General features: G+C 45.5%; 1 protein-coding gene across 1 annotated transcript; it reads right to left on the bottom strand.

Annotated features, from left to right (window-relative positions):
• Positions 1-1322: 1322 nt before the first annotated feature.
• On the bottom strand, positions 1323-22340 carry LOC130853762 (deleted in malignant brain tumors 1 protein-like). Its single transcript, XM_057736075.1, has 6 exons — positions 22280-22340; positions 10643-10675; positions 9042-9226; positions 4154-4542; positions 3304-3575; positions 1323-1853 (listed from the first exon to the last, which is right to left on the bottom strand). The coding sequence occupies exons 1-6, from the start codon at positions 22338-22340 to the stop codon at positions 1687-1689; spliced, it is 1107 nt and encodes a 368-aa protein (XP_057592058.1). The 3' UTR covers positions 1323-1686.
• Between the last annotated feature and the right edge of the window lie 38608 nt (positions 22341-60948).

Genomic DNA, 60948 nt, shown 5'->3' with positions numbered 1-60948 from the left:
ACATGAGCGGTGCTAACCCAGCTCCTCACATAGTACTGGAAGACGGTATCCAGTGCACCCTGGATGCGCTCGCAAATGCAAGCGCGTGAGGACACACACACACACACTCACACACACACACTCACACACACACTCACACACACCACGAAGGCCCATATGCTTTTGTAACTCAGGGTCTGCATCCAGTTCTGAGTAAAACCTTGGGTCTGCTCACCCGTCTGTTCTTGGCCCCTAGAGACCAAAATCAGAAAAATGACCAGACACTGACCTGAGCTGAGGGCAGTCTCCCAAATCCTGTGTCCCGGGATCAAGGCAGGTAGCAGCCATCTTGGGTGCTGCACTTTGCCCTGGTCTCCCGCCTGCATCCCCATCCTGACTGCTGTTTTTGGTGGTTGTCACGTGAACCTAGATACCAGCTCCCCTGCAGATTTGCTGCCTAAAGTCTAGAATGACTAACACTCCCATTACATCAGGGAACAGAGAGGGGTCTCAGGACAAAGAACATCAGTGCTAAACCAAGAAGGTGCTAGGAAAAGAGAGGTGAGTGGTTGCCTCCCAAGCAAGGGTGATATAATTGTGGATCCATTGGTCAAAGGACAGGGGACAGAGGTTTTAGTGGCCAGATGCCCAAACCCATGTAGCCGTGTCAACCAGGTGCCCTGTCACCCTACAGGAGATGCTTCCACAAAGATGCTAAAGGTGCCTCCCACTTCCTGTACTTCCTGACCCTCCACCAAGTCTACTCCACTCCTCACACTTCACAGGAGGCCATGTGGGAGGGAGGGGACATGTCAAGAGACACTGAAGGTCTCTGTCGAGAGCTTTCTGTCCTGTTTCCCCTCCTGAGCTTCTGACATTTCACCCTCTCCACCCACACCCCCAGCTGGACGCTACCCCGGGCCCCCCAGGCCAGCTTCAGCCCTCCTACAACTACCTGCTCCATTGACGACCCACACAAGAAGGGAATGTGCCTGACTTTGCCTCCCACGCCCTGTGTGCAGAGGCTGTAACGGGTCCAGGGAGTGGAGGCAGGTGGGTGTGGGGATGGCTGTGTGTCCATCGCAGCCACCTTGCCTGTGAAAGCCCCCAGGGGCTGTGCAGGGAGGATGCTGTGCAGCTGTCTCAGCCCCGTCTGTCCACTGCTCACCCCACCCTCTCTTCAGCCTCAGAGCACGACAGGGCACAGGCCCCTGGCCTTTCTCATTCCTTGTGGGAGCCCATGCTACCTGTCCACCTAATATGAAGGCATCAGTGCTCAGGTGTGGCACTGGAAACAGGAACCAAACTGACACTTGCTTTGAAAAAAAGTTCTTTATTCAGCTTGTTCATAATAAGAAAGGGCTAAGATATACACTACAGGCCAAAGAAGCTGGTTCATAAAAGGTCAGAAAAGAAACTCCAGCTGGAACAAGCACTGCTGCTCCCTGTGTGTGGCTCTCAGCTGCACGCGGGATTTTAGGTTCTGGCACCTGCAGTCTGACATTTTTTCCTAATTCCCAGCCTGTGTTTCTAGGGAAACTTGCTCCCATCTGTCTCACCTCCACCTCCACCCACCCCCCACCGTGCACCTGGGCCAAACAGAGTTGGGGGCTCTGGGTACCATGCTGTGGACACTAGTTTCTTCCTCCCTCACTTGGGCTCCAGAGCAGGGGTCCTGTGTCTGAGCACCGCGTGTGTTCTCCTGCTTCACATCCTAGAGCTTGGAGGCTGGCCGTGGGCAGCACGGGTGCACCTCCCCAGTGTGAAGGCTGCTATGACCAACACCACAACCAGGAAGACCCCAGCGGGGATGGTGGTACTGTGGTAGCTCCCGGGGGCGCTGGCCTCTTCCTGCACGTCAACCACCGGCCGGTCTGGCAAGGAGAGGAGAGGTGGGATCAGGATGGGTCCAGCAGGGAAGGAGAGGGGAGAGAAGCAAGGGTAGGGGTCGCAGGGTAGGGTGATGGCCATCAGAACTGCTTGGTGGGCTGGCAAAGACGGCTGAGAGGCGTGCCTTTCGGGAAACTGAGGTCAGACCCCAAAGGGCAGCTGGGTGTCAGCCCTGGCAGATTTCACAGTGTCTTGTCAGCCAACAGAAGCAAAGAAGGTTTGTGAAGAGGAAGTCAGAACTGGGCTTTGGGATAACATATCTGGCTGGAGGCTCCCAGGGGATGGGAGGGGAGCGAGTTGCGGCATTTGAGCCCATTTGGGAAATTGGTGCAAAGGTCCCAGCAAGAGGGACACAGACCTTAAGCTACTGCAGTGTCAGTGGGAGGAGAAGGAAGAGGAGAGATGTGAGCAGCGTCCCCATCGACCCCCTGTGCCCCTCCCCCTGCCCTGCCTGCCGTCCCTCTGTTGCTCCAGCCCCCAGGTGGGTACCATGCAGGTGACTTATGACTGCACTGCGTCCCCGCCCGCTGGAATGGAAGCCCTCAGGGCAAGGATTTTGATCTGCTTAGTGTGATGTCCCCTGTCACATAATAGGCCTTCCAAAGATGCCTGGAATGTTGAACACGTGCGGGAAACGCCTGGAAGTAGCCAGACATGGGGAGAGCCTGTGGGGTGGCGTCCCGTGCCTGTGGGTGACTTTGTGCCAACTACTGCTGGCCCACACCTGCCCCTGGCACCAATGTCACCACATTTGTTGACCTGGCCCGGCCTAGACCAGACATCCTGGGAATCCCTCTGCAAACATTTTCTCATCCATGCCCACAATAGAGCAGCATGGCGGGAGTTCTGCTCCCCGTTTAGACGAGGAAATGGAAGTGGCTTCTCCAGGGTCAACCCCTGGGAGCCGTGAGAATAAACCAGTCCTGCCTGCATCTACATGGCCCTGCCCAGAGCCTGATTTCACTGCCCCAGGGCCACAGTCTGTCATCTTCATCATAAGTAATAACGTGATCACTAATGTTAACATCGGTGACAAAACCACTGTGACTTGTAACAAGCAGGGACCAAAGCAGTGTAACTAGCAGCATTTTATGTCACCCTCTCAACAGTCCTAAGAGGTAAATAGTAATGTTTTTCTCTTACAGATGAGGGGTGTGAGGTTGGGTGTTCAGAACCCAGAGGATAAAGGTGTCAGGTATTCTGGGTCCCGGGTTAGAACTGTCTTGACCAAACCCTACATATCATATACATTCCCCATTGACCCAGAGCCCTTGGAAGAAGGTGGGAACCAGGTCTAGTTCAACTCCAGATCACCCAGGGTAGCACAAGTGCCCTATTCTAGGGGACACAGGACACCCACAGAAGTGTCCCCAGTGCCCGTGGTTCATGGGCCTGGGCCCTGGCAGACCATGGGATGGGAGGATGGCCACCTACCCAGGTTCCTGTTCTCACCGTGTGGGGCCTGCAGCTGGATGGGTCCCAGGACAACGTTCACCTTCTCCTCGTAGGAGCCCACGTCCCTCTTGGCCCTCATGACGCAGCCTCTGCGGCAACGGGAGGAGTCATCGTTTGCACTGCACACGATCATCTTGCACTTCAGGTACACGGAGGGGAAGCGGCTCAGGAAGTGGAAGGCAGTGAACTTGAAGCGGACGACGTGGGGCAAGGGCTCATCGTAGGATTGGTAGGTTTCGTCCTTCACACACCTGGAAGAGGAGAGGAGCTGCTCTCAGCTCTCCGAAAGGCACTGCACTCCCCACGCCACCCACCCCATGGGCTGGGCAGCCTCCTCAGAGGGTGGAGGGCAGGGAACCTCCTGCTGCCTTCACATTCCTTGTGGAACACCTGCCGGGCACGCTCTTTGTCCAGCGCCCCAACTACTCCTTGTTTAATCCTCCCAACAGGCTGGGACATGGGCTTCACTATGCACATTTGATGGCTGGAGAAACTGGCTCCTAGAAGAGCGAGTGCCTGTCCAGAGTGATGCAGCTAGTGTGGGGCAAAGCAGGCATCTCAACCTCTGTCTGCTTCAAAATCAATGTTTTCCCACTACAAGCACGACTTTTTAAGATTCAAGCTTGCCTGGAGTTGAGTCACTTGGTCTAATTTTGCTTTATATCTAACCAGCTCGATGGCCACTCAGTTCCCCAGACACCCAGAGATGACAGCCTGGCTGGTTAAGCTTGAGCTACTGAAGCCCAGTCTGGCTTCCCTGAGGTCTGGGCTGGTTGTGCGGGAGGTATCAGGGAAAGGCTGAAGCCCACCCCATGAAGACACTCCTTACCCTCCCCGGATGAGATCATAAGTCAAAGATGTAAAGTCACTGGAATTCGGTGAAGCCACGCATGTGTCCACAAATAAGGCCAGGGAGGTGTTAGGATGGAGGATTTCAGCCCGAAGGAACAAATCCTGGTTCAAGTCCACATAGTATGGGCTGCTGGTCACGCGATGTAAGAATGAAAAGGATTTATAAAAGGAAATGGTCACGTTAAATTTGCCCTGTTGTATGTTCTTGAACTTGAGGGTATCATTGGTAATGTACATCACATTAACCCAGGTTTCCTGGAGCATTTTGCAGCTGACACGAAGGTGGATGTCCTTCTTCCTCTTGATGATGCCACTTGAAATAACTGATTTGAGGAAGTTGGAGTAGGTGACGGTGTCATTATCCACCTGGGAGAGGCAGGCAGGAGAGCAGAGTCAGGCAAACATCACGCACTGAAGGGATCTCGTTGATGGTTTGGGTTAGAATGAGATGGAAGTGCTGCCACAAGATTTCAAAAGCCTCCGAGAATCACACAGAGATGGTACATGCCTGTCACCATGGCTACCGTTGCCTGGGGTGGATACGCTTCACCAGCAAGACTCCCTCCTTTCACACATCCCCTTTCCTCTGCCACGTGATGGGGACCACAGTGTGTTGGCACCTCCCGGGAGCTGCTGCTCAAGGAAAGGTGGGTGTGTCTAGATGACCCCTACTCCTGCTGTACGACTAAGCTGAGTTTGGTCTGCATGGCTCAGGGCCTTTGTGGATTGTTGTATTTCATTCTCACTCTTGCTGGGAGAAATTAGGTGAGGCAGTCATGTGGGAGGAGTTGGTGGCATTCGTTTTCACAGTGCTGTTGGGATGGGTCAGTAGCTATTGCAGCTTGATATCTGCAGCTGCCAGAACCCAAAGTGACAGAGATTCAGAGTTATAGGTGGGGCAGGTCCCTGATCTCTAGGGCAGGAAGTTCCCCAGGGACTCATATGGATAATGAGATGGGGGGGCGGTGTGCTGGAATGGGGGCCATGGCAATGCTGGAGCACTTCCTGTCTTGCTTTCCTTCTCCACTCCCCAAACTTAGGACCATTTCCTACTGTGCCTTTCACGAAGCAGCAAATTCATAAGAATGTTAGTCTCTCGTGCTGTTTGATGTGACTACCATCTTGTAAGAGTGACCTTTCCAGGGACAAGAGTCTCGCACCTGATGCTCTGTGAGCATCTCAAGGAAAGGGTGATGTCTAAGCATCTCTCTTTTCCCAGGGCTTGGTTAATGATGGCATCAGTAGCATCACTTAAGATCCATGAAATGCAGGAAAGGTCCAGGGAACAGAAGCCCAGCAAAAGCACTGTGATGCAAGAAGAATGGAGCCTGGAGCAGCCAGCCCAAATGGCCAAGAGGACACAGCTGAGCACGTGCCCCTGGAAAGAGCCCTATGGTCATGATCAGCTGGCCACAGGTGAGGTGAGCACAAGAGCGGAATTGCCAGGTGGATACTGGGGGTCGGGGGGGCTCTTTCCCTCCTCAGTGCTGTGATGGTCAGAAGCAAACCTGTCCTTGCCTGGTACAAGTTCCCACCAGCCATGGGCACCTGTGCAAGAACGGGCAAAAAGCAACACCAGAGTGCCCTAAATGTAAGAAGCCCTAAGATGTAAGACAACCTTACTGTTTACAAAAAAAAAAAAAAAAAAAACCAGAAAGTTTGTCACTGAGTCACATTCAGTCATATACACTGTCAGGAGCAAAAATTCATTCCTGGCCATTTGGGAGATTAGACAAGTTCCCTTCTGAAGCCAGCACCTCTACACCCTAAACATGATTATTCTTTAGAAAAGCATGTGTTGGAGAGGCTTTCCCTTCACGTCTGGAGTTTCAGAACTCAGCCTTGGTGTACGCCTTCCAGAAAGACAGGTGAAAAGGGAAAAGTTTTGCAAGTGACTTAAAGTGGCTCTGCCACCAGGGCGCCCTGCCTCCTCTCTGACCTCAGGTCCCATCTCTCCCCGCAGGGGGCGGCTGAGCCCGCACGCTGGGCTCGGGGCTGCGCGGGGCCTGGAAGGGGCTCTGGGCCTCCTGCGCCTTCCTGGGAAGCACGCTGTACTTTCTGCCTTTCCATTTTCTCTAAAACAAACAAACAGAAAAGCTGGGGGGTTTCTGTTGGAGCGCCAGGGGTCATCACGGCAAACCACGCACACTTTGCCACCGCGCTCGTCCTGCAGGGACACACCCCGCGGGGTCACGGGGCCCGTGCACGTGCTCTCGCACCCACGCGTGTCTGTGCTTCCCACGCCCGAGCGAGATCCTGAGGGCACGCCAGACGATGCACGTGGCGTGCACGCTCCTGTCTTGATCATCAGAAGCCGTTCTGACTTTAGATTGAAATTCGTGCTCAGACGTGTGCGCTGTGCACGGGGTCCCCGGGCCGGGGCGGGAGTCCGGCAGGCTCGCCGGCGGCTGTGCCCTGCAGGCCGGCCTCTCCCGCCGGGCTGCCCCCTCCTGCGGTGCGGAGACCTCGCCTGTACAGACACGCAAGCCCACGCTCCTCGGACTCCCGTTAACGGGGCAGCTAGGGGGGCACAGGAAGCCCCAGCTGTGGATCCCAGCACCCTGGCTTTGCATCCTGCCCCTGCGGTCCATGATCATGTGGCCTTGGGCACGTGGCTTCTCCTCTGTAAGCCTCTGTGTCCTTGGGATTAAATGGGAGTAGAAGCTGTCTGGAGAACTTTGAAAGTCTCCTGGAGCTCTTAGTTCAGTGCCTGGCACGCCTGCGAGCCCTTAGTAATCTGCTTATACAGGCTTGGCCTCCACACCAGGGGCGCTGGCAGTTGCAAAGCTGAATGACACACTGGCCTGCCCTGGAGGCGGGTTTGCTAGGGGATACAGACATTTAAATAAGCGGAGGAATGAAAATGTAGCCTGCGCTGCCCACAGCCAGCCAGGTTAGAAGCCCAGGGCTGGCCCGTGGCCTTGGCAGCTCTGATGGAGATGAAAGAACATGGGTGGGATGGTCAGATGTCAGAGGCTCCAGGCTGCACATTTGGAACCGCGAGGGGTGGCCACCTTCGGTGGACTGAGTCCCACTGACTAAACTCATGACAAACTAGAATCCAACACGACTGGTTGACAGGGCATAATGTAAAAGCCAGGTTGACTAGAACAGCAGTCTCCACCCTTTTTGGCACCAGGGACTGGTTTCCTGGAAGACAATTTTCCACAGACCCTGGGGAGGGGGCTGTGGATGGTTCAGGCGGTAATGTGATTGATGGGGAGGGATGGGGAGGGGCTGTAGATACAGATAAAGCTTTGTTCATGTGCCGCTCATCTCCTGCAGTGCAGCTCTGTTGCTAACAGGCAGCAGACTGGTAGCGTCCGTGGCCCGGGGGTTGGGGACCCCTGGACTAGAACGTTTGCAGGCGTGACTCATCTGTACCCTTCTCTGCATGTACGCCTCCCTGATCCAGTCAGCTTCTCTCAGAAGGAGATCTGGTGTCTGTAAGGACTGTCCAACAGGAGCTGGGGGCCACCGTGTCGACAGCAGACCCCCGGGCCCAGGCAAGGCCTATCTGGTTAGCTGAGCGAGCGTTCCTGCCCTCTCTCACTGTTCCCTGTGTCCTTGCCAGATGGAGAGCAGCATCCTGGTAGCACCTAGCCTGGCACGTGGCAAATGCATAGTATGTCTTTGGTGACTGACAAACCCTCTGATTCTCTGTGTCACACACATTGTACGTATTTGAGCATCTCATACTGTATATTTACTGTGCTTCTAACCCTAATAAAAGTATTTGCCCTGTGTCTGTTCTCTGACAGACAAAATCTTGAAGTGATTACTTAGGTGTCAGCTGAAAATTCAGAGCTTAGAGTGCAGAGTTTAAAATGAATTTACATAAAATTAAATGCACCCACTCTAAGTGTACCATTTGGTGGGGTTGACAATAAGAGACCCAACATTCTCGTTAATGCACACAGCTCCATCCCGCCCCGTTGCCGGCAGTCCCCTCCCACCTGGTCGGCTCTCCCTCTGCACAGATGTCATAGCAATGGGAATCTTGTGCACCTGGCTGCTTCCACTCAGAGCCACATTTTTGAGATTCTTAGAGTCTGGGGTCAGCCCTACCACTTCCTGGCTAAGGAGCCTAGGCCACCTGTTTGACCCCTGGAAGCCCAGCCTCCCTATTTCTCAGGTATGCAGACAATGAGGGGAGAAGTGTGTCATCTTGCTGGGGACGTGGGGAGTCTGACACAGACTAATCTCAGGGTCTGCCTCTTGCAGGGTGACAGGATAACGGAGATTCCCGGGACACGAGACTTCTCCGTGCTAAAGTCTGTCAAGTCCTATATCGACCAAGACAGTTGGTCACCGCAGGTGGTGATAGCTCAACAAATGGTAGCTGCAGAGGCCCATGTATTGCGAAGCTCACGAAGCTTAAGCTTCAGGCCACCCCCAGCCTCCAGCCTCACCCCATGCACAGGTTCCTCCGGGGCTCAGCAGTGCACCGGCACAGCCCTGTGTCGTTGTGAGATTCCTAAAAGTAAGATACGCTTGCATTCCTCCCATGCAGGAGGCTCCCACGTCTGTCACCCACCCCAACCCCAACCTGTATGAGCTCCAGGCCCTTCAAAACGTGGAGCTGTCCCGGAAGCTGCTGTTGCTCTTGCCCACGTGATAGCCGCCTGCCAGGCACCCCCTCTGCCGGCCACGGTGGGAAAAACTCCCTGCTGACTTCCCTTCCTTCTATTTGGACGTGGCTGCAGCTGTGTCATGGCATCGAGGAATGGGTTTATATCTTCACCCCGATTATGTTCTGGTTCTACCATAATCATGTTTTCTGGGTCCCCAGAATTCAACAAGCACAGCGCACATCACTAAGAAAGCTGGCTCAGCAGGAGGAAGAGGGAAAGCTCCAGGCTTACCTGCTCGATGGTACCACAGCCGGAGTAAGGAATTGTGAAGGTCACCTGGCTTGATGTGATCTGGGGCCGGCACTGGTAGCTCCCATTCGAGCTGGGAATGACAAGGTCCCTGGGAGAGTGGCCCAGGGATTGGAGGTAGCCCGTGCTCACGCTGGCTTGCATGTGATTCTGCCGGCAAAACAGCTCTGGGGGCCGAGGGCAAACAGTGTGGTCAGTCAGCGCCTCACAAGCCCATGTAAAGACACAGAGATGGCTGGCAGACGGTCTGCCTGCAGACACGGCTCGCCACCACCCCAGGTGCCAAGTGACTCAAGTTCAGTTTCACTCTCATGAGACCCCCATGAGGGCACAGGGACTAGGATTCCTCTGAAACCACTTATCCATATAGTAAAGTAACATGGGGGTTGAATTGTGGGGATGTCGGGAATCAACGTCCTTAGCTATGGACCTAAACCCAGGTCCTGTAGCTAAGGGGCAGGTCAGTGCTTAACTTCCTGACCGCAAAGAAAGCCCCATCATCATCTTTCCCAGCCCCTGGCCAATCTGTACATCAGTCCATTAACAGCTCAAACCGTGGCCATCAGCCTCTGCTGGACGTGGCTGAGTGACCAGCTCAGACCATCTTCAGGTAGCAGCCAAACATACTAGGTCTCAGGACAAGGTCACAGTGTCCCACACTCTGGGAAGGTCACAAGGCCTCAAGCCAGGTGGTCCCCTCTGCCCTTGGCACTGACATCTCACTATCTGCTGAGAGCATCATCTAGCCCTTCTGCTTCATCTCTGCTGATCACAGAAAGGCCAACATGCCACTCATCTGCCATCTCTGAGCATCCAGAGTCCCAAGACCTACTGCTCTTTGCCCCTTTCCACACCAAATCAAGCCTTGGTGACCCAATGAGGCGGCTCTCATTTCTCATTTATTGATGTGGATGGAGCAGGGGCAGGAGGGATGGCGGGAACTAACCAGACAACGGGAGGGAATTTTGCATATCCCTAGAGGCTGTCCAGTGCACTGAGGGTCTGTGACCACAGCGCCCTGGGGAATCAGTCCCTGAGCCTGGGACTCACCTTGGCATCTGGTGAAGAGGCCCCTAGCTGCACTGCAGAGAATGGATCAGAGGAGAGGGGCAGCCTGAAGCTGCTGCTGCCTCAGGAAGCCAGGTGGTGAGGAGGGGAGGGTGGGGATGGAGAGTGGGGGAGGGAGTGGAGGGTATCAGCAGCTGCTCAGGACAGGCAGCCAGGAGCTTCTGCTGGTTACACATGGGCTCAGCAATGAAGCAGGCTCCATCCAACCCACACTGACTAGGGTCTAGTGTTCCGGGGGGTCAGAGACCTACCCGGGGGGCCAGCCTCACTTAGTGCCTGTACAGAGATCCAAATCTGAGGCTGACCAGGCTACTAAAGGACCAAGAGGAGCCTAGAGAGAGGCCCTGCCCTCCTGAGATTGGGACCTCAGCTGCAGGAGATGCCTTGTGCCAGGAGAACAGGAGAGGCAGACTCTTTGGAGAGTGAGCCCTGTGACTGCAGCCTGGGGTCTAGCAGCCAAGCTTGGGGAGAAGAAACCCATGCCCTCTGGGTCAGATGGAAAATGTGATACTTACTCTGAGTGGTTGTATTTGATGGGATCCATGAGTCTAGAAAGAAAATGAAGTGATTTTAGAATATTTCAGGATAATGTTTTAATGCCATGGTCATGAGTTTGATGGAGAAAATCAATACTTTTCCTCACTGTAGGACTTCTCAGAGCCTTGACCATTCCAATTTACAGTGTGAATGCCCCAAAGCATTGGAGAATATAGCACTTCCCAACATTTTTAGCACCAGCTATTTTCACTACGTCATAAACAACATTTGGGGGGTTGCTCTCAATGTGAAGAATTTCTATAACAGACAAGCCTTCATAGGAGTGTTACCTGGCCATGTTTGTAACACAGTCACTGTTCTTCATAGAATGACTGGTAGTTATTTTCATCGTAAACAACCAGAGGACCAAACCTCTTCCCCTACAGCATTTCTTAGTGAGCACTGGCAGCAGGAGGTGGCAGGAGACTATAGCGGCCCTCCAGCCTGAGATGAGTAACAGCCTTGGTCCTGGGGACTCAGCAGGTCACTGGAACAGATTCCAGAGTCCTCACAGAGAAATCACTCCATAGAAAAAGACACCTCTTTGACGTGTCCTTCGAGAAAGCTGAAAAAGTGGAGTTCCAGAGAGCAGTCTTGCTGGGTTGGGCTATAGTGACTCACCTGGGGCACTAGAATTGATCTGTGCTGCTGCGAGAAAGATGAAATGTGATCAGCCTCAGCGCCCAGGCTGTGCTGCAATAAACCCATCAGGTTGCTAGGAGAGAGTTGCTCAGTGCCGGGCCCCTGCGCTGAGTGGCCCGAGGAGGGTGACCTGGGAGCTGACCAGGAGAGCTGAATTGGAAGTGTCAAACTGAGATATCAGTCCCACAATAAAAAAGGTCTTGGGGGAATCTGAGGTGACAGCTAGTAATCACCCTTGTCACACCGGGGGTCCACAGAGGAAGGGGCTGCAAAGGACCCGTGAAATTCAGGAGCCAACACTGTTGCTGAGGTCGTCAGAGAGAGAGCCCACCTATCGAGGAAACTCAGTGTGAGAGGAGTCCACTGCAAAGAACAGTCCTTTTCAGGAGAAAACCACACCCCAGAGAGGGAATCCTGCTTGTGTGAGATCAACTTTGAGCAGATGACACTGGCTTCCTCATTGTGTCCACACTTGTGGGAGTTTCAGCCTTCGTGGGGGTAGCTCCAGAGGTAGGTCTCATGCCCTGAGAAGCCCATGTTGTCCAGGACAATTGGCCCTGAGCCCTGACCGAACCCGGCACTTCCTGGGGCCGATGTGGCCCAGCCACAGCCTAGCTGCCTGTAGACCACGATGGCATTGTTGGTGTCCCAGCTGTCGTCATACCTGGTGCCCCAGGAGCCTTGATACAGGACCTCCACCTGGCCCTGACACCTGTCACCTCCATTCACCAGCCTCAGGGCCAAACCTGATTCGGTTCCTGGAAGGAGACAGGAAATGTCATTCTCTTGTGTCTCTTGAAAGAAGAGGTCCTGAGATCCGAGCTCAGAGTTGTCCCAGGGTTAGACGTCTGAGTTCTGAGTGATGTTTTCTATCAAGAGGATAGACTGAAGTCTGGTCGTCTTTAACCAACCAGTGGCTGTGTTTTAGAGCTCTTGGCTGTGGGCTGAGCTAGGCATGTCCCCTGATTGATGCCCACAACCCCAGCAGTTCAGTCGCTGAAGCCAGACTTGGGAGGCAGTGAGGAGAGGGGAAGCCCACAGCCTGCAGTGACCTCTGGGATGGGCTTGAGCCCCTGCATCAGGGAACCCCAGAGACAGCTTCCCAGCCCTCACCAAGGAGCCACCTTTGGCTGCTCACCGCTGCTCGGGACCCCAGCTCAACAGAATGAGATCGGAGATATTTTGGCTCCAGGCTAGACACTTAAAACTGGCCTCTAGTTTACATTTCATGAGGCAGAGAAGAAGATGAGCTCCAGGCTGGACATTACCAGCTCCCTGTTTACATTTCCTGAGGCAGGAGACAAAGCAGCTCCAGGACAACATATTCAACACGAGACTCCTGTCTGTATTTCAATATCTGCACTTCAATAGAAGACACAGCTACAGGAATAGGGTAAAAAACCAAACATTGGACACTTTTATGACAGGGACAGAGAGGGCTTAAACCTTGTTAAGAGATTACATGGTGCTGAAACGCAGGAAATTCAGCGTAAACTGCAGGTCTCCCCAGACTGCTGGCTGGAGACTTCTGACTTTTACTCTCTCCCTTGAGAACTTTCTTGCTCTCAGCTCTCTGCTTTGTTCTCTTTCCAAGACCCACAGGGCTTAATCTGGGCCCCCTCAGTGCAGGAGCCCCAGCACTCCCTCTGTCCCCTCTCTCCCCTCTCTCCCCTCTCCCCCTTTCTCTAGCTCTGCCTAAATGACAACCCCCAGCACGCCCCCCGCCAACATGTGCATCTTCACCAACCTTGGGAACAACACATGGGGAAGTCAGAGCTCAGTGCCTGCAGCCCTCGCCAGCAAATTGCACCCTTCTACGCGCCACACTGTATTTCCCGGGGTAAAAAACATCACCTCCCCGGGCCCCGCTGCCTCCCAGTGTCTTTCTCCAGAGCAGCCCTCCAGGTGCCTGTGCCACCCCACCAGCACACACTGCCCTGCACTTTGTTCCTGTGATTCTCTTACCTACTGTACTCGGGAAGCAAGGTTTCTTTCTTAGCTAAGCCTTATGTCCCCTTCAAGTTTACCTTAGATGCCAAACAAACGGGGCGATAGACTTGGGGTTCTTCTGCTGTTTGATCTCCCCCCTTACTCTGTGTCCAAAGATCCTCTATGGGAACACTGCCACCTCTCAGCCCTCAGATCCTGACCCCCCGGCACTTTCCATTGTGGCTAACTCCAGCTCCTCCAGGAGATCCTCCTTCACTCCAGGCCTTAGCAGCCCATACACTGGCACAGACCACCTATAGGGCTGGCCACTTCCAAACAGCCTACACCCTACGCTTCATAGATGCTCAGTCTCACTGCAGCATAAGAGGCTTCTAGACAGGGCATGCCTCCTATGGAAAGTCCTGGCAACCAGGTATGCACTGGTTCAAAGCCCCTCTCCAGCCATGGTGCACTGGGTGCCTTGCACAAGGTTTCAGTGGGGGCCAGAGACGTCTGGTCAGGATTTGATTGGAAAATAAAGGACATCTGAAACCACACCAGGTTCGAAGGGAATTAGGGGCACTCCCCAAAACCCTTCAGGCAAGAACCTCCTGGTAAGTATTTCCAGAATGCCGGATTCCATTCTAGGAGCACAGTTAGGGTCTTGGTTAAAGGTTACCTGATATGGGAGGATCCCCTTTGTAAGCAAGACAGGTTGAGAAAAAGGAAAAACCTAGATGCTACTGTAGCAGTGCCTGGCCTTTATTTAAGTTGAGGGATTAAAAAAAAAAAAAAGGCCTCAAAATGGGTCTCTTAAAATTAGACCTTTATTGTCACAGGATGGGAAAATGGACTGAGGTTCCCTTTCATCCAGGATTTTCTCCTATAATCAAAAGCCTGAGGAATCAGAAAAACACTCCTAACATTCTAAAGAATCCCCTTCTAACTTCTCCTGATTCTCAGAGGGGAACCAAGCTTCCCCACTCCTACAATTTCCCTCACTCCTTCAGATTCATCTGATCAAACAAAGGCCCCAGCTCCCCAGAGGGACAGTCCCTGCTGGGACAACATTCTATTAGCCAGTCTACCCCTGTTTTCAGAGCCAATTTGAATATTATCTTGTTTAAATGTTAGCTATGAAATCATGACTACAGAGAGAGAAAATGACTTATGACAGTGTAGCCGCAATATTCTTTAGACTCAGCATAAAATTGGTTGATATAAAAAATTTTTGATTGCAAAACTGGTTCTTTTTGCATATACAACGAGAAACAGTTAGCTTGTTCTTTTTCACAGTTCTGACCCTGAAATCACAAAAATATGCCAAGAAAAAGCTTGAAGTTCATTCTTATCATGCCCTTGAGATACAGTCACAGCCCACTCTGCCTAAGACTTCAGCTTTGGATTAATGAGTAGAACTTCAAGCCAAAGAAAAAAAATAGAGGAGAAGAACAAGAGACATTTTAAATCTCAAGCAGAAACTATGAGATCTCTGTCTGTCTGCATATATGTGTATGTCTCAGCATGTGTCTTTGACTTTGGATAATATTGCTGAGGTTAATTTGTAAATGAGCTCTATTTAACTGGCTTAGAAAAAAGAAAAAGCACTTAAAATCAAACAATCCTGAATAGAAGAGAAATTAATCTAAATAAATTTCATGTTCACTTGAACTGGGAAATATGCAATACTAAATTAAGACCTGGTATTAATTTTTGTTGATCTAATTAATATATACATCTTTAAAGCCATCAACATTAAGTATAAGACTTTTATTGTGCCTAGGTTTCATATAAGCTATCTGTTACAAATTTGTCAGCAAGGAAAGTAACTCAACGCGAAGAAGATTTTAGGGAAAAAATGCAAATAAGATAAGAACTTTGGGTGAACATTTTAGGAATAAAACAAGACATTAAAATGTTCATTACTGAACATCGGCTTCCTTTTACAGATAAACAAAAGGTTTAAAACTATGAGGAAATGTGTTTGGTGCCACCCTGAGATATTTTATCCTATCTGACTGAGTGTTCTAAACCCTTTGGATATTATATGGTAATAGTATACTAATATAAATATTCTGGAAATGATATGGAGTTCCTAAAATTCTGAAATGTCCTGGTAAAAGATTATCAGTCATAGTTATAGATATTGTCTAAAAACGTTGTATGTCACAGCAGTAAAAGTTAGTTTATCAATTGCATTGTAATCAGATTTTAACCATGCCTTTTTAAGTCTTTTGTGATTATAGACAGGTATAATTTCACTCTGATGCCTTTACAAAAATACTGCCTCTTCAAGATTTATAGAAAGGACTTTCTAAGACTAAATTAAAATTAATTAGGTAAATAAATTTTGTTATTAACAATAATCTGGCACCAAACTGCTATTTGGTTCCCTCTCTCTGTTAACAAACACAGTTTTCTTGCAATGCTGCTTTTGATAACAGACTATGTGAACTACCTTGCCTTTAAGTGATTCATATTGCTTTTAAGATCTTTGTTACTTTGTTTGAAGGGATAGGTAGTATTTCACAATGATCTATGAAGACTATGGCACGTGTACACAAAGTTCATTCTGCTTCTACAAAAGCGAACACCTCATTGTCAGGCTTTTGCCATCCTAATGTCCTTAAAGCATGGCAACAGTCTACTCATATATCAGGTAATTTAAAATAGGTAAACAATAGCTGTAAACAGTCAGGGCTATGGGAAATCCAAGACAGCTGCTTGGCTTTTCCTGGCTCCCTGACAGACCTCATTTTTTAAGTTTGATAAGTTATAGCCTTTTCTGGCTGCAGGGCTGATGGTCTCACAGTGAAAAATAAGTGGTTAAAATTGTGTTTTCCACATGGGATATGCCTCCCACAGTCTCCAGTGATCAAGGTGCCCACTTCACTGGACAAATCACACAAGCCTTAACAAAACCTCACAAACTTCTTAAAACTCTCACTGTCACTGTCATCCTCAATCATCAGACAAGGTCAACAGAGCTAATGAAAAACTTGGATTCAGACCAAAGTTAATTACATGGAATTAAGCGAACTGCTGAATATGAGATAATTTTTATGCCTTTTGTCTGACATACTGATGGCTTTTACTGTTTGGTTTTTTAGATATAACAAAGCTCTTCTCCTCAAGCTACTTATGGTTCACAACAATTTGGTACTTTACACCTCTGGGTAAAATTAAAACATTTACTTTTCTCTCTACTTGGTCCCTCCTGTGATTGAAAACTCTGAGATTCTCAGCAGCTTTATCAGTTCCTCTATGCTGGGAACAATTAAATCATACTAAGGATGATCAGTCTAGTTACACTACATAATTGGGACAAATGCCTTATAAGTGATGCCAATATAAATTTCCCTGAAAGATAAGAAGTGGTACAGAACAGATGAAATCAGATAACCTGGGTGTATTCTGGGCTACACCTAATGAAAGTTTGTGACTTAAATTCTTACTATCAGTATCTACCATCTCTGAGCTATTCCTAAATGTGGCCCCAACTAGGAGGAAAGGCAGTTTCCAAAGATACATCCCCAAAGGTTGAAAATAACCTGCTCCAAAGTGATAGCTTGGACAGACACGTGCTCTTGGAGAACGCATCTCATGTGACGGTTGGATTATCCTGGCCACCATCTGTACATAGTGACATGTATGTAAACACACACTCCACATAGTAAATGTCAGAGGTTGCTCTAAGATGGATCATTTGACAAAATCTGCCCTTTGGGGCACACACAGTGGGCGGTGTCCTTAGATGCTTCTTTGTGGATGAAAGGACCCGATGGTGCTAGAACAGCCAGGAGCAGTCTTTGCACAAAGGAGAAATATTGAGATTTGCTAGGTTGAGTCGGGGAGAATTTATCTTCTCCACTGAGGCTATAATACCCTTTGTCATTTAATGACCGATAAAGAGAATATATTGATTACTCCTCAGCTTGCTTTTGCTATAGATTGAAGTTTTAAAGACTAGAATGTGGGACATCCCTGGTGGCTTAGTGGTTAAGAATCTGCCTGCCAATGCAGGGAACATGGGTTAAATCCCTGGTCCAGAAAGATCCCACATGCTGTGGAGCAATGAAGCACATTCGCCACAACCACTGAGCCCAGGAGCTGCAACTACTGAACTCGAGTGCTGCAACTTCTAAAGGCTGCACACACACCTAGAGCCTGTCCTCCACAACAAGAGGTGTCACCACAACGAGAAGCTTCCGCAACGAAACAAAGAGTACCCCCAGCTCACTGCAACTAGGGAAAGCCTGAGGGCAACAAAAAAGACCCAATGCAGCCAATAAATAAATAAAATTAAAAAAAATTAAAAGGCAAACAACAAACTGTTAAAATATTTTCCATCTATATAATGAACAAAGTAATAACATGCAAATTAAAGAGTTTATATAAATCAACAAAGATGGTACTAACTTTCACAAAATCAAAATGGATGAAGGGTATAAACAGACAATTAATAAAAAGGAACATAAATGGCTTAAAACCATTCACCTTCACTCTAAGCAAAGACATGCAAATTAAATTAACTGGACACCATTTTTTACCCCACATTTCAGGCAATATTCTGAATAATAATATTCAGATCAGTGAGGGTGTAGAAAATTGCCACTCTTGTTTTTTAACTGATTAGAGAAAAAATTGGTACATTTCTGGAAAATAATTTATCAATATGTTTTAAAAGTCTTCAAATGATCAACGTTTTGACTCAGTAATTCTACTTCTAAGAATCAGCTAAAGGAAATCATAATTTACTTAATGTGGACAAAGATGCATGAACAAACATGACCTTCACAATATTATCTGTTGTAATTTCAGAAAGAACTTGAAAGGTGATGGAAGAAATAGGGAGAGTTTGGTAAAACGGCACAAACTTTCAGTTATACCATGGATAAGTTTCAGGATCTAATATTAAATAGTTGATAACACTATCTATTGTACAATTGGAATATGATAAAGAGTAGGACTTCAATGCTCTCACCAAAATAAAAGATAAACATGTGAGGTGATGGATATATTCATTAACTAGCTGGGGGAGAATCTTTTCACAAGGCATATGCATATCAAGTCACCCCGAGTTACTCTTTAAGTATCCTGAAAATTTCTTGATCAATCATACCTCAATAAAGTAAAAAATTAAAAAACAAAAATGAAGAAAACTGGAAAAAACTTCAATCTCCAAAAATCATGAGTGCATGTTAAAATATTCAGAATATAAACTAGAGAAAGTCTGTGTATCACTAATATACACACATAATTTGAAACAAATATATATTTTAATAAAGGCGATCTTGGGTGATAGGAAGATGGGCATTTTTACCTTTTTCTCTGTGCTTTTCTCTAGTTTCTACACTTTCCACACTAACTATACATTAAAAGCTGCAGCTTGAGGCTGACGGCATGGGATGAGGTGGCAGAGAATGTAGGAGGCAGATTCTTTTAGGTGAGAAGAAATTGGGGTTGTAGGCTAAAGGAAAAGAATAAGGATGAAAAAGAAAAAGAAGATAAGGAAAAAATAAATCTAAGGATAAAGCAGAGACTGAAGAAGAGAAGAGAAAGAGAAGGAGGGGAGGGGGGAGGTAGGCAGGAGAGGAATGGTCATATCTACAACAGTTACGACATTCCTGGCATCGAGCTAAGTGCTCTACCTGTAGTATCTCGTTTTATCTTCACAATATCCTTTATGGTAGAATTATTACACAATCTATTTTATACAAGAGAAATCCAAGCCTTAGGGAAGTAATATAACAGGTCAAAGGTCATAGTGAAGGCGATCTCAGAAGCCTAGAGCACTGACCCCAGAGCAAGGGTGCTCACAGCTCAGCTGCACTGCTTCCCAAAATTCAAGTGAAAACACTGAGATTCCATTTCTGCTTGTCAGAAAGCAAAACATTCTGAAATAATAATATTTAGTAATGGAGAGTTCATGGTCAATATTGCTCCTGATACGGTGTCTGACTCCCCATAAACTATACACAAGGGAAGAGAAATACTTCTCAGGACCTGGCACAGGCACAGAGGGCACGGCTCAGGGCACACACACCCTCTCTCCTGCCCTTCCATTATGGTCAGCCGGAGCTTCTGTGAGGCTCTGGGTGATGCACGGTGTTGTATTAAGTGAACAATACATGGTCCCTACCCTCCATGGACTCCCAGCATAGCAGGATCTCTAGAAAAACCCATAGATGATCCAATGCAAGAGTAAAGGTTCTATGGGAGAATTAGAGTGGCAAACACAGGATGACACATCGTGTGTGTGTCTGTGTGTGTGTGTTGAGAGTACATGTCAGGGTTCCTGGATTGGACAGGGTCTGTGGTATTTCAAAATAGCAGCTAGATTTAGCCAGGGGAGGGGAGGGAGGGGGGGAAGAACAAGACCGCGTTCCACGTGGAGGGAACAGCATGAGTGCAGTCAGCATGGCAAGAGGCGGCGTTACTGCAGGCGGGAGGCGGGCAGGACAGGCTGCTTTGTGCTATGAGACATCCCGCTGCCAGGTATCCCAGAAAACAGGCAGAACAAAGAAAATCTCTGGGTGGAAAACAGCAGGGAACAAGTGGGAACTGAAACTCAGGTGGGGGTTGTGGAGCAGGCTGTGGAGAGACAGAGGCTGAAGAGGACGGCCAAGCAGGACCTCAGGGTCCCGGGTGCCAGACAGTGATGTTCTTGGACTTGACCTGGGGCATGGCCTTGGACTTTATCTTCATTCTATAACATTTCGCACCCACACTGGACTGAGTGACATAATGCCCGGGGAGATTTTGTGCCGTAAAGATGCGCTGCAGCGAAGAGAGCTGGCAAGGAATTAATTAGATGTCCTTGGGGTAAATTTAAGTGATAACAGAAGTGCCTCCCACAGTCCAATGTCACTCACATAAGGACATCTCACAGTGCCTAAAAGTCCCTCCATTCGAATTCCTCTTTATTTTTAGGATATTAATCATTGCCAAACCCCCTGATAAATTGTGAAAAGGGGAAGTACAAGCATTAACACTTTGTTAGGAATTAGTCTGTAAGCAGTTATTGCTTCATTATTTTGCAAAGAATTGACCATGAAGAAATGGTATAAAGAAAGTTGTGTTTAAAAATATTATTTTGGAATAACTTTATAGCTATAGGAAAGTTGCAGAAAATACAGAAAGTTTCCATATACTTTCACCCAGTTTGCCCTCATGCTAACATCTCATGTGACCGAGGTACGTTTGTCATGATTACCAAACCAACATTGTACATTCCTAGTAACTAAACTCTGGGCTTTATTTGGATTTCACCCATTTTTCCCTTTTCTTGGATCCAATCTCAGATATCACCTTGCATTTTGGAAGTTATGTTAGGAAAAGGCCTAGAAGAGTAACAGTGGACAGGGCCCATGTACACCCCAGGTGCCAGACCTCGCATGGGTGACCTCATGTCTACACAACCCTATGAAGTTGGAACACAACCCCCTTTTACCAGTGAATAAACTGAGGCTTGCAGAGGCTCCAGAGCTGATGAACGGCAGAATCACACACATTGCTAGGAGCCACAGGATTTCCACGGCCCCTCCAGCCCAGCACAAACCTGAGCTCACTGACTTTTCCTCAGTATTTTGTGCAAAGCCTGGACCTGAGAAGAGTGTGTGCTGCCTGGGTTCCCCCAGCACAAAGCTCCCCCACGGGGCTCCAGGGCTCCTCAGCTCTCTGCAAGGAGCAGCAGGGGTTCATGGGCCAAAGGCACTCCCCAAATGCCAGCAGCGCTGCTCCAGGTTCACACCCTGGCCCAGTCCCACAACAATGGCTAACCTTGGAGAAGAGACAGAACCTTTCTGAGCCTCAGTTTCCTCATCTGCAATGTGGATACCTAAGTTGGGGGATGTTAGCAGATTTAGCCAAAGGGAGATAGGTACCCTGTCTCGCAGAATACCAGGTACAGAGCAAGCATTTTGTAGTGGGTTAATTCTCATGTCTAAAATGCAAATGCAGGCACGTAAGTGTGTGTGTGTTCTCACGAACACATAACATCATATAGATCCATAAGTTCCCTCAAGCCCTGCGTAGAGGATGTTTTAAGGCTCTTTGTAGATAAGGACTTGGCAATGGGCTCTGTGTCCTTTAGGGGCTGACATGGACCCCTGTCTCATTTCAGAGGCAGTGCAAGTCCGGGGATTAACTTTGTACTGATAAACGCTGGAGCTAAGAACACTGCCTTCCATTTTCAAATATTCTGATGTAGACACAATCTCCAGTCCCCAGACTGTCCAGAGCCAGTACCCCCTGAGGTCCCCCTGACTAGAAGGGAAAGTGGGTGTCACCTGTCAGAGCATTCTTGGTCAGAGAAAGAGAGAGACAGAGACAGAGACAGAGAGATATTAGAGAGACTAGCCAATCATCCTGTTCACTTAGCATCTTGGTGACATGACATTGAGATTCCAGGCCTCACTGATTTGCCCAGGGCTCTTCCCTGTCCATTTCATCCCTCGACACTCTAAGAGCACAAAGATGTGCTTGAGTAACTAAACTTCAAAGCATTTATCTAAAGCAGTGACAGACACAAACTTGAAATCTTAATTGTCTCATCTGCGCTCAGCTACTTGATCTGATTTTGCTCCGTACATATTAATTATCAAGCCAGACACACCTGCAGACAGAAGTCATGTTATGAGTGTCTCCAGAACAATCTCTTCTGCCCATTTTTTTCAGTACACCAACTGGGGGCTTGATCAATGATGACGAGGTTTTAGGGCCTCTTGATAATACACACTCTTCATTAATTTCAGGAATTTTTCTCATCCCAATCAGTCCTTTCCGAAGTTGAGCAACTCACTGAAGACATTGACATAATGACTGACTTTTTTATAACTATGACCATTGCATTTCTCAGCCAGAAATAAAACAAAAAATACTTGCAATTACAATGATCAGCAAACCATTGCCCCCCCCCCACCGCCGCCCCAATATAACAGTTCCCTTGAGATGGAAAATCTAGCACCAAGTAACAGTTGAAATTTGCCATGATTGGCATTTCCAGCAGTGAAATTAACAAATATGATAATTAGATATAATACCTGTAGATAGAACTGGACCGAATAGAAGACATATTTCAAGGATGACTGTTGAGATCCCCATTTTGCTGGGTTCTTCTCAATTTGAATAAACAAGCCTTGATATATATAGATTCCAAGCTAAAAGGGGGTGTGTCTTCCAGCGTACTATATTTCTACTGCTTCCTGCAAAGATATAGGAAGTAAGGGACTTGTGTAACAATCCATGGCTAGTATGTAGAACAATTTAGGTGTGTTAGGATGGTTGGTGTGTGAAGAGTCTGGTTATTCCCCAAATGCAAAAGCACTGACATTAGTGATGCAATTTCAAACATCCTTCTAGGTGAACCTCTACATCTCTCAAGGGCTCCCTGAATGTAGGCTTGATTTTCATCTTGGAGACTGTGAATGAATTTGTGGGAAGTCTGCTGCAAGGTTCAGGGCAGAGCAGGATGTGGGCTGCTGAGCAAATGCAGCACAGTGCCAAGGGGAAAAGCATCTCTGGGGATGATTTGTGCTGGCAGGGAAGCCTCCGGTTGGCCCCTGGCCTTAGAGAAATAGGATAGCCTTAGGGCAGACATGATGGGAGAGAAGAGATGAGAGATATCCGTGGATTCCATGGGCTTATATTAGCTTTAGCCATCATCTTCTGCCTCTCACACTAATTCCATAAGCCAGGAGCTGAGAAACATGTGACCCCAAACTGAATCACCTCCAACCATTCAAGACTTTGATTTCTTGCCCTTGGCATTCACATTGTCTGCCCCTTGGAGCTTGGCAAACCCAGCAAACCTGCCCCCAACCTCCTCCAACCTTGCCCACAATCCCTCTCTTATGTAGGTATTGCTTTGGGAACCCCAGTCTTTCTTTATCACCACACTCTGGTTTTACCCCCACAATCTACCAAGAAGGTTTCCTATCATTCCTATTTTTATCAAAACAATCTTGCTGGTCGGTAACTCCTGGTTAGACGCACATGGCTTCGCAGGACTTGGCTCTGCTCTCCTGGCCTGAGTGAGCCATGTTCTGCCTTTCAGCTGAGATGTGGAGGCTAGGAGATGACCCCTTGGCTTCTTGCCATGAGTTGTTAACCCTAGCCTCCAGGCGCTTAATTCTGGAAGGAAACCAGGAACCCATGCCTTAAATAAGTCACCACGCAGGACTTAGGGCTGGACGTCTGCATGTGGCTTCATCCAGATGAAAGTTACTTTTGACCTTGGCTTTCTTTGTTACCCTTATAGCCAATCCTGTTGTTCCCAAGTTCTTCCTCTCGCCTTGATGAGAATAAGCACCTTTCCTTGGGATGCCCTGTTTATCATGCTCCTGCTATCAATCCAACAATTGATGAGTGTCAGGTGACAAGAGAACCAGGACACACATCTGCTCGGGAACGTGGAAGACCAGGTAGCACCATGGATGCCTCTTACAGGGGTTATGCTTGTTTGGATCCTGAAATGCTGGGCTGAGAATGATCGTGAAGTGCTGGCTTTGAGATCATCAGAAAGAAAGTGCTGTTGTTGATTAGTAATGCCTGCCCTGAGCACAGCAGACAAAAAATAGAGGTTGGAGAGCAAACTCTCCACCAGGGAGGAGGAGGTACAAAGTGTCCCTTCCCCACAGAAGCACATTGTCTGCTCTTACAGACAGATCTGCATGGTGACTGTTACCACAAGGCATGAGTATGATTACTAATTGCAATGGGAAAATACGGGAGAAAAAACATGTATATCAGATGACAGAGGTAGCTTCTCAAAGGAAGTGAGACTTAAAATATAATCATCAGGCAACCAAGGGTGGGAGAACAGGTGAGAAACAGAAGTGACCTTCAAGGTTTGTGTGAGAGGGGAGGTTAGGGAAGGTGGAAGCTTCTGCCAGGAGACTCTCCAGGAAGCCCCATCAATAGCTCAGCTCAGAGCAGAAAGAACAGCACCATTTCCTCATTTCTGTCATTTTGATGACTCTGTCCTTTGCCCACTGTGGTTAGCAGTAAAGATCCCAACACAGCAAGGGCTTCTGAGCTTTTTGTTCAGAAGATAGCAGGAAGGAAGAAGAAGAGGGAACCTACTTGTCATTTCAAAACCAGCTGGAGAGGCATCCAGGTGGGAAGGTGGGTGATGTCAGTGGAGCAGGACGGAGGTGGGGGCCTGGATGTGCAGGAAGAACACAATGGGGCTGCAGGCCACCTGCCACCACCATGTGGATCTTTCATCATCAGGACCCCAGCCTGTCTCAAGGCCTTTTGTGCTCCTTGGCCCTTTTTCAAACCCTGTTCAGAGAGGCTTCCTCTTGTGTAGAGAGGAGGGTACTGGAGGGACCCACTCCTCTCAGAGGGCCCACGTTTCTTTTCCCTGCCCACTGGCTAGAAGCATCTACGTCAACAGCTTGTCTGGGTAGAAGACCAGAGCTTCAGAGCTCCATTTCCTAATGAAACCTGCCATTCAAAACAACAGGAAGAAGGAGAAGCTCATTAAAGCTCCAAGACTCTGCCTCCCAGACCCCATTTCTCAAGGACCTTCCTCAGGTGATTCCGATCCTGATGACCAGCTGCTCTTGCAAACTCCACACAGCAGAACCGAGCACTGGGCTTTAGGTCGGGAGGCATGGCCTTCCCTGGAAAGAAACCTCTCTAGGGGTCACTCGTGGCTTTTTTTAAGCAGCAGAACCCTTTCCTAAATTTAAATTCATGGGGAAGCTCCAAATATTAATACTAACGATTCAGTGGACCCCCTCTGAGTGTGGCAGAGGAGTCCCCGTGAGCTCAGACAGTGGCATCAGGCCCTCTCCTCCCGGAGGGCAGCCTGCCACAGAGTTGAGGATTCCCTGATGGAGGCCAGCCCCTCCCTTTACAAGACCGGGAACCAGAGGCCATGCGGCTCCTGGGGTTTCCAGGTGCACTGCCCTGATGCTGAGCTGGGGTACCAAGCGGACACCCCAGAGCAGGCACCTGTCTTCAACTTGGGTCATCTAAGCCCCTTTTGCCCGAAGTTGGCTGTAAGCCCTGCCTGTCACCCCTGTGAGGTCTCTGATCTCTGAGCCCAGGAGCCCAGTGATGTGGGACAGATGTGGTGGGAAGAATCAGGGATCTGGCCTCTTAGGCATCACTGTTTGCTTCCAGGCACTGGGTCCCAGGAGTCTGTGTGACCATGGCTCCCGTCGGGTGTCAGGTGGACCCCTAAAATCTAATTTTACTGTTGCTGAGCAGCCCTACATCATAGTTAACCATTGTAACAACCCTTTGGGCGCTATACATGTGATACTTCCGATGTCGCAATGTCACTGAGGTTTGCTCTCATAATGCTGTCTTCCCAACCATGTTATGAGGGATCCACATCCCACAACAGCCCCCAGACTTACCACCAAGCTGAGTCTCATCCTTCTCCACTGCTCCTCTGTAATGAGGAGCTTGGAGCTGAACAGGTGCTCAGGCAGCATTGGCCACTGAAGGTGGGTGTCAAGAGCAGCACCCCACCCACCACCTTCCAGGGTCACCAACAGCCTCAAGCAGGGGACACTGAGGTCCAGGGAAGGGAAGTGACACACAGAGACAAGCCAATGTCCAGGGTGGCAGATACTGCCTCCCATGAGAAGGATGGAGTGTAGGTAGGGTGATACAGCTCTCTGCTCTCTAGGGTGCAATCCAGCTACAGAATCTTCCAGCAAGAAACACAGCCCTCAAATGACTCTTGATAAAAGAATCTCATCACATGCTTCCCATCTTTCTCAGAGCAATGCTGACAGCCCTCACCACAGTTTACAGGGCCCCACTCAACTGGCCCCCATGGCCTCTATCTCCCCAGCCCACTCTAGCATTATCCAGCCCCAGGGCCTTTGCACTTGTTGTTTTCTCTGCCTGGAAGACTTTACTCCCAGAAATCTATGAGTTCACTCCTTGCCCTCCTTCAGGTCTTTTCTGACATATCATCTCCTCTGGGCAGCCTGTCCTGACCACCCTTACCCAAACAACACTCCCAATCCCCCATTCCTGGCTTTTCCTCTCTCCACAGCCCTTCTCACCATCTGGGCTCCTTATATTTTACTTCTTTATTCTTCTGCCTGTCTGCCCACTAAAACAGAAGTTTCATGAGGCAGGAGTTTGGATCTGTTGTGTTCACTGGTGTATCTCCAGAATCTAGAAGAATACTTAGCACAGAGTAGGTGCTCAAGAAATATTTGCAGAAATGAGTTGATTGAATGAGTGTGGGCAGATCTGGAGGAGTAGGACCAGGCCTATTAACCTGGATGGTTTTCATGAGTTCTACATTAACTGCATATCCATCACATGCTAAGGAATATGTTATCCATTCATCTGATCAGTCAACAAGTAAGTGCTGAGCACCTAAGATATTCTAGGCACTGCTCTAGGTAATAGGGCTGAAGTCCAAAGCCAGTTACACATGACCCCCTCCCTCATGGGCTTTATAAACTAGGGTAACACAGATAATAGGCAGGAGATAAATACATAGGGAGAAACATTTCAAATTGGGAGAAGAATTGTGAAGGTCCTGAACCATGTGATAAAATAGCAAGTATCTGTGGTACGGAGGGCTATTTGGATAGGGTGGTCAAAATCTCACACTAGCTCAATAACTCCTTCAGGGATTCCTCATCTGAGGCTCAGAGAAGTTAAGTAACTTACTGAAAGCCACACGGCTAGAAAGTAGTGGAGCCAGACCTTCAACTGTAATCTAACTCCTAAGTCTGGAATTTTCCCACTAGACCCCAAAGACTTCCCCTTCCCCCAACAAGACTGTGTTTCCATACCAACGACAGGCCTTGTGGCTAAGTGCCCTCCACTGAAGGATGCCTTGCTATTCAGAAACATTCCAAGGAGGGGGTAGAGAAGGAAAAGTGGCTCTGAGGTCATCAGAACAAGCACAGAATTTTTTGACATATGCCCCACGAAAGATGCGGAGTAGCTTCTCCATGAAAGAGTGAAGGGAGAATGTCTTTAAAAGGAGCACTATATCTAGACCAACACGGGTGGAAGTGGTATAGGCAACCTTGTAGTGCCCAGTCAGCTCCCAGCAAAGTGGGAAAATAAAAGATCAGAGATGTGACCATCTCCCCAGAGTTATGTACTCTGTAACACTTTCCTATAAGGTACATAAGGTTACTGGATCCAGTGCACTGCCTCTCCAAGGGGATTTTTGCAACTGAGCAGGGAACACTCAAGAGTAAAGGTCCATTGGCCAAGTGAAGAAGTGCAGGGCCATGGGGGACAATGGGGATGGCTGTTTCCGGGGGGCTGCAGAAGGGGAGAAAGCATCACAGAGTGTTAGGCATTAACTAGTCCAATGCTCCCCAGTGCCATCAGATTCTAGGAAATCCAGTTACATTAATTATACTCACCAGACACTAATTGAGGAGGCAGGAGACCAATTCATTCATTTGCAATGGGAGTACACTTGGACTAAAGAATTATTCTGCTCAAGAGTTTAAATTATATGCCAGTGGTTTGCTTAGGGAACAAAGAATGAGAACAAGGAAACTGGATGGTGTCCAAAAGAAACTCTTATCAAGATAATGGAGTCTGTCATTACCCCATCTTGGGAAGTTTCTTGATAAAGAACGGTTTTGGGTTCCTCTAATTGCTTGTTGTCGTGACTGCCCTCCCAAATCCCCAACACGGGGCCCTTGGTAAGTAAGACACAGGGAGACTCAGATAGATACCTCCAACCAGAGTACAGGTGAACTTGGGCCACAGCTGAGTTGGTTCAATTACTAATTTTTCATGTTCAATTCAGTTGCTTCAGAAGGTTGGCATTGACAGTCCTTTGTTCAATTAAGGAACTAGAGCTCAGTTACCTTAGGAGAAGTCTTGTGAACCAAAGGAGCTGATGATGGGTCCACTGAAGGGTGCTCTGAGCTGGAGGAGAGGCTTTCATCCCCAGCTCCTTCCACACCTTTCCCCATGACTGGGAAACAACACAGCTGGAGGGACGAAACAGAAACAGAAGATACCACCATATGCATGACAATCTAGAAAGACGGCACCACCGGTCAAGCCAACCGTGATTAAATGCACCCAAATCACACCTGTCCTTGAGTCTACAAATCAACTGCACAGTTCTGGATGGTGGGCAGTGGGTGGGTTTAGACTTGTGGAAAAAGAACTACAGGGCTAGAATTGACCAGAAAAGTAATAGGAGTGCGGTGTAAAAAGGTGTCACTGAAAGTGAATGGATCGATGGGTATCTTAATTGCTGCTCAGGGGGCCCTGAAGGAGGAAGAACCACTTCCCTCTGGATGGACCAGACGAGACCCCATCTGGCCATTTGATGCACTAAACCACTGGTGCTCACATTGTGGTCCCTGGACCACCAGCATGAGCATCACCTAGAAACTTGTTAGAACTGTGGAGTCTCAGACTGCAGAGTGGGCCCCAGCAATAGGAAGGGGATGCAGGACTCATTCTGCACTCAACAAACCTGCTGGGAGCACGGCCTACACAGTGGGCTTGCTTGCCCCCGAGGGACACCCAGGTGCGTAAAGCAGGGCCCTGAACTGCAGGGATGAAGCAGGGCCAGTAGTGGTGGGGAAGATTTTAGAGGTGATAGAGCTGAGGTCAGGAATGTATGGTGGGGGCCAACTTGATAGCAAGGGCTTAGGGACAAAGGGGATGATGAAGACCAGGATGACCAGTTCTGTTTCAAGTTCCTGGACCTCCAGGTGAAGGAGGCACCACATGGGACAGAGAGCCCAGGAGGAAGGGTGGGCACTGGGAAAAATGAGCGCTTTCAGGTTCTGCCTGCCTCTTCCCTTCCTCCATCCTGGCAGGCTTCATCTGCTCCTGTGGCTTCATGGCTCTGGGACAGGCAGTCACCCCAGCTCTCTCTTCCTGGTCCCTGTTTTCCCCTCAATCTTTTAATGTCCTCCTGGTCACCTCCACTTGCATGAAAGCTTCACCTGCTCATTCATTTGACATAGCCATGGAGGTGATGTGAGAGAGGGCCCCGAGAGAAGATACACAAAAGGACAGGGGGCAGGGATGGCCGAGAGTGAGCCATGAATGAAAGCAGCGCAGGCCCCTGGGCGGAAGTGTCCTCTCCATCCAGGGTGGGGGCAGGGAAGCTGGTTGGGTTTCCAAGGGTGGGGCTTTGGAAGGAGGATGAAAAGGAAGTGTCATGGTTGTGATGAAATGGAAGAGTGAGGCTGGGGGTGGAGGAGATGAACTTGGGGGCAGGGACAGAGGCATCCAAGACATGAGCTCCAGACCTGGGAGGGTGGGGGCTCATGGTCGGGAGTGGTGTCTGGCAGCAACATGTCAGGCTGAAGTTCTGGAAGTTGCTAATATCTGGGTGTGGCTATGAGGATAAAGGAAGGTCACTGGCAAGAGGGGGTCCAAGAACTGAGGCTCTCCTGGACTTTGCATTTTCACATGAACCCAACCTGCTATTCCCAGACTTTTGCTTTCCCAGCCCCAACAATTTTCAAGTAAATTTTATTTGGGGGACTTTTTTGTCCCCACAAGGCTGACATGTTTTATTTGGTAAATGAAGATGTTTTTAAAGCCCAGGTTTCATCACCACTATTCCATTAACTAATAGATGTTTAAACAAACAGAATCAGGGATGATGGAGGATCAGACTCAAGGACTGCCCTTTGAGAGAAGGGACCTCATTTTCCCATGTTGCCACAGACCAGCCCCTCTTCATCCTAGGGGTGTGGTCCATGTGCCAGTATCTGGGGGCCAGCACCAGAGGCTACAGAGCAACCCCAGCTGAGAGGGACCAGGACCGTGGCACAACCCCGGCACCAGCTCCCCATTCCAAGCCTAGCCAGGCCCACAGCCACCCTGCCCCTCTAGTCTTATAACCACACAGAGCTGGAATGAGCTTTAAAAAACATGAAATGGATCACTGATGAAAGCTGCCAGTGGTGATCCCAGGGTATTCCACAGAAGATGAGCCCTGCAGCCGAGGCTCTGATCAGGGACCATGTGTCCAGTCACTCCGGGTCAGCCCTGCTTCTTACTTACTATCCTAGAGCCTGGACTGATGGAGCACCCATGCACTTACACCAGCATCCTGGTTGGGAGGTTCTGATGTGGACCCCTCCCCCTCCCACATCTGGTCCCGGATCGCTGGCCTTCAGCCCAGTTTGCCTTCCTTCCTGTCCTCAGATTCACCATGTGCACTTTCCCCTCGGGGTCTGGAACTCTCTGCCTAGCTCTTTCTCTGTCCTTCTACAAGTAGTCTGGGCCTTCCGAGCCAATGACACAACATTGAAGCAGAAGAGGAAAGCCATGCGGATGTCACAGAAGGGGCTGTCGCTGGTGATAAATGACCCAGGTTCAAACACGGACTGATCTTCCCCAGTGCTGTGGGTCTTCCCACTTCTCTGTGCCCAAGGATGGGAGGGAAACACGAGGGGGGCCCACCTCTTAGCAGAAGCCCAGTAGGACCGCCATTGGCCTCCAGGAAGGGCCTCAGGCCCAAGCCACCACAGTCTTGGAGATGCCACCTGTGTCCAGCCTCTCATTCTGATTCTGAGGATAGAGGCAGTGGTTGCAAACAGCAATCAGAGTGGACCCAGTGCAGCACCCCAAAGGACCTCATCACCCCAAAGAAAAGCTTTTTATTATAAAGGAGGATCATCTGTTGCCCACACTGGTGGAAGACCCCACTGCTGTCCCAAAGTGAGCTCAGGTGGCAGGTGTGGCCTCAGGGACCAGGAAGCGGGCACCATGGCCCCTCGGCTCCAGAGAGCTGGTTCACATCGGGTTCGTGGCAGTGGCTCCCATCCACTGCTTTCTTCATCAGCAGCTCCCAATTCAGTCTTTGTTGTGGCCTTGACAGTGGTGTTGAAAACCACAACACATACTATGAAAGCTCCAAGGAAACTTGAATGAAAAAAAAGTCTTAAATGGGTGCAGGGCAATGACAAGCACGTAACACTCAGCCAAACCAAAGAAGACAAAAGCGCCTTAAAAACAGCACAGCCATAATGGAGTCCTTATGCACAGCCAGCGGAGAGGGAAATGTGACTGACGGACTCCACAAAGCTGCCACTGGCTCTCAGCTAGTTCCTTGAGTGAGGAAGGTTTTGTTCATATTTCCTTCTTCCTTGTTACATACAACACAAGCCTCAGAGAGCCAGTGCACGTGTGTGTGTGTGTGTGTGTGTGTGATGTATGCAGTGCACACACGTGTGGGCAGTGTCCCCTACAGATGGCTGAAAAACCATTTGTGTGGATTTAATGGCATGAATGCACTTTTCCCACAGCCCTTGATCAGTCTGAGAATTGAGCACCAGGGAGTCCAGGCTAGTAGGGAGCTGGCCTTAGGCCAAGGGAGCTAGCCTGGCTTTACCCAAGGTTCGGGGAGAATGGCCTGCCCTCAGTGCACGAGCTCTCGGGTCACTTAGAAGGCATTGGTAGCGTGGGCTCCGCAGAGGGGCTCCGGATTGGGGGCAAGGCCAGCGTCAAACCCTTTGCTCTTGCCAAATATACCAGGGCATGGGGAGGGCTTTACCCCTTTCTCCTTCAGCCAGAAAAGACATTCAGAATTTCCTCCCCTCCTCTGGGGTTCCTCACACATTCTCAGAAAACTGCATTCACCCCTCTTGTCTCCCTCCACAGAGTCTTGTCTTTCTATGCTTATGGGGCCAGTGGGGTCACACACAGAGTCCCACACACGGGGTCAGTGGCCCCTCACTTCCAGGCTTACTCTGTCTCACATGTACCACTGGGCTGTGTCCTAACTATTCTGTGCACCACCATCTGGTCCTCCTTGTGAAATCAGCAACCAGAGCTTCCACTCCCCTGGCACTGCCTACACAGCAAGATCTCAGCTCTCAGAACCCTCTGCTTGCCCACAGTGCCTCATATATGCTCTTCAGGTTAGATTCAGCCCATGTCACAAATGAGGAAAACTGAGGCTCATGGAGGTGAAGTACGTACTCCAATGATTATGGTTAATAAGTGAGCAGACTAGGGAGAACTCAGGACACAAACCCAAGACTGCCTGACTCAGATCCTACAAGCTCCCAGATGATACTGTTCTTGGCTGAGATTCCCTGATGAGATATGATATGTCTTTGTTTGTTTGTGCCTGCCTTGTTCCAAAACAATTTGATGCAATTTTGAAAACCACGTATGTGGTAAGAGCAAAGAAAGCAATGTTTAACAAAACTATGAAAACTAACGGTAGGCTAGGAAAATGAAGCCAGGGTAAATTTCAACACAAAATGAGAAATACCATAAGGTCCTCCACTAATAGACCTTCGTTGCTAGAGAGCAATTGTAATTGTAGCTCTAAGCTTCCTAGCAGGCAAAGCAAAGAAGGAAACATAATCAGTATAAAATTTAACCCAAAGAAAGATGGTGGCAAAGTAGAGGGGTGTGGAATGCATCCCTCTCCACAGATGCATTGGGAATGCACCAAAAGATGCAATAATTCCCACAGAGAACCAACTGAACACCAGTAGACAACCTCGGACACCAAAAAGGACAGTAAGGATACCGACATAACTGGGAGGGAGGCATTTATGAAGGCTTAAAGAGGGTGAAACGGCTGAGCTGTGGCAGATGGGAGGGACGGAGAAACACACGGAGGGTCCACACAGCGACTCAGCATACCCGGACTGAGACGTCAATTTACAGCTGAACGTGGGGTCTGGGAGTGGGAGTGTGGGAACCAGAGAACTGGTTCAGGGCAAGAAACATTGTTGGCAGTGGGGAGATGGACCGAGAGGACAGGAGGGAAGAGGCCCGCAGTGAGGAGTGCCTGCCCTGGAGAGCTGTGGGGCCATGGTGGCAGCTGGATGCTCCTGGCTCACGGGCTGGGGAAAGGAGCCATGGGCATAGCCTCTCTCTCTTGGCACCTGCAACGGGCAGGGGATGGACCCCTGTGGGCCAAGCTAAGGCACTCAGGGATAGCAAAGGCCCTCGGGGCGGGGGGTGGGGAGCTGGCTTAGAGTGCCGGCAGCTGATAGCAAAAAGCTCAGAGAGAGGCCCAACTCTGAGACATTCTGTTTACACATGAGCCACCAGTGTCCCTCTTCAACAGACACCTCCACGCCTGACTGAACCACCGTGGCCCAGACAGTTTGACACTGCTCACTCACTCCCAGGGGAAGCAGCCACTATTGTACCCTCTCCCTCCCCACACACCAGCACTTACAGACAAACAACAAAGGAAGCTCTGCTGGTCACAGAATAATACAAAAAACCCAAGGCAGGTAGAAGGAAATTTACAGCTGAGACCCCAAAGAAACAGAAATATTAGTATTAATTCTTTTGAACTGGTCCTTTCTGGGATCAGTTCTAGTTTTGTTTTTTTTTTTTTTTTCTTCTTCTCTATATTAATTACGATCTTAGTCCTAAGGGATCTACAAGTTTTATAACATATTTTTAATTCTATTTTTTATTATATTTTTATTTTTAGCCTTTTTATATATTTCTGCTTCTAGCTAAAGTTTTTGTAGTGCTGACTATATACCCCTCCTACCTTCTTTTCATCTCTTTTATACGTTTCTATTTCTTTCTTTTTATTTTCATATTTCCAGTCACACTATGCTCTTCTGTTGCCCTGTCTTCTATCCTTTTTTAGTTTATTTTATCTTAACATACTTAAAAGCAACATTATTGATCTGCTCCGTCTCCTTGCTTCATTCTTCAGATGACACACTGCCTTGGTATTTATTATTAGGTTTTTGTTTTTATCTTTCTTCTTAATATAATCATCTAATTTCATTCTGAGAATCTCTAGTCGGCCTGGTGGTACTCTAGCTCTTTTTTATATTTGAGCCTAGCTTTCAGTATCTCCCTGGATTTGTGCTTGTGTGTGTATGGTGTTACTTGTTTGTTTGCTTGTTTTTACTTTTATTTCTGTTTAGTTCTGTTTTGGTTTTGAATTTCTGTTGGTTTCTTCTTTGAATGTCTGATAGCATACTGGGGTTCTTCTGTCAGGTCTTTCTAGGGCTTTATGTTTTACTGGATTCAGTATTTGTGTGTCTTATACATGTATGTGTTTCCTTGACTTAGTATTTGTTTGACTCAACACTCTGCCATTACTCTGAGGTTTGGACAGTTTTCTTTAAACCCCTATATTGCTGTGATGAGCAACCCCTGAAGTTTGGACTACTATGAGAAAACAAAGAAACACCATGCAGGAAAAGGAGCAGGAAAAAAACCCATAAGACCAAATAAATGAAGAGGAAATAGGAAAAAATGCCTGAAAAATGATTCAGAGTAATGATAGTAAAAATGATACAAAATCTTGATAACAAAACACAGAAAATACAAGAAACAGTTGATAAGGAATCAGAAGAGCTAAAGAACAAACAAACAGCAATGGACAACAAAATAACTGAAATTAAAAATACTCTGGATGGTATAAACTACAGAATAACTGAGGCAGTAGAATGAATAAGTGAGTTGGAAGATAGAATGTGGTAAATAACTGCCACAGAGCAGGAAAAAGAAAAAAGAAAAAAAGAATAGAAAACAATCTCAGAGATCTAAGTGATAATATTAAGCACACCAACATTCGAATCATAGGCATCCCAGAAGAAGAATAAAAAAAGAAAGGGTCTGAGAAAATATCTGAAGAGCTTATAGTGGAAAACTCCCCCAACATGGGAAAGGAAATAATTAACCAAGTCCAAGAAGCACAGAGTCCCATACAGAATAAACCCAAGGAGAAATACACCAAGGCACACATTAAACTAAAGAAAATTAAACACAAAGAAAGAATATTAAAAGCAGCAAGAGAAAAGCAACAAATAACATATAAGGGAAACCCATAAGGGTAACAGCTGATCTTTCTGCAAAAACTCTGCAGGCCAGAAGGGAATGGCAGGATATAATGAAAGTCCTGAAAGAGAAAAATCTACAACCAAGAATACTCTACCCAGCAAGAATCTCATTCAGATTTGAGGGAGAAATCAAAAGCTTTCCAGACAAGCAAAAGTTAAGAGAATTCAGCACCACCAGACCAGCCTTACAACAATTGCTAAAGGAACTTTTCTAAGTAGGAAACACAAGAGAAGGAAAACACCTACAAAAACAAATGCAAAACAACTAAGAAAATGGTAATAGGAACACACATGTCAATAACCACCTTAAGTGTATATGGATTAAATTGTGCAACCAAAAGACACAGACTGGCTGAATGGAAACAAAAACAAGACCCTTCTATATACTGCCTACAAGAAACCCACTTCAGACAAAGGGATACATATAGACTGAAAGTAAAGGGATGGAAAAGGGTATTCCATGCAAATGGATTTCAAAAGAAAGCTGGAGTAGCAATACTCATGTCAGACAAATTAGACTTTGAAGTAAAGACTATTACAAGAGACAAGGAAGGACACTACATAATGATCAAGGGATCCATCCAAGAAGAACATATCACAATGGTAAATATCTATGCATCCAACATACGAGCACCTCAATATATAAGGCAAATGCTAACAGCCATAAAAGGGGACATTGACAGTAACACAATAATAGTAGGAGACTTGAATACCCCTCTTACATCAATGGACAGATCATCCAAACAGAAAATAAATAAGGACACACAAGCTTTAAATGACACATTAGATCATCTCGACTTAATGGATAATTATAGGACATTCCATCCAAAAACGACAGAATACACTTTCTTCTCAAGTGCACACAGAGTATTTTCCAGGACAGATCACATCTTGGGTCACAAATCAAACCTCGGTAAATTCAAGAAAACTGAAATCATATCAAGCATCTTCTCTGACAACAATGCCATGATACCAGAAATCAATTACAGGAAAAAAACTGCCAAAATTCCAAACACATGGAGGCTAAACAATACACTATTAAACAACCAAGATATCATTAAAGAAATCAAACAGGAAGTCAAAAAATATCTAGAAACAAATGACAATGAAAGCACAACCGAAAACCTATGGGATGCAGAAAAAATAGTTCTAAGAGGGAAGTTTACAGCAATACAGTCCTACCTCAAGAAACAAGAAAAATATCAAATAAACAGCCAAATCTTACACCTAAAACAATTAGAGAAAGAAGAACAAAGAAACCCCAAAGTGACCAGAAGGAAAGAAATCATAAAGATCAGAGCAGAAAAAAATGAAAAAGAAAGGAAGGAAACAATAGCAAAAATTAATGAAACTTAAAGCTGGTTCTTTGAGAAGATAAATAAAATTGATAAACCTCTAGCAAGACTCATCAAGAAAAAAAGGGAGAAGATGCAAATCAACAGAATTAGAAATGAAAAAAGAGAAGTAACAATGGACACCTCAGAAATACAAAAGATCATGAGAGACTACTACAAGCAACTATATACCAATAAATTGATTAACCTGGAAGAAATGGATAAATTCTTAGAAACATACAATCTTCCAAGACAACCAGGAAGAAATAGAAACTATGAACAGACCAATGACAAGTACAGAAATTGAGGCTGTTATTAAAAATCTCCCAACAAACAAAAACCCAGGGCCAGCTGGATTCACAGGCTAATTTTATCAAACATTCAGAGAAGAGCTAACACCTATCCTTCTCAAACTCTTCCAAAATATAGCAGAAGGAGGAACACTCCCAAACTCATTCTATGAGGCCACCATCACCCTGATACCAAAACCAGGCAAAGATGTCACACACACACAAAAAAAATTACAGATCAATATCACTGATGAATATAGATGCAAAAATCCTCAACAAAATACTAGCTAACAGAATCCAAAAGCACATTAAAAAAATCATACACCATGATCAAGTGGGGTTTATCCCTGGGATGCAAGGATTCTTCAATATAGGCAAATCACTCAATTTGATGCATTATATCTACAAATTGAAAGATAAAAACCATATGATAATCTCAATAGATGCAGAAAAAGCTTTTCACAAAATTCAACATCTATTTATGATAAAAACTCTCCAGAAAATGGGCATAGAAGGAAATTACCTCAACATAATAAAAGCCGTATATTAGAAATCAAAAGCCAACATCGTTCTAAATGTGGAAAAACTGAAAGAATCCCCTCTAAGAGCAGGAACAAGACAAGGGTGTCCACTATAACCATTATTATTCAACATAGTTTTAGAAGTTTTAGCCACAGAAGTCAGAGAAGAAAATGAAATAAAAGGAATCCAAATTGGAAAAGAAGTAAAATTGTCACTCTTTGCAGATGACATGATATTATATATAGAAAACCCAAAAGACCCTACCAGAAAACTTCTAGCACTAATCTATGGATTTAGTGAAGTTGCAGGATACAAAATTAATGCACAGAAATCTCTAGCATCCCTATACACTAACAAAGAAAGAGCAGAAAGAGAAATTAAGGAAACTCTCCCATTTACCTTTGCAAAAAAAAGAATAAAACACCTAGGAATAAACCTGCCTAAGGAGGCAAAAAACCTGTATGCAGAAAACTTTAAGTCACTGATGAAAGAAATCAAAGATGATACAAACAGATGAAGGGACATACCATGTTCTTGGATTGGAAGAATCAACATTGTGAAAATGACTATACTACCCAAAGCAATTTACAGATTCAATGCAATCGCTATCAAATTACCAATGGCATTTTTCACAGAACTAGAACAAGAAATCTTATGATTTGTATGGAGTTGCAAAAGACCCCGAATAGCCAAAGCAATCTTGAGAAGGAAAAATGGAGTTGGTGGAATCGGGCTTCTTGACTTCAAACTATGCTACAAGGCCATAATGATCAAGATAGTATGATACGGGCATAAAAATAGAACGGAAGATCAATGGAACAGAATAGAGAACTCAGAGGTAAACCCAAGCACATATGGGCACCTTATCTTTGACAAAGGAGGCAAGAATATACAATGGAAAAAAGACAGCCTCTTCAATAAGTGGTGCTGAGAAAATTGGACAGCAACATGGAAAAGAATGAAATTAGAACACTTCCTAACACCATACACAAAAATAAACTCCAAATGGATTAAAGACCTACATGTAAGGCCAGACACTATCAAACTCCTGGAAGAAAACATAGGCAGAACACTCTATGACATCCATCAAAGCAAGATCCTTTTTGACCCACCTCCTAGAATCATGGAAATAAAATCAAGAATAAACAAATGGGACCTCATGAAACTTAAAAGCTTTTGCACAGTGAAAGAAACCATAAACAAGACTAAAAGGCAACCCTCAGAATGGGAAAAAACAGTTGCCAATGAAACAATGGACAAAGGATTAATCTCCAAATATACAAGCAGCTCATGCAGCTTAATATCAAACAAGCAAGTAACCCAATCCACAAATGGGCAGAAGACCTAGATAGACATTTCTCCAAAGAAGACATACAGATGGCCAACAAACACATGAAAAGATGCTCAACATCACTCATCATCAGAGAAATGCAAGTCAAAGCCACAATGAGGTATCACCTCACACCAGTCAGAATGGCCATCATCACAAAATCTAGAAATAACAAATGTTGCAGAGGGTGTGGAGAAAAGGGAACTCTCCTGCACTGTTGGTGGGAATGTAAGTTGGTACAGCCACTACGGAAAACACTTTGGAGGTTCCTTAAAAACCTAAAATAGAACTACCATATGATCCAGTAATCCCACTACTGGGCGTATACGCAGAGAAAACCATAACCCAAAAAGAAACATGTACCATAATGTTTATTGCAGCACTGTTTACAACAGCCAGGACATGGAAGCAACGTAAATGCCCATCAACAAATGAATGGATAAAGAAGATGGGGCACATATATATAATGGAATATTACTCGGCCATAAAAAGGAATGTAATGGAGTTATATGTAATGAGGTGGATAGAGCTAGAGTTTGTCATACAGGGTGAAGTAGCCCAGAAAGAGAAAAACAAATATTGTATACTAACTCATATATACAGAATCTAAAAAAAAAAAAAAAAAAAAATTTAGTGATGAACCCAGTGACAATACAAGAATAAGGATGCAGATGCAGAGAATGGACTGGAGGACACGAGGTTGGCAGGGGGCAGGCAGTGAAGGGGATGCTGGGATGAAGTGAGAGAGTAGCATAGACATATATATATATACTACCAACACTAAAATAGCCAGTGGGAAGTTTCTGTATAACAAAGGGAGATCAACTCGATGATGGATGAAGCCTTAGAAGGCCGGGACAGGGAGCGTGGGGAGGAGTTGAGGATGGAAGGGAATAATGGGATATGTGTATAAATACAGCTGATTGACTTTGGTATACCTCAAAAATTGGTACAAGAGTGTAAAACAATTATATTCCTGTACACATATATAGGTATATATATATATATATACCTTCTACATTTGACCTTAACAATAATGAATCTCAGTGAAATTACCTAAATTAAATTTTCTGATTGGCTGGTTTTGGTAGATTTGAAAATAAAAACATTACGTAACTTTGTATCATGAATGTAATAGTGTCATTAAATGTTGCTTTCATGATAATTTTCCCCATTATTTTAAAAACGTTCATCTTTTGGAAACACCATCAATAAATTAACTCAAATTTAATAGTCAAAACTGTCAGAGTGGCTACTAATTTTGAAATCACTATATATGATCCAAATCTCAGATAAGATACTCCTAAATACGAACAACTGCACAATTTGGTTTTTATTCACACTAATGAGTCGTTTTATACTCATAGCTTTTAAAAACATATTTCAAAATTATTTATAAATATTAATCTAGTTTCAAATTTTAGTACAGTTTCACATATGGTTTTTGAATTGCGACTGCACTCTAATTTCAGAAATGTGTTTTATAAACTCCTATTTATATGCTTTAGTTCCTGAAAGGAACAAAAAAACCCAAAAGAATAAAGAAACCAAAATGTTTTCCTTTTTGACAAGGGAGAAACTGGTCAGTTTTTAAATTCTAAAGTTGACATTGGTGATAAGAAATCTGTTGTTAATTAAAACTTTGAAGATAATTCAGCACACACACACACAAAAATTTAACCCATCTGTTGTTCTTATCAGATGGGTTATCAAATTGCACACTTTAATAATATGCAGTTTACTGTATGTCAATTGTATGCCAAAAAGTTCTTAAAGATAAAAATAGAAATAAAAAATAAAATAAAATACCGATGCCTGTGTCCCATGCCTTCGAGATTCTGGTACACTAGTGTATAAGCCCCTCAATTTAGTGCCCAGGCCATTGCGGGCCCCCAGGCTCACAGCCCCAAATCTTTCCTTTGTGATTTAAAGCAACCATAGCAGTGTACAGCACTTCTGAAGAGCACCAGCCTAAGTTTCCTTTCTGGAAGAGGGCGCGATACCATCACTGACTAAATTTTTAAGGGATAAAAACAAAAATTAAATTCATGTTTTGATTACATCATGGACTGTGTTTATTCAGTGTATCAGCTATACAAGCAAATTTCTAAAGGACAAGAATGATTTTTAAAATAAGTTACAATATAATAAAATGAATGGCTTCCTATCATAACACAGACTCCCAACTATTCCCCTAAAGGATTTAAGAGTCTCAAAATGGGCCCAGAAAGGATTTTAATTGTGTTTTCTTTACACAGAAGAAATGTCCTTGACACTTCATGAGTAACATTCTGTGAATGGAACCTTATTTGTATGAAAACTAGGAAAATTGACCATTTAAAGAAATCCATCAGGACCCCACTTGTACACTGAAAAATCATTTGCTAGTGATTTGGGGGTAAATCAGGCTTCTGAAGCATCAGGTTCCTCCAAGGTTTAGCTTACTTTACTTTTCTAGGTAAACTGTTCTTTCCATTCCAGCTGAGAAATGGAAATTCAAGAGGCCAGTCGGTGATCCTTACAAAAGGAGAGAAGGAGCACCCAGTCTTAAACCCATAGGAAGGCACAGCTACTTCACCCAAGTTTTCAAGACCCCTCGGCTTCCCTGCTTGGAAGCCACCACCTCCAGTTCCAGGTCCACTTTAGCTGCAGGATTGCAGAAGTAGCAAGGACCTCAGCAAACATCCACGTCCAATTCTTTTCCTGCCCCCTTTTTACAGAAGAAAATGCACAGATACAGGGAAGTCAAACCACACACCCAAATTCAGAGGAGTGGGTCCAACGCCTCCTGCCTCGCACACGTTCTCCTGCCTCTGTGAAGGCCCCCTCGGAAGGGGCTGCTGCAGGCCAGGCAGAGCTGCTTGTCCTCCAGACTGTTCAGCTGGGGGACACGTGTTGGGTAGGACAGGCCACACAAGGCCACTGTGGGGAAAAGGGAGGCATCTCACACAGTTTCTGAGCTGTGCAGGGGCCACTCGGGTTAGTGTTTTCCAGGAGGCCTGAGCCAACTGTGTCCGTGAGAGTCCTCCACAGCCCCCGCCCCGCCCCGGAATCCACAGGACCAGGGACAGGTTATCTGAGCGCTCTCCATGTGGCGGTGACTGTGACAAAGTCTGCGCAGGAGTAGGGGCAGCTTCCTGCTCCCGCTGCCAGCACAGATGGCCCAGATCCCCTCTGTCACCTTGGCTCCCACAGTCATATCATCAGTGCCCATGGCCTGTCCTTCCGCACTGTGGGCTCCAATCTCTTCCCACCTCTTCCTGGTCAGTCTCCTTTCTTTTGACCTGCTCTTCTGGAGCCAAAACAGCTGCTCTCCTAGCCTCCTCTTTGCTTGCTTTTGTGGCCTTCGTCCTTACCCTCTCACCACCTGACTCCCCAGTTGGGCAGCCCCATCTCAGTGTTCAAGGGTTGCCCTGCCAAAAAGCCAGGCCTGAGACCGCCCCACCCCATTGGTACCCGCCTATCTCCATCCTGATTACTGTCCTGTTTGCTTGTGCCTGGAACAGGCATCCCTCCCCACTTGGCTCTTTCTCAGCCTTCCTGGGCCTGTCCCTCTCTGTTTTTCTTCTCCTGGGCTATGTGCAGAGTGTTGCCGCCATTTGTCATCATGAGCTCGGGGAGGAACACCCAAAGCTTCCAGGTGTGCATTTAGGGGGTTCTGTCAGGGCACTGGGCTGGGGCTTGGCAGCCACACCATGTTCATCACAGAATACATATGTGTAATACCTGGGGATCTTTGGACAAGAAGGGACTCACTTAAAAGCTAACGTATCAGTCCCAAAGTCTTCAGGTTACAATACCTCTTTGAACCACCCCTCATGTCAAAACTTTGTTTTGAAAAACATTTCAAAAAATGAGGCTCCACTACTCTTAGCCAACCTTTTTTATGGGAAATAAAACAGAAAAGTCATGATATTTAAAGTTGTTAAAGACTGCCCAAAATAAGGAAGTGTCCCTTTTTCCCAGTATTGCTAGGGCAAGTTTCCTTCTGCTTTCCTCTGAGACCTGCAGAAATAGAAAGCAGACAGAATGGCTCATATTCAGGCTGGCTGAGAGGCACCCTTGCCCTAAATAAGCATATGTGCACAGGTATAAAGGCACAAACAGGCAAAGAACAAAAAGAGATTCAGGTGGAAGCCAGATATTAAATTTAACCTATCATTCCAAATTTTTACAAAATTCATTTTGAGTACTAGAGATGACGTCTTTTCTCAGGTCTGCATATGATATGAATCTCCCCTCCCACCTAGCATATTTCATGGTTCCCTTCCTGGTTCTAACTGGGCCACTTCTGGATTGTAGGAACAGTGCTTGGGCCATACACGAGCCATCATAGTGTCTGACTAGAAAGGACAAGCCCCCTTTTCTCTGTTCCAATTCAAAAAAATCGGGGAAGGACTCTGATTGGCCTAATTTAAGTCCAGTGCTCACCCCTGAGTCAATGAGCAAAGGCTAGTTGCTGGGGTCTCTAAGAACATGACAGCTCCCTCTCCAGTGGATGAAGCAGTTTCCAGAAGCAAAAGGGAAGCCATCCTCAAAAGAACTGAAGGCAAAACAGACAACAGAATCCACAATAAAATATGTGTAATTCTGCACCCAAGAGTAGTGATCTATGACAACACCGTTGCCTGATGACACATTTACTCATAATAAATACACCAAATGGGAGGAATCAAAATGCCAATAGCTATTACATTCAGATAGTAGATGGTAGAAACTGAGTAGCTTCCTATTTTTCTAGAATAAGTTAGAATTAGGTATTAAGTTTAGAAATTTAAGAGTAATAAGATTTTACAATTGTTATATCTTCTTCTTGGATTAAGCCCTTTATCATTGTGTAATGTCCTGCCTTGTCTATTGTAATAGTCTTTATTTTAAAGTCTAATTTGTGTGATCAGATTATTGCTACCCCAGCTTTCTTTTGATTTCCATTTGCATGGAAAATCTTTTTAACCCAAGACAAAGATATAATAATTGTAAATATCTATGTACCCAACATAGGATCACCCCAATTCATATGGCAAATGCTAACAGCCAAAAAAGGGGAAATCAATAGTAACACAATAATAGTAGGGGACTTTAACACCTCACTTACGTCAATGGACACATCATCCAAACAGAAATTAAAGAAAGAAATATAAGCTCTAAATAAGACATTAGACCAGATTGATTTAATTGATATGTATAGGACTTTCCATCCAAAAACAACAGAATACACTTTCTTCACAAATGCATATGGAATATTCTCCAGGATAGATCACATCTTTGATTACAAATCAAACCTCAATAAATTTAAGAAAAAGGAAATCATATCAAATATATTTTCCGACAACAATGTTATGAAACTAGATATCAATTACAGGAACAAGAATTGTAAAAAATACAAACACATGGAGGCTAATCAACACTCTACTAAATAACCAAGAGATCACTGAAGAAATCAAAGAGGAAATTAAAAAAATACCTACAAACAAATGACAATGAAATATGATGACTTATGGGATACAGCACAAGCACTTCTAAGAGGGAAGTTGATTGCAATACAATCCGACCTCAAGAACAAGAAAAATCTCAAATAAAAAACCTAACCCTACATCTAAAGAAATTAGAGAAAGAAGAGCAAAAAAATCCAAAATTAGCAGAAGGAAAGAAATTATAAAGCTCAGATCAGAAATAAATGAAAAAGAAATCAAGGACACAATAACAAAGTCAATAAAATTGAAAGCTGGTTCCTTCAGAAGATAAATAAACTTGATAAGCCATTAGCCAGACTCATCAGGAAAAAAAGGGAGAAGACACAAATCAACAGGATTAGAAATGAAAAAGAAGAAATAACAACCAACACTGCAGAAATACAAAAGATCATGAGAGACTGCTACAAACAACTATCTGCCAATAAAATGGACAACCTGGAAGAAATGCAGCAATTCTTAGAAAAGTACAAACTTCCGAGACTGAACCAGGAAGAAATAGAAAATAAGAACAGACAAATCACAAGCACTGAAATTGAAACTGTGGTTAAAAATCTCCCAACAAACAAAAGCCAAGGGCCAGACGGCTTTACAGGCAAATTCTACCAAACAGCTAGAGAAGAGCTAAAACCTATCTTTCTCAAACTCCTCCAAAATATAGTAGAGGGAGGAATACTGCCAAACTCATTCTTCGGGGCCACTATCATCCTGATACCAAATCCAGACAAAGATGTCACAAAAAAAGACAATTACAGGACAATATCACTGATGAACATAGGTGAAAAATTCTCAACAAAATAGTAGCAAACAGAATCCAATAGCACATTCAAAGGATCGTACACCATGATCAATGGGGTTTATGCCAGGAATGAAAGGATTCTTCAATATCCACAAATCAATCAATGTGATACACCACGTTAAAAAACTGACATATAAAAACCATATGATCATCTCAATACATGCAGAAGAAGCTTTCAACAAAATTCAACACCCATTTATGATAAAAAAAATAAGCTCTCCAGAAAGTGGGCATAGAGGGAACCTACCTCAAAATAATAAAGGACATATGTGACAAACCCACAGCCAACATCATCCTCAATGGTGAAAAAACTGAAAGCCTTTCCTCTAAGATCAGGAACAAGACAAGGATAAATACTCTCCTCCCTACTATTCAACATAGTTTGGAAGTCCTTGCCACAGCAATTAGAAAAGGAAAAGAGATAAAAGGAATCCAATTTAGGATTGAAGAAATAAAATTGGCACTGTTTGCAGGTGACATGATACTATACATAGAAAATCCTAAAGATGCCACCAGAAAATTACATGAGCTAATCAATGAATTTCTTAAAGTTGCAGGATACAAAATTAATGCACAGAAATCTCCTCCATTCTTATACACCAACAATGAAAAATCACAAATAGAAATTAAGAAGACACTCTCATTTACCTTTGCAGCAAAATGAAAAATTATCTAGGAATATTTCTATCTAAAGTGGCAAAAGACCTGTATGCAAAAAATTATAAGACACTGATGAAAGAAATCAAAGATGACACAAACTGATGGAGAGATATTCCATGTTCTTGGATTGATAGAATCAACATTGTGAAAATGACTATACTACACAAAACAATCTATGCATTCAATGCAATCCCTATCAAATTACCAACAGCATTTTTCACAGAACTAGAACAAAAAAATTATACAACTTATATGCAAACACAAAAGACACCACATAGCCAAAGCAATCTTGAGAAGAAAAAATGGTGATGGAGGAATCATGCTCCCTGCCTTCAGACTATACTATAAAGTTACAGTAATCAAGACAGTATGCTGCTGGCACAAAACAGATATACATATCACAGGAAAAGGATAGAAAGCACAGAGATAAAGCCATATACATATGGTCACCTTATCCTCGACAAAGGAGGCAAGAATATACAATGGAGAAGAGACAACCTCTTCAATAAGTGGTGCTGAGAAAACTGGAGAGCTACTTGTAAAAAAATGAATTTAGAACATTCCCAACACCATACACACACAAAAAAAACCTCAAAATGCATCAAAGACATAAATGTAAGGCCTGACACTATAAAACTCTTAGAAGAAAACATAGGCAGAACACTCTATGACATAAATGACAGCGAGATCTTTTTTGATCCACCCCCTAGAGTAAAAGATATAAAAACAAAAATAAACAAATGGGACCTAATGAAACTTAAAAGCTGTTGCACAGCAAAGGAAACCATATGCATGACAAAAAGACTAGCCTCGGAGTGGGAGAAAATATTTGCCAATGAAGCAGCTGACAAAAGATTACTGTCCAAAATATATAAGCAGCTAATGCACCTCAATATCAAAAAAACAAACAACCCAATTCAAAAATTGGTGGAAGACCTAACCAGACATTTCTTCAAAGAAGACATGCAGACAGTCAACAAACACAGGAAAAGATGCTCAACATCACTAATCATTAAAGAAAGGCAAATCAAAACTACAATGAGGTATTACCTCACACCAGTCAGACTGGCCATCATCAAAGAATCTAGAAACAATAAATGCTGGAGATGCTGGGGAGAAAAGGGAACCCTCCTGGACTATTTTTGGAAATGTATATTGGTACAGCCACTACGGAAAACAGTATGGAGGTTCCTTAAGAAACTACTAATGGAACTACCATTGACCCAGTAATGCCACTACTGGGCATATACCCTGAGAAAACCATAATTCAAAAAGATACATGTACCATAATGTTCACTGCAGCATTACTGACAATAGCCAGGACATGGATGCAACCCAAATGTCCATCAACAGATGGATGGATAAAGAAGATGTGGGACATATATACAATGGAATATTATTCAGCCATAAATAGGAATGAAATTGAGTTATTTGTAGTGAGGTGGATTGACCTAGAGTCTGTCACACAGAGTGAGGTAAGCCAGGAAGAGAAAAACAAATACCACATGCTAACTCATATATATGGAATCTAGAAACTGGTTGATTAACACAGAGGTAGAGGAAGATTAAAGACACAGAGGTAGAGAACAGACTTGAGGACATGGGGAGGTTGGGAAGGAGAAGCTGGAACAAAGGGAAAGAGTAGTATTGACATTTATATACTACCAAATGTAAAATAGATAGCTAGTAGGAAGCAACTGCCTAACACAGGCAGATCAACTCGATGGTTGCTGAGAACCTAGATGGGTGGGATATGGAGGGTGGGAGGGATGCGTGGGAGGGAGGCTCAAGAGGGAGGGGATATGAGGATATATGTATAAATACAGCTGATTTGCTTTGTTGTACAGTGTAAACTGACACAATAGTGTAAAGCTATTATACTCCAATAAAGATCGAGAAAAATAAATAAATAAAAAATTAAAAAACAAACAAAAGAGAATAAATTAAGAAATGCAGAATTCAAGCTTCCACATCAGCAAAGGAGGAAAAGGGAACATGACAAATTTCATCAATGTAATTGAAGGAAGGACTGGAAAAAAAAATGCAAGCAAAAATGATGGTCAGCACAACTCATAAAAGAAGATATTTAAAATAAGTTTAAATATGTGAGATATCACAATGACTGTAAATAGATTATGCTCACTATTTCAAAGAAATGGACTACTCATTCATATTTTTTTAAACCAAGCTATTTCCTGTCTATAAAAGTCCTACCTAAAACATACTGTATAAGTACTAAACCACAGTTTGCATAGTGATATTAATTTATAATAAATATGATTTAACTTATACTAAAATGATTCATATAGATAAGGAAGAATGACCCATAGTAATAAAATAAGCATTTCACCAAAATTGGATTGCATCTACCAAGATAATCTGGAAACATATTAAGCAAAAACTGAAACAATTACAAGGAGAAAGTAATAAAACCATAATCATAGTGGGGGGATCTTAGCAGGTTTTTCTCAGACACTCACAGATCAAGCAGGTATAGCATTGCTAAGAATACAGAAGAGTTGTTAAAAAGCAAAGTGAAGGGAGTCATTAGTCACCAAGCCCTAATTAAAGTCCAACCACGAATGCAATTCGCAATTTCGGGTAAATCATAAAAGGCTGAAGTTTTCATGCTGTGATTCTCAGTGTCCTTTCTCTTATCAGCCTGAAAATAATTTATTAGTGAATAGCATGACTGAAAAGCGATGGTTATTGGAAAATGATTATTTAATCATCAACTTAATACAAGACATTTATAAAACTTGTCAAAGGGTAACAATTTCACAGAAAACAAGAGCAAGGCAGTCCTTGTCTCTTTATCCTGTCATGGCTTTGAAAAACATGGCATCAAGCAGAAAGAACAAGAAGACCACTAATATCTCCTGTTGGTCTCTGCTGGAAGAGCTGCTGCCTATTGACCGATGGCCTGCTCACCATTCAGAAACCTGTTCTAGGGCAGTGGTTCCCATCTAGGACGTTGGCAGGAATTTGGAGAATAAAAGACTCAAAAACAACACTAAAGATTAGAGAAGGGTTTCCGTGCCATCTATACAAGCATCACAGTCAATGTGATACTCACTTGGCTCCTCTTTACCACCATATTTCTGTTAGATCAGGAATGTTTGCTGCCCTGACTGTGTTCTCTTCTATACTCACGTCCTCATCTGTCTCTGACTCAATTTCATGCTAAGCCTCTAATTAGAGCTACCTCGCTTCAAATGCCCTGCTTATTTCAATGAGCCTATGATCAACACCACCTAACAAAACAGATGTTTTATTGTTTAAGAAAATACATTTTAAGTGTTTATCCAACTCTTATCCAAAAGTTCATAACCTGTTGAGGTTCCACTCGAGAACCACAGTTCTAGGTTCTCATTATCCTGACATACTAGAAGTTTTCCTTTATAACATTTTGCTTTCATTTAAGTCAGTCCCAGGAAGGGAAAAGAAATGAATATTTACCATGCATGATGCACTCAGTAAGATGGAGAGAGAGCCAGCTCCGTGTCAGCCCTGGGCCAGATGTTGAGCTTCAAAATGATACTACAAGGTCCCTGCTCTTAAAGACCTTCTGATACAATGGGGGAGAATTATAAAGCAGATAGTAACAATACGGTGTGAGAAGGAAACCCAGGAGGCTCTGTGGGTACCAAGGGGAGGCCTCTTGCTGGAGGGGTTGGCACAGAGCAAGAGCGTTACTCACCAAGGTGAGGCTAGGAGCAAGTCATGGAAAAAAACTAGGTAGTAAAGAGATGAGAGGGTGGAGGTGAGGAAGGGCTTTCAGAACAAGAGGATTAGTGTGTGCAAGTCCATGAACATTAGAGAAAGCACAGGCACACGGGGAGAATTGCCAGGGAAGCATAGAGTGGGAAGAGGCATGTGGTAAGAGGTGGGGGGCCTTGTGTGTGCCCCTGAATGGGGAGACAGGGTGCATTTGCGGCTGTAGAAGGAGGCTTGGCTTCATCTCTAAAGCAATTTCTCATGGATCTAGAGGCCTGATATACCCACCTCTTTGCTTTCTCTTCTTTGGGTTTGAATCCAGTTTTTAGCCCTTTGACCTATTTCCAGCTGCCAGCAGATACATCTAGAAGCCTTCAATGTCCAGTGTCTATATGACAGACTTCCACGTGTGACATCCAAAGCCCTCTACCACCTCCACCCAATCTACCTGCCTCTGCACATGCTTTCTCCTCCCAATCAAACACGTCCTAGTAACAGACCTCACCCTTCTTGAACTCTTCTCTTTTGCTTACAACAGCCAGCTCTCCTTCTGCACACTTATCCTCCAAGATCCACCTCTAGCTGCTATCTTTGTTGGAGCCTGAAAATATGTCATCCCACTAATCTGACATTTCATATATGCCATCTGGCACTGTCAAATTTCTTATAAGTTACTTTCTCATTTCCTGAGCTGAACTATGAACTCCTGGAGTCAGGGCATGTGCTGCTAAAGACACATTATATGTTTCAAGAAGTGGATTGGGATAACATGGGTCAGAACTTGAGTTTTGAGCCATTGTTGTTAAAAGGAAGATTCAAAGTTATGGAATGTTAAAACCTAGCACCAGAGACATCTTGACTTAGAGTGCAGGAGACAGACGAGGACCCATATTCTCACCATGGGATTCAGACTATTTCATGACGGTTCCTATACTGCCAAGGTTATCTCCTGGCCACCAGTCATATCAGCAAACGCTGACATCCATAAAGGCCTGCATTACTAAACAGCAAGATATGGAGGATATTTCATCATGAAAGTGGCATTGTAAAACTATGAGGTAATTTCCCCTTCTACTGTAAAATTTTGGCATTGTTTAACTCTATTGCAGATACATAAGATATCATGCTAATAAACAGCACTAAATTCTTTTTTATTTTAGTGCAACATGACCAGGAAGCTTATAAACAATAACAGTATAGTTGGATGTTGTGTTTCTGGTCAAGAAATCAACAACAAATTACTCATGGATTTAGAAGATGCTAGTAAAGAAAAGTTGATCGTAATAACCAGGACGGGGGAATTCCCTGGCAGTCCAGTGGTTAGGACTCAGCACTTCCACTGAAGAGGCACAGTTTTTTTTTTTTTCTATTTTATTTTATTTATTTTGTTTTTTAATTTTTTTAAGATCTTTATTGGACTATAACTGCTTCACACTGTTGTGCTAGTTTTTGCTGTACAACAAAGTGAATCAGCTGTATTTATACATATATCCCCATATCCTCTCCATCCCAGGGCTCTTTCCCACCATCCATATCCCAGACCTCTAAGTCATCACCCATCATCCAGTTGATCTCCCTGTGTTATGCAGCAGCTTTCCACCAGCAATCTATTTTGTTTTATTTTATTTATTATTATTTTTTCAGCTATCTATTTTACATTGGATTCCTGCTCAGGAAACTAGGATTCCATGCCATGCAGGGCGGCAAAAAATAAAAAATAAAATAATATCTTAAAGCTTTCCTTAAAGTTTGGGGGAGTTCCCTGATGGCGTAGTGTTTAGGATTCCAGGCTTTCACTGCTGGATCTGGGGTTCCGTCCTTGGCCCATAAACTGTGATCTTGCAAGCCAAGCGGTGCAGCCAAAAAAACAAACAAACTAACAAAATCCATGAAGGGAGATTTTAATTATCATCATTGACTGTGTCAGCCTTGTTAGAATTTATAAGGACTTTGGAAAAGATGTAGTGGATGCTCCAATGCCCTGTTATGAACCTCCAATTTTACTCTCAATATTTCTTCTATAGCAAGTAGAGAAGTCAGCATCATCCCGTGGATCTGAAGTCCTTCAGACAGATCCATAGAAGCACTTCTGCTGGTTGGTGGCAGAGTTTCTGCTCAGGACAACAGTTTGAGAATCTGGAATCATCATTTATTCCACAAATATGTATTGCATCTACTCTGTATCAGGCACTGTACTGTGAGCAAAGAACGCAGGAGCCCTGCCTTCCTGGGGCTTTCAGACTAGAGCAGGAACCATAGGCAAGCCAATGGGTAGGTAGAGAGGGGCTAAAACAATACTCTCCGCTTTATCCACTCTTATTTTATTTGAGTCACCCAACTAATTTATATGGATATATTTAATGACTGCCAGAGAAATTCAGTGTAGATATCTCTACTTGAACTGCCTCAATCTTTCCATAAGGGGTTTATTGGGTTGGCTTTTTTTTTTTTTTTTGGTTGCTTTGGGTCTTCATTGCTGCACATGGGCATCCTCTAGTTGTGGTGAGTGGGGGCTTCCCTTGTTCCGGACAACTGTCTGTATATGCACAGGCTTTAGTACTTGTGGCACATGGGCTCAGTAGTTGTGGCACGTGGGCTCAGTAGTTGTGGCATGTGGCCTATGGTACTTGTGGTGCTTGGGCTTAGTTGGGCCAAGGCATGTGGGATCTTTCCAGACCAGGGATCAAACCAATGTCCCCTGCACTGGCAGACAGATTCTTAACCACTGGGCCACCAGGGAAGTCCCAGCAATATATCTCACTTGAGTTAAAAATCAAAAAGGCAATTCTTGTTAGTATGAGTGTTCTAATCTAAGCATCCAGGCCTTTTCCTGGGAAAGGCAGCCAAGGAGGCTCCCCTCCACTGAGGACCCAGATTCTGACCTTAGCAGAATTCGTGATTCAAGGAAGAAGACTGGAGTCATCCCACTGGACACTCAGCTTTGAAAGAGTCAAGGGCTGTGAAAAGTAATAACTGCAAATGACGTTTTTCAACCCGCCAAACTGCAAGCATGGTGCATTGTATTTGCTCTGTAATCCCTTTAAGATTCATTTTCTTTGAGCCAGTGGTTCCCAATCCTGGTCACATGGACCTATGGGCTTGAGAGTCCCATGAACATTTAAAGTACAGAGGTGTGTGCATCTTCCTAGCTATAGAGTCCATGGCTTTCATCCAATTCTCAGAAGAGTCTGAGCTTTAGAGGTTGATGTTCTCATCTAATGAGACATTATGAGCAAAGGCCTCATGTGCAGGAAACAGAGCAGCGAATTCAAGTTCTGCATTCAAGATTGCTCAAGGGAGGACACCCAAACTGCTCTGGAAGACCAGACAACAATGACAGCGAGAAGTTTTACTAGATTCCTTGCATTGTGCTGTAGTATTTCATTTATCCTCCCAGAGCTTATGAGATAAGTACCAGTGTTATCACACACTCTCTTTACAGATGAGGAAACTGAGGCTTGGGAAGGTTAACTGTGTAGCCTGTCATCACAAATAATAAGTGACAGTGCTTGGATTCAACCCCAGGTATAAATGCTTTCCAGTCGGCCTGCTTTACCACTACCTCATATTTGGTCTTCCCATGGTCGGAAGCACTTGCCATCCCTTATGGGAACCCAAGAGCACTGTGATTACAAAAAGTCTCTAGCTGTCCCCTTTGCCATTAAAATCAAGTCCAAAGCCTAGTTCCGGAAGGCCTCAAAGGTGTCTCCAGCAGAATCTGATTAGAAAAAGAAAAGGAATACAGACAGTTTCCCAAGATGTCACAACGCTTGGAGCTCTGACGCTGGTGCACACATATGTCAAAGAGCCACCGTACATCTTAGTTACAGGTAAACACATGCCCATCACAGGCTCTGCGGACTCTTCTCAGGTCTTGCCACTTAATGATCATCTGCTGAATGGTGAGAACTGCAAGTTCCCCACCCCTGTCAAGATCTAAACTTATCCTTCAACTCAGTTCAACCATAGGCTAACCCAGCACCTACCACTTACACGTCAATAGGCCCCAGGCAGCTGTGGGCAGGAAGGAGGTCACAAAGGTCAATAAGACATTTCTCATCTCCCTCCTGGCAAAACTAAGGATGCAGGACACATGGTATGCAATCAACACAGAGCTAAAATTAAGCACAGATCTATGGGTCAGACGAAAGGATGATGGCCATGATGAAGATAAACACTGTACCCTCCATTTAATGAGGAGCAACATGGGGCTGGTGTGTCACATGCTGTGTCTCAAAACACCACAATTTTAGGAGGTGAGTTTTATTGGCCCACTTTCGAGCTGCAGTACAGTGGAGATGATTGCCCAGTGGCACGACGGAAATAACTAAGTGGCTGAGTGGGGGCTTGAACCCAATTGTGTTTGCCTCCAGAACCCTGCCTACTTCCATCCAGCTCATCTTGCAAACCTTTCCCTGTAATGGGAATACACTCTGGTTTATCTGTTTTATGTACTTGGTCTTCCAAGAATCATATTGAAAGTAGTAATTTTTATAACACAGGGTAATGCTAAATTTGAGCACCACACAATTTGGATCCGTGACCTCGGAAGAGTTAAGGGCTACCTGCTGACCTTTCCTTTTTTTTTTTTTTTTTTTTTTTAAAGATGTACTTTCCAGTATTCTTTTTTTAAAAAAATAATTATAGATTGATTGATTGATTGAGTGCACTGGGTCTTCTTTCTCTAATTGCAGTGAGCGGGTGTTACTCTTCATTGTGGTGCCTAGGCTCCTCGTCAAGCTGGCTTCTCTTCTTGTGGAGCACGGGCTCTAGGCGTGAGGACTTTAGTAGTTGCAGCACATGGGCTCAATACTTGTGGTGCACGAGCTGAGTTTTTCTGCGGCATGTGGGATCTTCCCAGAACAGGGATTGAACCCATGTCGCCTGCATTGGCAGGCAGATTCTTAACCACTGTGCCACAAGGGAAGTCCCTTTAGCTTCCCTTTTTAACATCACTTTAAGAAGTCTTCCGTTCACAGTGACCCATACACTTGATCATGAATAATTCAAACACCCCCCCCCCACCCCCGCAAGGCCAGAACCTCTGTTCTCGAAGCCCATGTCCTGGGGACCTGCCTACACCTAGCTGATCAAGCTGGTTTCCTTCGCATGAAAATGAGCTTGAGACACCCACCAGCCTCCTAATAGCCAACATTATCCACTGTGTTCATCTTTACACCACAGTTAATCATTTCTAGTGTCTTGTCACAGTTTAGACCATGCCAGGAATGCACAGCACATAGATAATCTGCCAGAAAGATGAGTTTTCATTGCTCCCGTATGTTACAGAAACTACCCAATTCCCAACATATGGGTAATCAATCACTTTGATTGTGAGAAACACCATGTCCCAAGAGTGGCTTTATTATTATGAAGAGCTTTAATTCCCAAAAGTTTTCCAGGCAAAGTCCAGCATCCTCTATGTGTCAAATGTCAGGCTCCTGAGAGTCACATAGTGCCCTAGGAAGCAGTACCCTTATGACTTGAGTTAACAGGTAGAAGAATACGTGTTCATTTAGGGAAACTGATGACTGCTGGACATGCCATAAAGTGGTTGTTGGTTGAAATTTTGTTGTATTGGGGGGGGATGTTTTGTTGTGTTTCTTTGCTTGTTTTTGGTCACACGGCATGTAGGTTCTTAGTTCCCTGACCAGGGATGGAACCTGCATTGGAAGCATTGAATCTTAATCTCTGGACTGCCAGGGACATCTGGTTACTCCTAATAATAGTTACCAGAGGGCAATTAGGAGAGAGCTTTTATCCAGACTCTTCTGAACTCTATAGAAATCTTACAGGAAAATCAATAAGAAGAATTCATTGGTCCAGCCCAGGTGTACTAGAGCCACATACTTAAGGTTAATTAAGTTCATAAACCTGCTAAGATTGTTACTATTTTGAAAAACTTGTGTCCAACAGAAAACTCACATGTTTCTCAAAGCTTCAGTATCATCAGAATCAAGGAGTCTAAGACAGGGTAAGGAATCTTCATATTTGCTCAGGTAATTCTGATACAGGTGATCTTTGAGATTCCACATTAAAGGGATGTAGCTGATCATCTGGGTAGAGGGCCATCCCCTTCCCTGGCAGGATGCCATTCAGCAATGCCCTGGGGGCTGACCCACACCCCAGTGTAAGCAGTAATGCTAATAGTTCCCAGACCCTGTTCTTCACTATTCTTTTAAGAGGTGAAGGCTTAGAGCTAAGGTTAACCGCCATTTGAACCTCTGGGAAGGTGGCTAATGTGTTTAGTTGGAAACACAAATGCAGGGATAAGTGACTGTACATCATAGAGGCAAATATGCTCAGAGAGGTTTACCAAGCCACTGCTCTTTCCAGAAACTCCCACCCCCTTAGTCCCAATGCCTTCCCCTTGTCCCTCCCTCCAGCCTCTCACCAATTCTCTCCCTCCTTCATATCCCCTGGGCCCCAGTACCTCCCCTTTGCTGGTTCTTCATCTTTAAGTGTAAAGAAATGTTTATCATCAACTACTGTTCATTTAAAAATCAGAGAAACGTTTTTTTAATTTCACTTACTGAAGCTGACAGTTGAATTCTGTTTTCTTTTATATATTGTATTCTTTGTATGATGGGAACCCTCAGGCATTAGCTAATTACTACTCATCTATTTTGTGCCAGGTTTTGAGCTAGGACCTCTAAAACTACAAAGATTTTAGATGTGCTTTTCTTGAGGGCTGAGAGATGTTTTACTCATGCCTGCATTGCTTTCCACAGAGACAGTCTGCTCAGAAATAGAGCAAGTGCTTAAAATGTCGCTACAGAATTAAGGCGGTCCAGGCTTCAGAAACTTACATCCCAGGTCGAGAGGTGGAAATAAGTGTAGGGGTAAAACATCATGACACAGACTGCATTAGTTTCTTATTGCTTGAGTAAACATTTACCACACACAGGGTAGTTTAAAACAATACAACTTTATTATCTTACAGTTCTGGAGGGTAGAAGGACAACATGGGTCTTATGGACTACACTGAAGGTGTTAGCTGGGCTGTGTCCTTTTTAGAGTCTCCAGGGGAGCATCCATTTCCTTGTCCTTTCTAGTTTCTAGAGGTGCCCATTTTCCACGGTTCGTGGTCTCTTCCTTCATCCTCAAAGCACATCACTCCAGCCTCAGCTTCTGTGCTCACACCTGCTTCCTCTCATTCTCACTCTCCTGCCTCCTCCTTAGAAGGACCCTTGTGATGGCACTGAGCCCAGCAAGACAGTCCCGAATAATCTGCACAGCTCAAGATCCTTCCTTCAATCACACCTGCAAAGTCCCTTCTGCTGTGTCAGGTGAGATAGTCACAGGTTTCAGGGATTAAGATGTGGACATGGGGGGCACAGGCAGGAGGCACTATTCAGCCTACCTCAGACAAACATAGACCTAGGAATCCAGGAAACAGTGCTGGGGGAGGGGGACCCCTTAGGTGGGATGGGTGGGGGTTGGCTTTCTATTAGAAAAGGCTTTCTGGCTGAGCCATGAAGCTTAGGTAAAGATGGTGGGTAAGAGCATCAGTTTTGAAGTGAAGCAAACCCAAAGACCCAGTTCCCTTCTAGGTAGATGAATATAATGTCTATTCCATAGGATTATGGGATGAGTAAATACGATAATGTATGTAAGTGCCTAGCAAGGTGCTGAGGTTGCCACGTGACTAATACGTAGCACACAGAAAGAGGATTTGTGGAAACAACAGAGATGATGTCCACCTCAGCTTCTCATTACAGACTATCCTCCCTCAAGGCTGGAAGGACACAGAAGAAGAGAACTTGTCAGCGAAAAATGTAGTTTGCTAAGAGTGACCAAGAAAACATTTGACATTGCTGATCTCCTTCCCAGAATTTATAAGTTCCACATCCAGCTGTCAGGATCTCCTGCCAAGTTACTTGGCCATGTCCATCCAGAATAAAGAGAAGTTGGGGCTGTGGTCAGGCCAAGGGAAATGCTCTGGGCTCCAATCCAGAAACCATTCCATAGTGACCGAGACCCAAGCTGCAGCTGGCAGTGGCCATCTTGTGCTGTGTCAAGTGCTGGCTCTGGTCCTCACCCGCAGCCAGGAAAATGTTCCCTCCTCGATTTTCCTTTGAAAACACTGGGTTGGGTTTGTGAGAAAAATAAGTCTGTCGGGGACTGTTGCTGGGCTGGTCCCAGTGGTGGCTGCTGACTCTCCCATGTTGCTTGACAATTGCCTCCTGAACATGCAGAGCTGGTGAGTTTGGGGTTTGGCACAACCAAGAGGATGCGGGGAGGCTCACATTCTCCTTCTCTGCATGCCAGACCATGCTCAGGGAAGGAATAGGACCACAGGAATAGGAAAGTCACAGATGGGTACCCAGCATCCTCTGGTTGTGCTATAGAGGTGGCATCAAAACAAGGGAGGAAAGTGGAAAGCAGAGGCGACACCTCATGAAGGGCTGAGAAACCAAATGTCAGGTGCCTGTGCATCCTCATACCTTCTGCTTTATAGAGTCACCTAGGTCTCTCATATTTAAATATAAAAGGCTCACATCCCTTTCCAGCTACCAAGAGCATCAGCACAGCTCCCATGGTTTCTGTAACTCATACAGGAAATCACTGCTGGTCCCTGCTTCCTGCACCCACTAAGCTCAGTGGCCAGTCTCACCAGGGTCCTACTAAAAAGAAAAGTTAGAAACTTACACTCAGCTAAAAATAACACCATGCTTGTTTTGCTTTTGTGAAATATGCTTGCTGTGCTGAGAAAGACAGGATGACCTAACAACTGAATGTAACTTTAAGATGTTTTGCTAAAAAAATGGGATGTTCTGCACCTGCTCTTGTAAGTTTCTGTTTGGAAATGTCCATTCTCTGTAAACATGTGCACTATAAAAGTAAAGCTCACCCTGAGCTCCGGGCCCAGAACTTTGGAGTGTTAGCTTGTCTGCAGCTGATGGCTTAATAAACCTGAGTTCTCCAACCCTCCAAATGTGGTGCTTCGTTTCTCAACAGATTGATTTCTGCAACATTTCCGGAGGCCCCAGTGAGATTCCAACCACTGCTGGACCGTGGCTCAGCTGAGTTGGAGCGAAGGAGCTCTGAGTCAAACGAGGAAGCACGCTACCTGATGGTATTCCAAGTTCTCTTTCGGACTGCTGCTCTAACTCTCCGGTTGGCTGGGCCCCAACCGGACTCATTGGAGGGATGAACCTACTCATCAGGAACGGCCACAGGATCAGGTAAGGCCCTAGGGCACTCAACCCATTAAGGTCTCATCTCTGGGTGGAAGAGGAGCTTGGTCACCTTCTATGGTCTTCAATAAGAAGACTACCAGTTAGGGACCTTCCCAGAGGGGGGAGGCACTGTGATAAACTCTGCTGTGAATGTGTGTGTGAGTGAGTGCCCTGGTTCGTCCTCGTTCAAGGGCGATTGTGTGGCTCCATGGCCTTCTTGGCTATGGAGTCTGAGTGGGCCCTCACCTGTGGTTCCATGATGACCTCATATGGCTCAGGGTGGTGTCTGTCTCTGGGGGACACAGTCCCTCCCTGCAAGTCAAATCCAGGCCAGGAATTTACACTGGCCTGCCAAAGTTAAGAGGCATCTAAGTTCCCCATGGGGACATGGCCAGGTGGGCACTTGAATGGTCTGCTCTTCTCAGGGAGCACCCACCCTTATTTGTTTTTGTGACACCGACACAGGGTGGGATAGACAGGGTGGGGGAGGAGATACAGTTGATTACTGATTGGATTTAGCAATTCTGTATATCCATATGGCCCTTTTGCCCTAGGGCCTTCTGCCAAGATTATTTTCTTAAAATTTTATGGTTCACTCTCCCCTTCTGTCATCTGACTCTTTGAGCTGATTTATTGAGAAATTAGATTTTCCCCAAGATTTGCCCAATTTTCCAGACAGATCTATACCTCCCTCCCTCTTGGTCCCCTGGACCACTCCGTGCAGAGTGGCACACTCTGACCTGTTCTTGTATCCTTTCAGATTTTCATTATGAGCCTGCTTTCCTCTCTCACCTTTCCTTCATAATCCCCTGATTCCCCAAGGATTTCAGGCTCTTCTCTTAGGCAAGTAGTACACATACTGCTCCTCCACCTGCTCAGTACCCACAAGAGGGTCAATCACCACAGAACCCCTCCAGAGCCCCACCTGAAGTTATTCCTCCATGAACCCCATTACAAGAGACTGCCTCCTTACAGCCCTGTCTCCCTGAGACATTTAACAAGCAGGGCCATCTTTAAGGAGGCACATACTTGTGCTGTCTGGGAATACTGGGCTTTCCAAGAGTAGTGACATCAGCATTTCCTGGGTTATAAGGCCCTAAGACAAGGCCCTTCCCTTGTGTGCCCCTCTCCTCCCTGGTCAAAGAGGTAGACCACACATGTCAACATGGGGGGAAGTTCCTCTAAGCTGACTGTTTTGAATTGTGTGATGAAAACCTTTAAGAAAGTTTTTTCCAGAGACTATTGGGTTAAGATGACCTCAGGAAAGCTCCTCACCTTGTGCGAGTTAGAATGGCCCACCTTTGACATGGGATGGCCTGTGGAGGTTACTCTAAACCTTCCTATGATTAGAGCTGTGTACTGAGTGGTGACAGGGATCCGCAGGCACCCAGACCAGTTTCTATACATAGATTCCTGGTTGAAAATCACCTTTCAGCTGCCTCCTTGGGTTCGTTTCTGTGCAAATAGGCAGGGACAGTGTAGGATCCTCATGGTCCAACTGGCTCCAAGGACAAGCAAAGAAGAGCCGGCAAAGGTTATTCACCAAGAAAACCCCAAAGAAGAGCCCCCTGTGCCTCCACCCTATATGCTAGCTGCTCTACCAGCTCCCGTTCAGCCTCCTCACACTTTACCAGACAGCCCTCCACTATCTGTGTCTCCACCGCCTCCAAATCCAGAGCACCCTCCAAGCTCGCGGTGACTTTGCTTAGCCAACCAACCAGCTCAAAAGCCCACAGCCCTGCAGAAGCCCTTGCGAGAGGCCTGAGGCCCACCCTCGGTAAATGAGGACAGCTCTGTCCAGCCAGGACACCTGGTCCTTTATTAACAGCCCTTCAGCACCACCAACCTTCTCAACTGGAAACACCACACCCTGTCCTATTCGGAGAAGCCACAAGCAATGATTGACCTCCTTGAGTCCATTTTTCATCCCAGCAATCTACCTGGGATGACTGCTGCCCTCTCCTCCTGACTCTCTTCAACACTGAGGAACACTGCCAGATCCTGTCAGAGGCACAGAAATGCCTCCAGGGGCAGGCACCAGCTGGTACAGTAGATCCTGCAACCTGGGCCCCAAGGGCTGCACCGGATGATCAACCCTATTGGGATTTCAATGCCTCGGATGGGAAAACCTCTCTTGATAAATACCAACAAGCCCTGCTGCAAGGACTGAGGGCAGGAGCCACAAAACCAATCAACATGTCCAAGAGAAGAAAAGTGCACCAAAAGCCAGATGAATCACCCATGGAGTTCTATGAGAGACTGTGTGAGGCATTCCGGGTGTATACCACTTTTGGCCCTGAAGCATGGGAAAAGCAACATATGGTCAATGTGGTGTTCATGGCCCAGTCTCATGCTGACATCTGCCGTAAGCTTCAGAAGCTTCAGGGTTTTGCTGGAACGAATGCCACCTGGCTGCTGGAAGTTGCAAACAAGGTGTTTGTGAACCACGACCAAGAAGCCCAAAAGGTGGCTGACAAGCACATGAAGCAGAAGGTATCCCTGCTGGCCACCACACTGGGGAACCCAGGTCCAATAAAACAGACTGCCCTCCCGTGGAAAGGGAAAGCCAAGAGGAGACCGCCACTACATTGCGACCAGTGAGCCTATTGCAAAGAGACTGGACACTGGA

This window comes from Hippopotamus amphibius, chromosome 5 (genome assembly GCF_030028045.1).
Source record: "Hippopotamus amphibius kiboko isolate mHipAmp2 chromosome 5, mHipAmp2.hap2, whole genome shotgun sequence".
NCBI lineage: Eukaryota > Metazoa > Chordata > Mammalia > Artiodactyla > Hippopotamidae > Hippopotamus > Hippopotamus amphibius.
The sequence above is the reverse complement of the archived record's forward strand: the minus strand, read 5'-3'. Positions and strand labels throughout refer to the sequence as shown.

What these genes read in the sequence shown, in the direction of transcription:
- LOC130853762 (XM_057736075.1), bottom strand. Translation starts at nt 22,340, where the DNA reads ATGGGGATCTCAACAGTCATCCTTGAAATATGTCTTCTATTCGGTCCA. An exon ending in CGGTCCAGTTCTATCTACAG is followed by an intron (nt 10,676 to 22,279) that starts GTATTATATCTA and finishes TTTTCTTTCTAG; the next exon opens with ACTCATGGATCCCATCAAAT. An exon ending in CGGTGAGAACAGGAACCTGG is followed by an intron (nt 1,854 to 3,303) that starts GTAGGTGGCCAT and finishes TCTCCTTGCCAG; the next exon opens with ACCGGCCGGTGGTTGACGTG.